At 35.7% G+C, this 67,782-nt stretch overlaps 4 protein-coding genes across 4 annotated transcripts; 3 read left to right on the plus strand and 1 right to left on the minus strand.

Moving 5' to 3' along the window:
- Positions 1-29,408: 29,408 nt before the first annotated feature.
- LOC120086251 (DEAD-box ATP-dependent RNA helicase 31-like) lies at positions 29,409-34,375 on the plus strand. Its single transcript, XM_039042799.1, has 10 exons — positions 29,409-30,498; positions 31,142-31,248; positions 31,499-31,554; positions 31,801-32,022; positions 32,326-32,532; positions 32,636-32,722; positions 32,814-32,909; positions 33,196-33,411; positions 33,561-33,743; positions 33,833-34,375. The coding sequence occupies exons 1-10, from the start codon at positions 29,552-29,554 to the stop codon at positions 34,058-34,060; spliced, it is 2,349 nt and encodes a 782-aa protein (XP_038898727.1). The 5' UTR covers positions 29,409-29,551; the 3' UTR covers positions 34,061-34,375.
- Positions 34,376-40,545: 6,170 nt separating this feature from the next.
- Positions 40,546-43,277, plus strand: LOC120086967 (protein trichome birefringence-like 26). Its single transcript, XM_039043796.1, has 3 exons — positions 40,546-41,003; positions 41,308-41,594; positions 42,434-43,277. Exons 1-3 carry the CDS (start codon positions 40,787-40,789, stop codon positions 43,211-43,213), a joined length of 1,284 nt encoding a protein of 427 aa, XP_038899724.1. The 5' UTR covers positions 40,546-40,786; the 3' UTR covers positions 43,214-43,277.
- A 329-nt stretch (positions 43,278-43,606) lies between these two features.
- LOC120086966 (ubiquitin carboxyl-terminal hydrolase MINDY-3) lies at positions 43,607-60,262 on the minus strand. Its single transcript, XM_039043794.1, has 7 exons — positions 59,600-60,262; positions 59,028-59,106; positions 47,178-47,329; positions 45,722-45,845; positions 45,392-45,577; positions 44,779-44,850; positions 43,607-44,690 (listed from the first exon to the last, which is right to left on the minus strand). Exons 1-7 carry the CDS (start codon positions 59,989-59,991, stop codon positions 43,866-43,868), a joined length of 1,830 nt encoding a protein of 609 aa, XP_038899722.1. The 5' UTR covers positions 59,992-60,262; the 3' UTR covers positions 43,607-43,865.
- LOC120086968 lies at positions 51,154-56,200 on the plus strand. Its single transcript, XM_039043797.1, has 2 exons — positions 51,154-54,415; positions 54,467-56,200. Exons 1-2 carry the CDS (start codon positions 53,972-53,974, stop codon positions 54,806-54,808), a joined length of 786 nt encoding a protein of 261 aa, XP_038899725.1. The 5' UTR covers positions 51,154-53,971; the 3' UTR covers positions 54,809-56,200.
- Positions 60,263-67,782: the final 7,520 nt, after the last annotated feature.

Genomic DNA, 67,782 nt, shown 5'->3' on the forward strand with positions numbered 1-67,782 from the left:
TAATATAAGAGGGTTTGTAGTCATACCTTTGTAGAACTCTTCAAGATCTTGTTTCTCAGCAGTTGTCTTCTCCAAAAACACTGTGAACCACCTCAAGATCTTCCCCACTATCCTCTTGGAGCTTTAGAATGAGTTGTGGGACTCAAGAACAACTTGAAGCAACCGAAAACAAGGGAGAAGCTCACTGCACCGTCTGTTTGAAGAACACTTTCTTCAACCCGAAATTTCCATTAAAATCTCTTTGAACGCATGCCTCAATTCCACTCCCATCTTCTTTAGTTATTGTAGGTGAACATGCAAAAAAGATCACTGCATGAGATACAACTCATGCTTGGAGTAATTGAAGCCAAGGTGAGTGATGTTTGTGTGAGCAAGTTGAAGATGGTAATGGAAAAACCCACTTTTCCATTTTGTGCATTTTCCAACTTTTCTATTTTCATCAAATAAGATTTCAAAATCAATTTTGATTTTAAAACTGAAAAAATTATTAATTTTATAAAATTAATTTCATAAATTAATTTTCTAATAAAATTAATAAATAATCATTTAAATAATTCTAATTAATTTAATATCAAATATTAAATTAATTTTTACACAAATCCATCTTCATATATTTAAATCATATTTAAATATAGATTCTCCTATTCCTTTTAATTCTAATTTGAACGTTTTAAATTAACTTATCAAGCTTCTCTAAAGCTTATCCATTTACGAGCTAGTGGAGGACCTCATGGACCTATAGATCATGGGCTCCAACTATCCGAGATTAATCGGCTAAACTCATTAGACCGAATTAACCCACATTCGTTACCTAATGGGTCACTCCACTATAGACCATAGTTGAACTCCTCTCACTGTAGATATATTATGTCCATTTGATATAACCATAATCAGTAAGTTGATCCTTCAAAGGTTCTTCGTAAGCACAACTGGGTCAAGATAACCGTTTTACCCCTGTGAATACATCTTGTTCCTTAAGTTCCCACTGACCCTCTAATGAGCAAGTTTGATTCATAATCCCTATGAATCAAGTCTTTTCTCTATCATGAGAAGGAGGGGTCCCGATTGTTCAGGACCTGAAATCAGTACTTAAGAGAACAACTTATCTCCTAACCCTGAATCGGGTAGGAGTGGATTCCATCTTGTAGGGCTATGTCCCCAGCTATTCATCCAGTCTTATCCCTAAAATGGGAGGTTTATTGAGCAGTGTTGTTGGACTACTCTCATCGTTTGCATATCAAAGGATAATCCTGAACAAACAAGAGTTCATAGCTAGCTCAGGATTAAGATCGAGTTATCCTAGGTTACTTAATAAATGAAATAGTCAGTTTTAACAGTAAACAGTCGTTATAAAGAAAAGTGACTATTTTCGTGGTCCGGTCTATATGCAAACCCATTGCATAGGATGCTCCCACTCACTATCACAACATGAACGATCTATAGATCACATCATTTGTAGCACTTTACAACTCTTTCTAAGAACTACAAAGTGGGCCGCATCCAATAGTGTTACCAGGATGAGATACCTAATTTCATCCATATACTTATTGGACCATTTAGGCTATATACTATTAACTTGATCCTGTTTATGTCACCACATAAAGTTAAAGTATTCAGATTATAGTCATGGATATTTACCATGACCTGTGAGTTCTAGGAAATTCCCAACACCCTACTAGCTCGCAAATGGATTGGCTTTAGAGTAGTGTGATAAGTTAATTTGAAACGTTCAAATTAGAATTAAAGGAATTAGTAATTATATGAGATATAATTACACGTTAATTGGAGAATTAATATTTAAATATGATTTAAATATATGAAGGTGGATTTGTGTAAAATTAAATTAATATTTGATATTAAATTAATTGGAATATTTAAATTATTTAAATAATTATTTATTTTAAAATTAATAATATTTTTTATTTTTTAAATCAAATTGATTTTTGAAATCAAATTTGAAAATTGAAAAGTTAGAAAAACAAAAATGGAATTTTGGTTTTTTCCACTACACTTTCAAGTAGCTCACACAAAACCCACCAAATTTTGGCTTCAATAACTCCAAGCATGAGCTGCATCTCATGCAGCCATCTTCTTTGCATGATAGTTGCAATATATTGAGAAGATTGGAGTGGTATTGAGACATGGAATCTATAGAATTTTTGCTGAAAAATTTGTGTTGAAGACGGTTTTCTTCAAGTGGGTTGCTGCTATGAGTTCTTCTCCAAGTTCCCTCCATTCAAGCATATTTTGAGTCCCACAACTCAATCTAAAGCTCCAAGAGAATAGTGAGGAAGTTCGTGAGGTAGTCTACAACAAGATTTGGAGAAATTTGCAGCTGAAAATCGAGCTTTGAAGAAGTTCTACAAAAGTATGACTTGAAACCCACTTGTTTATGCAAGAGCATGCTTTAGTTTTTGCCAAAAATAATGAATTAGAGTGCTTATTGATCCTTGTTACTTTCACTGCTAGCTAATACATTCCAACACCAACTATAAACTAATCCTTCTTGGGCCAATAAGAGGGTAAGGTCTCAATGTTCAAGACTCAGAATCAGCCTTTAAGGGAACAATTCATTTACTTTCCCTTGAGACGGAAATGAGCGAATTCCATCTTGTGTAGTTGTGTTTCCAGCTCCCTATTTGGACAAATCCCCAACATGGTAGGCTTATTGAGTTAACGATTCTGGCCACTCTTACCCATACAGATCAAATGATCATCCTCATAGACAAGAGTTCACAACTCACTCAGGATTATGGTTGAGTCACCTATAGTCATCCTATTAAAATGTTAATCTCTTCAAGTAACGGCGTTATAAAGAAAGACTAATCATTTTGTAATCTGGTCTTATACAAACTCTTTGTATAGGATACCTCCACTCAAATGTCTCCACATGGACGATTAGGTTCTTATCATTTATAATATATAACTATTGTAACAGTTACAAAGTGGGTCATATCCGTAGTGTCACCAGGATGAGGTACCCCTCCCTATCCATATACTACAGACCATTTAGTTTATTACTTAAACATGATCCACTTACATGTCAACTACATACATCTTTAATTTGCACAAAAAAACATTGGATCTTAGTTGATTATATTGGGTTAATGCAAATAAAATGTCGAATAAAATAACTTCTTATATTATTAAGTTGATTGTGAAGAAACAATGAAGAAACTTTAACCTAAATCAAGTTGATTGTGAAGCGATGTGGGAGATGACATGTTTGGAATGAAAAAAATATGCATATTCTGGCGAAATCGCTTGCAAGGCTGAGATGGTCAAATCGATAGACTCGACGAAGAGAGAAGAAGAAGAAAAAGAAGAAAAAGAATAATAAGAAGAAGAAGATTGTGTGGTTGACAAAGGAGATCATCGGAGGCTGATTGACAACCCATTCGTAGTCGTTCACAAGAGAAGAAGATGAAGCAACAGGAGTGAATTATTTTGCGATCTTTCCACCCGTATTCATTTTGCAAAACTAACCTAAATTATTTTTGTTGAACCAACCCAATTTTCCACCCATATTCCTTTTTCCAAACCGACCCATTACCCATACTTTTTTTAATCTAAAACAAACCCAGACCCAATTCCAATTTAGAGCCCATTTCCTTATATTAAACCTTTAGACCAACCTATATTCAAACTCACTACAATAAATATGGCCCAACCTAAGTCAAATTTACTTTAGACTTTGAAACTAAGGTTTTCTTCATACTTGGTTATGCTGAAAATGGATTTCTGGAACAACATAATTCTTAGATTAGTTCATTATGATTTTGCTACTCGACTTGTGCAATTTGGATGTTGTTGATATTAGTTGTTCAAAGTTGTTTCCATTCAAGTGGCTCACTTTTCTTTTTAAACTCGAGGACGATTTTTACTTTTTTAGGAAAGATAAAATGATGTTGTAGGATTAGAGTAACTTATGGTATCTTGGTCAAGACCTTGATTTATTAGGATTAGGATTAGTTTTCTTGATTGATTAAGAGTAGGATTAGTTTCTTTTATTAATTAGGATGAGGATTAGTTTGCTTTTGAATTCTCTACAAATAGAAAGATTGTCTTCTTGTTTTAATAATTTTTGATTCATTGGAATAAAATTATCTCTTGATATTCATCAGAATCCCATAGCAGAAGCGAGTGATCGCTTTGTTTCAATTTTGTTTTAAAATTACAATATAGAAAAGAAGAAACATACATTAATATGTACTAAGTATGAAATTAGAAGGAAGAAAAAACATAATCTTTGAAGAACCTTTCTTCAAGAAAATCCATAACAATTCCTTCTTCCTCTATGAATAGTAATAGGTCTCCTCTCAAACATGAATGTCGACGCCTCCATAGGTCTTCTCGGCTATTCTCTTGGCAAAGACTGATTTGTGGGAACCGACCTTTGAAAAAGAGCAAAGGGAATTAGTTTTTTTAGAGTGGAAAAGAATTTTTTTAGAGAAACTTTTCCTCTTTGATACTTGAGAGAGAGATCAATGAGAGAAGAAGAAGAAGTTCTTCTCTACAATCACTAATGACCTTGAGAAGAACTTCCCACCTTCTTTTAGTGTACAGTAGGATTGATTTTTCAAATAAAAAACCACCCACTTCACATTTATTTAACTAAAATGAAACAAAAATCATTTAATTAAAATAAATAATTAATTAATCAAATTGATTAATTGATTTTAAATTAAATATCTCATATATAATTAAATATACATTTAATTCATATGCAAATGCACATCTCTCTCATAACCTATGGTTGTTTTAAGAATTTCATTCATATCTATTAACCTATAATTTTAATATGAATATTCATATTAATTATTTGAATCATATTCAAATAATAATCTCATTTTTATTGTAAAGTTTAATTTTGAATCTCATTCAAAATTAACTTTATATTATAATGTATCTATATACGTTATATTAATTGTATCATATACAATTAACATTGTTCCGTTATTTAATTTGAACAATTCAAATTCTTTCAAAACTATTAGTTCTTGTTTACCCGTTATGAGCTAGCAAGGGGACCTAATGGACTTACAGACTAAAAGTTTCAATAATTCAATATTAACTAATTAAACTCTTTAATTATGTTAATGAACATTCACTAATTGTGGGTCACCCCATTAAAGACCCACAGTCGCATTCTTTGCATTGTAAAATATTTTCTGCGTCCATTTATCTAACCATTACAGTAAGTCAATCCTTCACGAGTAGTTCGTAATTACAGTTGAATAAATTTACCGTCTTACCCCAATAATTACCTCTTATACCTTAAGTACCATCGATCCATCCAATGAACAACTTGTTTGTGGTTCTACCATAAACCAAGTCTCTATTGAACCAGTGAGAGGGCGGGTACCCCTTATTTGAGATCCAAAATCAGCACTTAAGGGAACTACTCCTCCACTTACCCTAAAGGTAGGAAAGAGTAAATTTCATCTTGTGTAATTATGTTCCCAACTTCCTATTCAGACATGTCCTCAAAATAATAAGCTTATTGAGTTAATGGCTCCGACCACTCTCACCGATACAAATCAAAGGACTTCCCTCATAGATATGGGTCCATAACTCATTCAGGATTGAGATTGAGTTACGTGATTATCCTATGAAATATTAATCTCTTCAGACAATAGTGTTACAAAGAGATAAGGGTGTTCACGTTTCGGTTTGCTTCGGTTTGGGGCTCAAACCAAACCGAACCGCAAATGTTAAAAAGTGTATTTTCTAAAATTAATCTGAACTACATATAAGCAATTCAGTTCGATTTGGTTTCACGATTTTTTTATTTTTTACTTTTTAAATTCTTTATGCTTTTCATATTTTCTAAATTATAAGCAACTTGATTCGGTTTCACAATTTTTTTTTTTAATTTTTTATGCTTTTTCATATTTTCTAAATTATATATATTGTTTTTTTAATATATTTATTAAAAAAGCAGTTTGGTTCGGTTTCAAATTGATTTTCATATTTGAAACTGAACCCAATAATTTGGTTTGAAAATATATCAACCCAAACCAAACCACATTAATTCGATTCGGTTCGGTTTAACATTTGATTCGGTTTTTTCAGTTTCAATGATCAACCCTACAAGGAGAGATTAAATATGTCGGGTCCAGTCTTATACAAACTCATTGTATAGGATATTCTCGCTTGAGTTTCTTTGCATGAACTATTTGGATCAAATCGTTTATAACACTTACAAAATTTGTAACAACTACAAAGTGGACCGTATCCATAGTTTTACCAGAACAAGGCATCTATCCTCAATCCATATACTATAGACTCTTTAGGTTATTACTTGAAACATGATCTACATATATGTCCAACAAATGTTGTTTCATGTCTTATGAAATAACCTTGGATTTTTTCCATAATGGATAACTAATTATTACATATAGGAAATAATCAATTATTATATCAAATAACTAATTAACTACGAGGTTTTAGGGCATAAATCTCAACATTTGTAGGTTACATTGATTCAAGCAAGAAAGAGTCTAAAAAAATGGGAGAACTTTTACATACCTTGACGTATAATCTCTCTTATCATCTAGCTCGAGACGTTAGACCTAGTGCTTCTTAAGAGGCAACCCAAGTTTTACTTGCTTTTTGTTATTTCATTTTTTTATTCAACTCTCATAATGTTCGATCTTATATATTTTGAGTATTTATTTTACAGAAACTCTTAAATAAAGTAGTAGTCTTGATTTTTGTGGACCATTTCAATAATCAAGCAGTTTCACTCACTCTTTGTACTTTATTTTATTTTATTGCATTAAGGACAATGCATGATTTTAAGTTTGGGGTGGGGAACGTATTGCGTACTTTTGTTTGTCTTGTTGTTTTTATCTTGCTACGCATCTTATTTAGGAAGATATTGATTTTATGCATAATTATATGAATATTTTGAGTGGTTGGATTCTGGAGATTTTTTTTTCTGAGTGAGAAAACATGATGTGTGCTCTAATTGTGAAATTTGATGATTATGCGATGATTATAACTGCCTATAATTTGTTTTAAATTTTCATGTTAGATGATCTACTGTAGAAATAGGATAGCATATTCCTGAATTAAGTTATCTTTAAGTCCTCATTTGAGTCCCTTGCACATATGAGCGCATAGCCATTTTCTTTTAGATTCTTATTAGTAAAGCATGCATTTACTTGAATTAATCAGGTTGTTACCTCAAAAGGCCCCAACGATTAAAGAGTGTTTCTTAATGGTTGGTAATGTTATACTAAGGGAGAGAGAAAAAATTGTATTTGTCTGCTAAAAAATTTTGCATAAAGGATTGAGTGGAATAATAAAATATCATTAAAATAAGGATTTGAGAAAAATAAACTCAATATGTATGCATGGATAAGGATAAAAAGAGTTTCATTTGTTGTGATCAGTTAGGACGCTGGGAATCGACTAAATATAAGTCCCTGTAGTGAATGTCTGAAAGCTAGTGCCCCTAGGAGAAAGAATGCAAGTTTAGGGATCCCTTTAGTGAGTTATTTCGGGCACTTTAGTTGATATATTACTTTTTTGAATGCTTCGATGCTTGATGATTAGTGCACGATGCTAGAGTAGGGGAAAAACTAGAGATGTTCATTTAAAATCATGACAAGCTAGTAGGACTTAATTGAAAAGGCCTGCACACATACACATACGTGAAGGATGATAAGATTTGACCTTGAAATCTCTTAATGTTAGGATGTGCTTGGAAGTTTTCTACTAATGGATCTAATATGCTGATTTTGATGATGAAGTTTTGATTTTCTTGCATGGCTATTTTTGTTTCCTTGTAGTCTTGTTCTTTCTTTGCCCAGGGCTAGCAAAATTCTAAGTTTGGGATGGTGAAAAGCACCCAAAAAGTGATTTATTGGGCTTAAAGTTATGTTAGTTTTCATGCTTAATTTTTATTCTTTGATGCTTTATTTGTTTAATTTGTAGGAAATCAAGCAATTGAACCGGAACAAGCGATTTCAAGGATAAAAAGACCAAAATACTTCTAAGGAAGGTCAAACTTTCACCTAGGGAAAGAAAATAGGTCAAAGAAGGGTGGAAAATGCGAATGGAGTGTGCACGGCACGTCGCGGTGCCATGCTTGACGCAAAAACCCAAGAATGTTGAGGTAGTGAAATCGTGCTATGGAAATCCAGCATGCGTTCAATGTTTTATTAGACAGCGCCTCGATGCTGCTATTGGGTTGTATGTCCTAAAACTCGTAGTTTGTAATATTAAACATATTCCATTTTCAATAAAGATGTTAATGATGTTTATTCAATAAAATTGTTATTGAATATGTAAATTGTACTTGCAAAGACTAAATCCAATAAACTAAGATCCATGACTATTATATGAGTACTTGGATTTTATATGAAGACATAAAGATGTATCAACTTCAAGTAAATAGCCAAAACGGTTTATAGTATATGAATAAGGTTGGGTACCTTATTCTCGTAACACTAATAGATGCACTCATTTTGTATTTAGTACAAACGATGTGATCCTGAATCGTTCATGTGGAGAAATGCGAGTGGGGGCATCCTATGCAAAGAGTTTGTATAAGATCAAAACCAAGAAATAATTCTTAATTTATAACGTTGTTTACTATTTAAGACTGACTATTTCGAATCAATGACATAGGTAACTCGACTTTAATCCCGAGCTAGCTGTTAACTCCTATTTATTTTGGATTATTCTTAGATTTGCATAGGTGAGGGTTATCTCAACTACAGTGGCTTAATAAGGCTTCCATTTTAGGGGTAAGACTGGGTAGACAGCTGAGGACATAAGGTACAAGACGAAATTCAGTCATACCTACGTTTAGCGATAATAGAGAGGTTGTTCCATTAAGTACTGATTCCAAGTCTTGAACATGGGGTCCACCCTCTCATTGGTCTGGGAGGGACTCGATTTAGCGATTGGATCATAAACCAATTGTTCAACAGAGGATCAGTAGAACTTAAGGAGTAAGATGTAATCTTGGGGGTAAAACAACAATTGACCCAGCCGTTATTATAAAAAACCTATAAAGGATCGACTTACTAATTACGATTAGATCAAGTGGATAAAAATATGCCTACAGTGAGGGGAGTGCAACTACTGGGCTTTAGTGGAGTGATTCGGTAGTTAACGAATGTTGATTAATTCAGTTTAAAGAGTTTAGCCAATTAATCTCGAATCATTGGAGCCCATGATCTGCAGGTCCATTAAGTCCCTCTACTAGATCACAAACGGATTAGACCTTAGAATAGAGTGATGAGTTTAATTTGAAACATTCAAAATTGAATTAAGGGAATTAGTAATTATATACGATATACTTACACATTTAATTATCGAATCAAACAAAGATTGGAGAATAGGATAATATTTAAATTTGATTTAAATATTAATTACATGAATAAAGATTCATGGTGGTGGAATTAGTATTTTATTAATTTAATATTCGATATTAAATTTAATTAAATAAATAAATAGTTTAATTAATTAGAATTAATTTTATTAAAATTAATTATTGGAATGAATTTTGGGTAAAATTAATTTTACAAATTTTTTCCAAAATTTTGAAATTTGATTTCAAAATAAATTAAATTTGAAATTTGAAATTTAGATTTCAAATTTTGAATTAATTTTATAATGTAAAATTGGAAAATTTTGAAAAAGAGTGTTGAGTGGGGTTTTCCCACTTTCAACACTCATAATCCACACAAAATCCACCTTCTACTGAGGTTGTTTGGTGTCAGTTTGCTGTGCAATTTAATTACACTAATCAAGTTGAATAAAACTAAGTTGATTAAGCTAAGATGCAGGGAAATGCAAAAGAAAATTATGTTGAGTTGAAGAAGTGTTCTTCAACTTCATAAAACAAACCACTGACTTCTCCTTCAAAATTCTTAAAATTCAACTCATTTTGATTCCCACAAATATAAGGTCTAGGAGAATAGTAGGGAAGATCAAGTGGTGGTCTACAACATATTTGGATTGAATTTTGAAGCTGAAGTTGAAGATTGAAGAAGTTCTTCAAATGTAACTTTAAAACCCTATTTTCTATTATGAGCATGTTGTCTTAATTGCTAAAATTGATGAATTAGAGTGCTTAATGATCTTGATTTCTTTCGCTAATTGCATGCTAACTCCATCAATTGGTATCAGAGTATGATTTAAGCACTCAATTCATGTTAATTTTAGCTTGGTGGGTGTTTTTCGTAGGTTGTATGAAAATGGTTGCTGATATGGATAATTTCAGTTTTGGCATTTAAATTCTCTTCAATTAAGTGTTAATTGTTGTAATTAGATCTTTGTTTATGAGCCTCAATGTGTGATTAAGAGTTTGTAAATTTGTTAGAGTCATTAGAGTTGCAATTAGGTTGTAATTGAAGAAAGAAGCAAGAAAGGTGTTACAGTTTTGCCAGATTGGTGCTACTGCCAAGCAGCGTTGCAATGCTGCTCATAATTCAGCCCAGAAATTGGAGAATTTCCAGTGGCGTCACAACGTCGGGATGAATCGTTCCAACGCTGTTCATCCCAGCCCAAAAAGCACATGCATGACCGGACTGACGATTCAAGTGAATCCGTTCAGCCGGTTCGATTTTAGGAGGACCGGTTCAACTTTTTATGGGTCGGTTCAACCTGTTTTGGAGCATTGAAGGTTTGATTCGAGTGGTTTGGGTCCAGTTCGGGTCGATACGAGTGGTCTAAAAGCTGTTTTGAAGCCGATTTTGATTATTATTGTAATAGTTTAGGTTGTTTGCTTGCTTAGAATGCCAAAACTAGTCCATATCAGTGTTTAACTATTTATGAACTATGAATGTATGTTTTAATTAAATAAATCTTGTATGTGCATATAGTATGTCATGTAGATTTAAAATCCTACCATAGGAAGCTTGATGCATGCATTGAAAGTATGTTATAAAGAGTTATAATACATAGTATGCATGTTTAAGGTTTCAAGTGTTTAATATAAGGTGTTATATTAAATCCTAAAATGCTTGATGTATGTTATGGATGCAAAGCATGTCTATAGTTTTATAAATTGTTATAAAATTAGATCAGACAATTAAAGTCTATAACAAAGATAAAATGCATGCTCATGTAGGCTAACAAATAATAACTTATTTTAATAGTTAAAATAGGTCGTTATCTTGTAAAACTTTGGTTACAAACTCTATGGGTATATAATCCTGTCTAAGGATGGAGGTACTTAAGTTAATGGTTTATGGAACACCTCCTACCTAGAGATTGTAACTAAATAATTGATCGTTGTTAACCTGGTTTTATGATCATGCGTGAGCGATGTGAGATTTTAAAACTAGTTATCACCTAAACATCCTAGGTTAAATCCAAATATAAAATTTATGTTTGGAAGATCACCTAGACTTAAGTTATTTAATTAGTCGAAATAAACCTGAGTAAATTTTACCCAAAAACAAATATAACACTTTAGTGGGAGATTAATAACTATACGATATGTTATTTTTAGTTCTCACGTCCCTAAGAGTTCACACCGTGAGATTTATGCTCAGCTTCATGTCACCCAAGGAGTGACCTCCATTCGGAAAGTGTTTGCATGGGTCAATAGCAAAGTGCATAGGGGAAGTAGTTCATAGTAAGTGGGTGAAGGATATATGTCAACATGTTCTGTAATTTATTCCATTAGTTTGGACCATGAGATTCCTATGTTGCGCCTGCTTGTCGTTTTTAGGCGACATAAGCTAGTCGTTTTATGGCAGCTATCCCTCGGAGGGTTGTAACATGGGATTCAGAATAACTCAAACTCCAGAAATGGATAGGATTTCTTAGATCCATTCTCAACCTTGACTCTCCAATTCGATAGCGTCGTTGGAGCTGACCTCTAAAGTTTGAAAATGGAGGGTTACACTTACAAGTGTTACTAAAGTATTAGTAAGTTCTTGACCGAAAACAATAACTAAATAACTATAGATATAAGAGTTATCCTAGCGATAGTATTTAGTCAAGAATGTCTTGCTTCAATGAAGGAGTATTTGACTGCCCCTCGGTAGCATCTTGTAGAAGTATATCAGTATGCAGCAGAAGTAACAAGGATCAATAAACATTCTAATTCATTAATTTTGACTATAAATAAAGCATGCTCATACAATAATAAGAGGGTTTCAAGTCATATCTTTGTAGAACCTTTAGAATCTGGAATTCTGCTGCAAATCTTCTCCAAATATTTTTGTGAACTACCTCAATATCTTCCCTACTATTCTCTTGGAGCCAAAGATTGAGTTGGGGGAGTCAAAATAAGCTTGAATGAAGGGAATTTGGAGAAAAAGCACACTGCTGCAACTTGAAGAACTCCTTCTTCAACCTCTCAAGTTTTTCAGCAAAGACTCAAGAATTGCATTAGTTTGCATTATCGACTTCCACTTCAATCTTCTATTTATTGCAGGACAATCATGCAATGGAAAAAGCTGCATGAAGAGCACCTCATGCTTGGAAGATTGAAGTAAGAATAATGTGAATTTTGAGTGAGCTCCTTGGTTGAAGAAAGTGGAATTCTCCCACTTTTCACTTTCCAAAATTTTTCAATTTGTGTTTTATAAATTGATTCCTAAAATCAATTTCCGTTTTCAAAATTAAAACTTTATTAAATTTACAAAATTAATTTTCTAATAATAAATAATTAATTAAACAATTTAATTAATTCTAATTAATTTAATATCAAATATAAAATTAATTTTATACAAATTCCACCTCATGAATCCCTATTCATGAATTTAATATTTAAATCATATTTAAATATTAATTGATTCTCCAATTTCGTTTAATTATAAAATTAAACGTGTAATTATATCTCATATAATTACTAATTTCCTTAATTCTAATTTGAACGTTTCAAATTAACTTATCACACTACTCTAAAGCTAATCCTTTTATAAGCTAGTAGGGAGATCTCGTGGACCTACAGATCAGGGCTCCAATAATCTGAGATTAATTGGCTAAACTCTTTATACCAAATTAATCCTCATTCGTTAACTAATGGGCCACTCCACTAAAGCCCATAGTTGCAATCCCTTCACTGTAGATATATTATGTCCACTCGATATAACCATGATTAGTATGTTAACCCTTCACAGGTTAGTCATAATAACGGCTGGGACAAATGTTTGTTTTACCCCTGAGATTACCTCTTGTTCCTTATGTCCCACTGATCCTCTAATGAACAATTAGTTTATGATCTGATCAACAAAACGAGTTTCTCTTGGGCCAATGAGAGGGTGGGGCCCCATGTTCAAGACTCGGAGACAGCACTTAAGGGAACAACCTCTCTACCATCCCTAAAAGCGGGTAGGAGTGAAATCCATCTTGCACCCTATGTCCCTAACTATCTACCCGTTCTTACCCCTGAAATGAAGGTTTATTGAGCCGGAGCTATTGAGTCAATCCTCACCTATACAAATCTAAGAATAATCCCGAAGAAATAGGAATTCATAGTTAGCTTAGGATTAAGGTCAAGTTATCTAGGTCATCGCTTTGAAATAGTTAGTCTTAAACAGTAAACAATATTATAAAGTAAGAGTGACTGATTTTGTGGTCCGATCTTGTACAAACCTATTGCACAGGATGCCCCCACTCCTCATGTCATAACATGTACGAATTAGGATCATATCGTCTGTGCCCTTCCTCGTTGCAGTGGATGAAGGAATGATATATCATGAAACGGAAGAATATAGAATCAATAAGCACTTAAACTACATTTAATTTGAGTTTTAAGCATGTTGTTCACGTCATATTCATAAGATGGTTTGAAATACATATTACCTTTGAAGATTTCACCACTACTTCAGCTAAAAACACCAAGATAGAGCTTGAATCACTGAGAGGACTACCACCAAGATCTTCTCTATTATACTCAAGCTGGGATGTGTAGTGGAAACACTTGAACAGGTTGAATTGATGAAGAACGAGAGTAGGGTTTTCAGGGTCATCAACTCAGAAAAGTCTATTTTAGTAATCTCGCTGCTCTTCCTGCATGGAGCTTCAACATATAGGTAAAAACCATGCAAATATATCAGGTTGTATGTTGGGTAGCTCCAGTTTGAAGATTAGCAATGGAACTTGGTGATTGTCCAATAAATATGGTTAGTGAATTTTTCCCAAAAAATAGAAAAATCCACTAACTAAGAATGTTTTCAAAAACATTTTTAATTTTAAATTAGTTTTATAAAATTAATTCAAAACAATTAATTAAATAAAACTAATTTTAAATTTAAATATTAATTTAATATCTAAATATTAAATTAATACAATATTACCAATACATCAATTTTATATTTAAATCATAATTTAAATATTAATTGATTTTCCAATTTCATTTAATTTCAATTAAGATAAATGTCTATAATTGTATCATATACAATCAATTGAAAATCCTAAAATTCATACATCAGTACTAAATTTGTTATTCCAATTTAATGAACTAGTAGAGGGACCTAATAAACCTACAGATCATGAGCTCCAATAATCTGTAATTAATTCATTAAAACTCTTTAATTGAATTAATTACTATTCGTTAACTATCAAGACACACCAATATAGCTCGATGGTTGCATTCTCCTCACTGTAGATATATTTCTGTCCATATGAACCATAATTAGTAAGTCGATCCTTCACAAGTTGTTCGTATTTACAACTGGGTCAAAATTGTCGTTTTACCCCTGCAAATATATTTTGTTCCTTAAGTTCCCACTGACCTTCTAATGAACAATTTGATTCATAATACTACTTATGATTCATGTCCTTCTTTATCATGAGAAGGCAGGGCCTCGATTGTTCAAGACCTGGAATCAGCACTTAAGAGAACAACCCATCTTCTTACCCCAAAATGGGTAGGAGTGAATTCCATCTTGCAAAGCTATGTCCGCAACTATTCATCCGGTCTTATCCCCAAAATGGAAGGCTTATTGAGCAGTCTGTTGGACTAGTCTCACTCATGCAGATCAAAGGATAATTCCAAATAAACAGGAGGGCAATCAGCCGCAAAAGAGCTGAAGGTGATTCTAAGCACATGACGGCCGCATGCGCCCAACAATTGCCGAAAGTTCCAATGGTCAGGGCAACTTGACCCAAGCAGTTGAGAGCCATCTCCTGCATGGAAGACTCCTTGCGGTGACAACACTCTTATTTTTCCAGGGACGTCTTCTACTCTATCTTTATATTGTTTTCTTAGTATAGGTTATTTATTTTATTTTTATTGTTATTTTGGATATANTTTCTTAGTATAGGTTATTTATTTTATTTTTATTGTTATTTTGGATATATGGCTGCTTCCTTGGTTGTGGTACGTTTGCTCTTGTAGGTGCAACAATAAGTCTCCTCGGTTCATAGTTCAACGAAAGAATTCCTTTCACCCTTCAACGCAAGGCTTCAATCACATGGATTCCAACGCATGAGCGCATGCGTTGTTCTGCCTAAAGTCTTTTCTTGTTATCTTGTATGCCTTATCCTTTTGAAATTCTCTTTTTCCCGCATTGTTTTGCGATGTTTCTATGATGGTACGTATAGTTCATTGCATTTTCTAACTAATCAACGCAAGGCATTCTTTACTTTTATTAGCTTCTTCAAATTTTGAAAGTCTTAAGTTTTATTTTGTGCAAACCTGTGTTCAAACCTGTGTTCAAACATTTATTATCGCATTCTTGTAATTTTGTTTTTAGCTTTGCGGTGAGATTGCTGCCAACCTCTAAGTTTTGGGGTGGCAGCGGTCTTGGAGAATTCCGTTCATTATATTGCGATCATTTGAAAAAAAAAAGTTGAAGTGAGATTTCGGGAATAATAACTCTACTATCAACGCAATGGGGAAACCCATGTTGATAAGAGTTAAGCTGTGAAAGGCACTTGCTCGAAGTTGGATGTCTGTATGACACACGTGGGGGTAAGCCAAAACGAAGGAAAGTTGCTAGGATCAGCACACTAGCACAACTCTTCTGTCCAACGCAAGCCAAAACAAACGAGATAAGAGTTTAGTTGAATATGGAACGCAACCGAAGTTGGATGCTCGCATGACAGACGTGGGGGTGAGCCAAAACGAAGGGCGTAACCAGGTTCAACGCCGCATTTGAATAAGTCATCGCAAATTTTTGAAGTATTTTGAATGAACGCAATCTCAAAAGCTAAACACAAAGTTGCGGTGAATGAATAAAAATTTTTTGACCAAAGGCTTGCCGGATTTAACTTAGACAAGATCTTTTTGAAGAAGCAGCCAAGTGGAGGAGAGCATTGTGGTGATGGTCAAAGGTGTGTGTAAATTATATTCTGAGAAGCTAGTCGTCGCAAAGGAAAGCATGAAGGTGAGTTAGAATTTCTTAAGTATAATGCATGCTTGAGGACAAGCATGATTTTAAGTTTGAGAGTGTGTAGACATGCAGAAATGCATGCCATCTTAGTCCTTTTACTTAGAATTATGAAAGTTGTTAGGCAGAAGTTGTGTCGATCATGCTAGGAATTCATGAGAAAAAGAGTTTGCGTCGATCAGCATGTCGAATCTCAGCTAACCCATTATTTTGCGTTAATTATGCGTCAATATTATATTTTTGTAGCTAATGCAGGAAATGAATGCAAACGCGAAAACTGGACCATTGCATAGACGACCGCATGCGGAGAAACATCTATCACAAGGCAAACGCATCGATCAATGCATGGATGTTGCGGAATCAGTCGTATGCGTCCATCGCATGGGAGTTGCATCATCAAGCGATTGCGATCATCATGTAGAGTTGCGGTGTAAGCGAATGCGGCCATTGAATGATTGCGGCTACGCGACAACGGATTCTAATGGGATCAACACAAGGTAAGTGGAATGAATGCATCAACACATCTACCGCGAGAAAATCCAAAGCTGATGTTGACATTTCACCTACCAGCCCATTAGTGGCAGAGATTCAGAAAGGACGAACATGTCGAACATCAGACTCAGAGCAGTCCAATTAATGTTGTCGGCGGCCAAGCTCTATAAATAAAAGCCGATGAGCTAAAATTCATTTTATCCAAGGTTTTTGCCTGAGATTCACCTAAGGCAGATCCTTGTGATCCAGATAAACTGTGTGATAAAATGCTGAGAGTTCTTCACCTCCTTCGTCCATTTCGAGTGACGACTGGAGCCTTCGACCAAAGCTAAATCTCGAGAGAGTTAGCTCCTCCACCCATCCGTGACACCACTGGCAGCCTTGACGCACATCAGCTAGAAGCAAAGTTTTGCTTCCAACCGGTCATTTCTTTTTCCTTTCTTTTTCTACATTGTATTGTATGACATTTTGAATTAAGAAATTAATACAATGTGTTTTCAGTGCATTTCTCTGTTTCTTCGACTCCATCTCCATCTTCTTGCTTAGCACCTTTACTTTCATTGCAACACTTAGTGGGAGTGCTTGGGTATTGCATACTTAGTCATGTGGATTAGGAATATGAAGCATGAAGCAACCCACCGAGAGGTGTGCGTTGTGAGAGTATGTGGTAATCTTATTTGCTTAGTGTGAAGCTGCTGCAAAGCCTGTCTATGGGCTAACACATTGCTTGTCTATGAGTGAAGTCAGCAACAATCAACTACTCGAGAGGGTAAGTACTTGGACGCAAGGTATGCATTGTTCACTAGGGATAGTAACAATCTTAGGTCAGCGAAGTTTATGTGATTGTCTTGTATTATGTATGCTTCATTCATCCATTAGGGATACTCGAGAGGGTAGTCTAAGGACAGGATCTAGGCTTAGGAAGGTCAGGTTAGAATCTAGGCTTGGGAAAGCCAGATTAGAACACATAATACAAGAGATAGGCGCTTAGGAATGAGCACTATTTGTTATTAATGCATCGCATGCATCCTAGAGATAGGATAAGATTGAATGTGGTCACCTTGCTTTCATGCATTTTGCATCATCGCATAGGACAAGAGTAGAGACTTAGGAATAAGCTCTATGGACACTTTGCGTTCAACACATGCATCCTAGAATTATGAGCACCGCATTTCCATTGGAAAATGACTTGTCGTGTATGGTTGTAGCATGATTGCATGGATTGCGTTGACTAGGGCTGCCCTTGCGATCACTCTTAAGTTTTTCAATGAAGACATCTCTGCATTTTATCTATTTTCCCACACATTTATTTCATGTCAAGGTTTATCGCATCTCTACCTTTCATGCATGTTCTCATTGCGTTGTCTGTTAGATAGGAGTAGGAGTAGGATTAACTTAGCAACATCCCCTTTATTCTTTTATTCAACCATCGCATGCACAATCACCACAAACATATAGTTACAAGTCCCTGTGTTCGACCTCGGATTACCCGAGAAACTTGCGTTCATGTTATACTTGGTATGAACGTAAGAAAACTTGTGGTAGGATGCATGGTCATCACATACATTCATTAACGCAATTTTCATTCCAACGCATGACCATCGACGTATGACTATCAACGCATATCTTAGGAACATGCATCGCATAATGCATCCACGGGATTTGGTTGTCGAGTAAAATTGACTTCAAATTCCCGTGCACCAAATACTCAATAATATTTTATTGATAAATAGAATGTTTAACACGAACTACGAGTTCTAGGACATTCCCAACAATGGAAACATTTTCCTTTATCTGCAGCGTTAGCCTTGTCTTTTTTCCCAATGGTTTTCTTCTTCCCTTTCCCTTTGCTCTTCTTAATAGGAATACTCTTACTTTGTGAAGAGGAAGCAACATTAGACTTTTTGGAGGACGTTCCCTTTTTTCGCAGTGGTAGTAACGTGTACTTCCAGTTCCAAACCTTTAGCTCTCATCATTGTTGGGTAAGCCTGTAGCTCATTCAGAAGAATAGTCAAACTGTATTCAATTTTATTCATAAGCACGTTCGTGCAGAACTACAGAAAACAATTCGAAAGAGATTCTAGAATAGAATCGACTTGACTTCTCTCGTCAACAACACCCAATTTACTTCCACCATGAAGGTGGAATTTGTGTAAAATTAATTTAATATTTAATATTAAATTAATTAGAATGAATTAAATTGTTTAATTATTATTAATTTTATTAGAAAATTAATTTATGAAATTAATTTTTAAAATTAATAAAGTGTTCATTTTTCAAATTAAAATGTATTTTTGAAATCAATTTGTCATTGGAATAACTGGAAAACACACAAATTTGAGAAATGAGATTTCTCCACTATCATGAATTAGCTCTCTCAACATCTACTTCTTTCAAGCTTCAAATCTCCAAGCATGAGTTGCATTTCATGCAACCATCTTCTTTACATGAGAATCTTGCAAGAAATAGAGAAGATAGGACTGCAATTGGAGGATGCATTAATTCAGTTTTTGCTGAAAATTTTGGTTTGAAGAAGTTGTTCTTCAAGTTGGTTGTTGCAGTGAGTTATTCTCCAAGTTCTCTTCATTCAAGCTTATTTTGAGTCCCACAACTCAATCTAAAGCTCCAAGAGAATAGGAAAATCTTGAGGTGGTCCACAACGAGATTTGGAGAAGTTTGCAGCTGAGAATCGAGATTCTAAAGGTTCTACAAAGGTATTTATTCAAACCCTTTTATTTTTTTATGAGCATGCTTTAGTTATAGTCAAAATTAATGAATTAGAATGCTTATTGACCCTTGTTGCTTTTGCTGCATGCTGATATACTCCTACAACACTTTACAACTCTTTGTAACAACTACAGAATGGGTCGCATCTAATAGTGTTACCAGAATAAGGTACCCAACCTCATTCATATACTATAGATCATTTTGACAATTTACTTGAACCTGATCCACTTTTATGTCTCCACATAAAGTTCAAGTACTCATGTAATAGTCATGGTTCTTTTAGTTTATTGGATTTCTAAAACAAAATAAGCAATTCATATATTCAATAACAACTTATTGAATTTTCAGAATAAGTTTTATTGTTTACAAACCACGATTTTTAGGACATAAAACCCAACACATCTATGATGGCTCACTAACGTGTAGTTGCAAATAAATAATGAAACTTGGGTACATTATTACTTTTGCTAAAATTGAATTGTGTTTAAAAAGCAATTTACTAATTAGAATTTGTTTATAATTCCAACATGTTGAATTCTTCAAAATTACACGCTTCCAATATACTTAACAGTTATGATTATTCAACATGGAAATCAAATATACTAGTAGATGATGCTTTAAAATTCATTTAACAGAGGAATGTCCCCAATCTCCTAATTCATCAGTAGACCAAAAAGTTTGGAATGCATATGACAAATGATTAAGGCAAGTGAACAGGCCTGAATCTTTATCTTAGCAAATATATTTGATATACTAGCTAAGAAAATCGAGAACATGACTTCTGCTAAAGAAATCATGAATGTCATAGATGAAAAAAACACAGAAAGCACAAAAAAGTAAATGTGGTTTACTTGTCATTGAGACATGCTTAGTGAAAAATGATAAATTAACCTGGATAATAGATTCTGGTACCACTAATCATATATGTGCTTTTGTTTAGGAAATTAGTTCTTGGAGACAGCTTACAGAAGGTGAAACAACCTTTAAGGTAAGAACTGAGGAGGTTGTTTCAGCTAAAGCAGTGGGAGATATAAAGTTATTTATTGAAGATAGAACATTTTACTAGAAAATGTTTATTACATTCCTTCAATGAAAATGAATTTAATATCCAGCTCATGTTTGCTATAACAAAATTATAAAGTCTATTTTGAAAATAATGAAGTGTTCATTATTTCAAAAAGTATTAAAACATGTTCTGCAAAACTGAAAAATAACTTATACGTGTTAAAACCAACTGAGGTAAAGGCTGTTTTGAATATAGAGATGTTAGCTAAAACTCATAACAAGAAACGAAGGATTTCTCCAAATGCCTATCTTTGGCACTTAAGATTTGGATACATTAATTTCAATAGGATTGGGAGATTAGTTAAGAGTGGACTTCTAAACTAGTTAAAAAATAACTCTTTACCTCCATGTGAATCTTGTTTTAAGGGTAAAATGACCAAAAGATATTTTACAGGAAAAGATCTTAGAGCCAAAGAACCCCTAGAGTTGGTACATTCAGACCTTTGTAGTCTCATAAATGTTAAAACAAGAGGAGGGTATGAATATTTCATCAGCTTTACAGATGATTATTCAAGATATGGCTATATTTACCTAATGCATCATAAGTCTGAAACACTTGAAAAGTTCAAGGAATATAAGGCAGGGGTTGAGAACCAATTAGGTAAAAAGATTAAAACACTTCGATCAGATCGAAGTGGTGAGTATACGGATTTAAAATTCCAGGACTATTTGATTGAACATGGAATTGAGTCTCAACTCACAGCACCTGGTACACCTCAACAAAATGGCGTAGTGAAAAAGAGAAATAGAACCCTGTTAGACATGGTTTGTTCAATGATGAGTTATGCTCAGTTGCCTAGCTCTTTTGGGGACATGCAGTAGAGACTGTTGTGTATATTTTGAATATGGTTCCCTCGAAAGGTATTTTAGAAATACCTTACGAATTATGGAGAGGGTGTAAAGGTAGTTTACATCACTTCAAAATTTAGGGATGCCCAACACATGGGTTGGTGTAGAAACCAAAGAAATTGGAACATCGTTCAAAAGTATGACTATTTGTAGGCTATCCTAAAGAGACAAAAGGTGGTTATTTTATGATCCTCAAGAAGATAAAATATTTGTATCGACAAATGCAACATTCCTAAAGGAGAACCATATAAAAAATCATCAACTTCATAGTAAGCTAGTATTAAGTGACATGTCCAGAGAAACTACAGATAGGTTAACAAGAGTTGTTGATCAAACTGGTCCTTCAACAGGAGTTGTTAATGAAACTGATACTTCACATCCTTCTCAAGAGTTGAGAATGCCTCGACATAGTGAGAGGGTTGTTCAACAACCAGATCGTTATATGGATTTGACGGAAACTCAAGTCGACATACCTGATGATGGCTTAGAGGAACCATTGACTTTTAAACAAGCAATGGAAGATGTGGATAGAGACCAGTGGATAAAGCCATGGACCTCGAATTGAGTCAATGTACTTCAATTCAGCCTAGGAACTTATAGATCAATCAGAAGGGGTAAAACCTACTGCTTGCAAATGTATCTACAAGAGAAAATGAGACCAAACTGATAAGGTATAGACCTACAAAGCTAGACTTGTGGCAAAAGGGTTTACCCAAAGAGAGGAGGTGAACTATGAAGAAATTTTCTCTCCAGTTGCCATGATCAAGTCTATTAGAATATTCTTGTCCATTTCTGCATTTTATGATTATGAAATCTGGCAAATGGATGTCAAGACAACTTTTTTAAATGGTTATATTGAAGAGAGTATCTATATGACTCAACCAGAGGGGTTTATTGAATAGGGTCAATAGCAAAAGATATGTAAACTTAAAAGATCAATTTATGGGTTAAAACAAGCATCTTGATCCTGAAATATGAGATTTGACACCACGATCAAATCTTATGGCTTTAAACAAAATGTTGATGAACCTTGTGTTTACAAGAAGATTGTCAACAAAACTGTAGCTTTTATGGTTCTATATGTTGATGATATTCTACTCAATGGAAATGAAGTATATTTCTAGCTGACATTAAGAGATGGCTAGCTACTGCAATTCCAAATGAAGGATTTGGGAGAAGCACAATATGTTCTTGGGATCCAAATAGTTCGAAACCGCAAAAACAGAACACTAGTATTATCTTAGGCATCTTATATAGAGAAGATGTTTTCTAGATATAAAATGAAAAATTCCAAGAGATGTATGTTACCTTTCAGGCATGGAATTTATTTGTCTAAGGAACAATGTCCTAAGACACCTCAAGAGGTTGAGGTCATGAAACGAACTCTTTATGCATCAGTATTTGGGAGTTTAACGTATGCTATATTGTGTACACATCCCGACATATGCTATGTAGTTGGAATTGTCAGCAGATATCAGTCCAATCCTAGATATGATCATTGGACTGTCGTTAAAAACATCCTCAAGTATCTTTAGAGAACGAGGGACTATATGCTCGTGTATGGTGCTAAGGATTGGATCCTTATAGGATCTACTGATTCTAATTTTTAGACCGATATCGATTCTAAAAAATCAACTTCGGGATCAGTATTCACTCTTAATAGATGAGCTATAGTATGAAGAAGTATAAAGTAAAGTTATATTGTGACTCCCCCATGGAAGCTGAGTATGTAGTTGCATGTGATGTAGCCAAAGAAGCAGTATGGCTTAGAAAATTCTTGTCTGATTTGGAACTAGTTCCAAATATGCATCTGCCCATCACCCTCTATTGTGACAACAGTGGAGTAGTTGCAAATTCCAAAGAACCAAAAAGGCATAAGCGCGGAAAGCATATTGAACGCAAGTACCATCTCATCAAGGAGATCGTACACCGAGGAGACGTGATCATCACGTAGATAGCCTCAGAAGACAACTTAGTTGATCCATTGACAAAGGCCCTCTCAGCTAAAGTGTTTAAAGGGTCACCTAGTGGGACTAGGACTACGAGATAGATAAATCTAGGGCAAGTGGGAGAAATACTAGGTATCTGATGCCCTAGTTTATTATATTTATTCTTTCATTACTCAACATTGTATATATTTGTAAATCCACTGGAATTTTAGTCCAAGTGAGAGTTTTTTGGGTTGTATGTCCTAAAACTCGCAGTTTGTAATATTAAACATATTTTATTTGTAATAAAGAAGTTATTGATGTTTATTCAATAAAACTGTCATTAAATATGTAAATTGCACTTGCAAAGACTAAATCCAATAAACTAATATTCATGGTTATTATATGAGTACTTTGACTTTATGTGGAGACATAAAGATGGATCAAGTTCGAGTAAATAGCCAAAACGGTCTATAGTATATGAATGAGGTTGGGTACCTTATTCTGGTAACACTATCAGATGCGTTCACTTTGTATTTAGTACAAACGATGTGATCATAAATTGTTCGTGTGGAGGCATATGAGTGGAGGCATCCTATGCAAAGAGTTTGTATAAATAAGTCACTACTTTATAACGATGTTTACTGTTTAAGATTGACTATTTCAAATTGATGACCTAAGTAATTCGACCTTAATTCTAAGCTAACTATGAACTCCTATTTATTCAGGATTATCCTTAGGTTTGCATAGGTGAGGGTTAGTTCAACAATGTCGACTAAACAAGCCTTACATTTCAGGTGTAAGATCGATAAAATAGTTGGGGACATAGGGTGCAAGACGGAATTCACTCCTACCCGCGTTTGGGATAATAGAGAGGTTGTTCCATTAAGTACTGATTCCAGATCTTGAACAAAGAGCCCAGCCCTCTCATTGGCTCGAGAGGGATTTGGTTTAGTGATTGGATCACAAACCAATTATTCATTAAAGGATCAGTGGGACTTGAGAAGCAAGATATAATCTCGGGGGTAAAACAACAATTGACCCAATCGTTATTACGAACAACCTGTGAAGGGTCGACTTACTGATTATGGTTAAATCAAGTGCACAGAAATATATCTACAGTGAAGGGAGTGCAACTACTGGCTTTAATGGAGTGACCCGATAGTTAATGAATGTTGATTAATTCGATTTAAAGAGTTTAGCCAATTAATCTGGATTGTTAGAGCCCATGATTTGTAGGCCCATCAGGTCCCCCTATTAGCTCACAAACAGATTAAACCTTATAATAGAGTGATGAGTTTAATATGAAACGTTCAAATTTGAATTAAGGGAATTGGTAATTATATACGATATACTTACACGTTTAATTATCGAATCAAACAAAAATGGGGGAATTGAATAATATTTAAATTTGATTTAAATATTAGTTACATGAATAGAGATTCATGATTGTGGAATTAATGTTTTATTAATTTAATATTCGATATTAAATTAAATTAATTAACTAAATAGTTTAATTAATTAGAATTAATTTTATTGAAATTAATTATTGGAATTAATTTTGGTTTAAATTAATTTTACAAATTTTTTTCCTAAATTTTGAAATTTGATTTCAAAATAAATTAAATTTGAAATTTGAAATTTGGATTTCAAATTTTGAATTAATTTTATAAAGTAAAATTGGAAAAATTTGAAAAATAGTGTTGAGTGGGTTTTTCTCACTTTCAACGCTCATAATCCACCCAAAATCCACCTCCTACTAAGGTTGTTTGGTATCAATTTGCTGTGCAATTTGATTGCACCAATTAGGCTGAATAAAACTCAGTTGATTCAGCTAACATGCATGGACATGCAAAAGAAAATCCCGCTGAGTTTTGTTGAAGAAGTGTTCTTCAACTTCAAAAAATAAACTACAGACTTCTCCTTCAAAAATCCTTAAAATTCAGCTCATTTTGATTCCCACAAATCAATCTTAGGTCCAAGAGAATAGTAGGAAAGATCAAGTGATGGTCTACAACACATTTGGATCAAAGTTTGAAGCTGAAATCAAAGATTGAATAAGTTTTTCAAAGGTAACCTTTAAAACCCTATTTTCTGTTTTGAGCATGTTATCATAATTGCTAAAATTGATGAAGTAGAATGCTTAATGATCCTAATTTCTTCTGCTACTTGCATTCTAACTCCATCAGATGCGGTGATTTTTATGAATAGAATGTTAGGCCATCGAATTTTGGGAGGTTCTTTTTAGGGTTTTTATTAAAGTTCGTCTAAGACCTCCACTGGGAGCTAATTTCAAGGCAGAGGTGACATCTTGGAACTCAGAGAAGTTGATGATCAAGGATATCACTGGAGGGTGAACCCGAGCTTAAGGACGATAGTTAAGAATCCGACTTGCTTTCTCTTTTTTTCCTATAATCCTTAATTATTCTATATTTGGAACATTATGAACCGTCTTTATTCATATCGTAGCCATGAGAGACTAATTTGTGGTCTTAGGATTTTCTATTTAGTTGTATGGATTGCATGTCTTGCCTGCGAAAAAGGGCATTAGGTTAGATGTAGCATGTTAAACTATTATTCGAATATGCATGATAGTGATAGGAGATAAGATAGATCAACGATGGAGAAACTTAATGTTGTATTAATTAATTAATTGCATGAAATTGAATTATTGGTTAGGTATTAGAAAGGTTTGAGCTCGATAGAGGATATTTGGATATAAGAATTCAAGGTCTATAGTTAGCATAAAGATTAGAGTCACTATTTGCAACAGATGATTCATTTTTATTTTGTCTTGCTCAAGGACGAGCAAAGTTTAGGTTGGGATGTTTGATAGGAACCAAAATGTGCTATTTTAGTGCCTCTAATCTTCCTCGTTAATGAAGTTTAATGTGCTTATATGATTATATTTGTAGGATCTCGATTAATTCATGTATTATGGAGCGTTACAGGCTATTCGGGGTTAATTTGGAGCAATTAGGAGCTAAAAAGAGCAACTGGACTTCAAATGAGAGAAAAGACCAAAATACCCCTAGAGGAGTACAACGAAACAACGCAACGATGCCGAGCTTGATGCATTTTTCCGAGAGCCTCAATTTTGGAAAATTGAGGTAGGCACTGCCGCAATTGTATATAATAGTTTCTTAATTGTTAGGGCAGTTATTATTACTCTAATCGGCCTCTCGCCAATTTTCTTTCCCCGTTTTTCTCTTCCACTTGTATTTTTCTTTCTTTTCTCTCATGTAATCGATAAAGACGATGTCAGATCTTGTCTTCTCCATCACCATGGGAAGGTAAGGTTTATGCGTTTCTAGTTTAGAGGATTTGGAACATTGTAATTTTGGGAGTTTTCTCTTAATGTAATTTTTATATTTTGGCTATAAGTTTCTTTTTATTTAATGTGCTTAATCAATTGTATTTTTTCTTGGTTGTCTAACAAATTACTTGAGAATTTATGATTGAATGCTTGAGATTAACTTATAATATGTGAGATGAAATTATAAGTTAATTTCTAGGAAGCAAAATGTTAAATAGGATTGTAATTTGTTGTCGATAAGAAGAGCACTGACCTATTGACCTGAGGAAACCATATTGAATGTTTAATTAGACGATTGTAAATTAAATGCTCATCCTAACATATTCCCTAGAGCATAATGTGGTTAGTTAAATGTGTTTAGTATGGATTCATCTATTCATGTTTGGCTAATTAGGTAATTAGGACCATTGGTTGGGTTTCCAATCAATTGGGCTAGGTACAGGCAAGAAGCTGGAATTATATTTTGATAATTTGATGAACAAAATTACATTCGGCCATTTCGATCCTCTAAACTAGAACCTCTCTATTGATTACATTTCTATTATTTACTTTCTTGCATTTTATTTTCTACGCATTCGAATTTCAATCCACACCAAACTTCCCTTCCCTCCCATTTACTACTTTAGTTAAAAATGGGCTTTGAGGAACTAATCTCTACAATTCCATGTGGTTCGACCTAGACTTGCCATTTGTGCTACATAGTAGTATAAGTAGTTAGTTTGTGATTTATAAATTTTTATTTAATTTGATGAAAAGGATTCAACACCCTTTTTGGTCAATCAAACTTTGAGTTAAATATCATTTGTATAATAAAAAAATCAAATCCAATATTTTCTCTCTCAATACTCGAATCAGGTTCAATATTCAATATCGTTCATGTCTATGTCATTGAAGGTTTTAGGGATAACATGAACACCATAATAAGTGGCATTTTTTAAAAAACTAATTAGATTTTACAAAATGAAATATACAATCTCTAACTCAATACTTTGGAAACAAAAACAAAACCATAACGACATGAAATAGGGATTGTTGGTGTTATTTACGTACTGACTTAACATCTAACAAAATTAAATATGAAAACCCTAACTAAATACTATCCAAATAATAACAATATCATTAACAACATCACGTATAACCTCAACCCTTTTAAAATCATGTGTACATTTTTTTATAGGACAATATGTTTTTGGTGATATTAATATGTAACTCTCTCTTTTTAGTATAAACTATAATATTAGATTAAACAAAATAGAACATTCGATTTTTCGTGCCTGAAGTTTCATAACAACTTATTCATGCGATGATTAATCTTCAACTACTCATTTATGTAGTTTTTTTTTTTCTTTTTTGCTGTACAAATATTTTTTTTTAAAAAAATGTTAGTGTATATATAAAAATTTTAGAACAATATAAACAATAAAATAACTCATTTCAAACAAAAAAAAAACTAAGTACATCACCTTTGAAAGATTGTGCAACTTTTCTCTTGGATAATCCTCACTGTAAACCTGTGAGTAATAATAAAAAAAAATCAATAGAAAATCGTACTAATTTATAATGAAATAAAAAAGGTATTTTAACTTACATAAAAGAAAAATAATATTATAACTTCCACCAAATTGTCGAGGAAGTGTTGAAACTAAAGATGAATTTGAAAAAAAAAATAGGGTAGTAAATTTTTAGGGGTGTTCAAAAAAACCCAATGACCCGAAAAAACCGATCAATCCAACCCAATTCAACCCATGCGGTTTGAGTCGGGTTATCAACTCATTTGGGTTGGGTTGAGTTCAAATAAATGAAAATTTTATGGATTGGGTTGGTTCATGGATTCACCTAATATAATCCAAACCAACCCGAACCAATCCGAATTTATTATTAACTTTAAAATATATTTTTTCTTACTTATAACACAATTAATTATACATATATTGATTTTAATTTTATTTAATTCCAATATCTTTTGAATAATTTATTCTTCAACAACCCTTAGAAGTAGTTTCTTTACACTTTAGAAAGAAAACTTTCACTATATAAATTGAAATTAAGTTGTTAATCTTAATTCAATATATGAAAATAATTAAATTAGACTTTTACATATTTACGTTTGCTTCTTTTTAGAATAAAATTTTAAATAAATGACCCGATTAACCCGAACCAACCCAATCCAAATATTTCATGGTTGGGTTGGGTTAGTTTCATTTTTTAATAAAGGTTATTTGAGTTGAAAAAATTTACAACTCGAACAATTGAGTTGGGTCTAAAAAGTCTTTCAACCTAATCCAACCCATGAACATCCCTAGTAGACATTATAGTCTTATGAATTTTGTAGACATTTGGAAATGTTTTGAATTTTGTAGACATTATGGTCTTTCTTGTGAATTTTGGAAACTTGTTTTATTATAATAGATTTTGGATATCGTTCACGTGATTGTGGAATCTTATGTGTTTTTTTATTGGTGATTCCAAACTTTTTTGAAGGAATCGAATCAACCCAACCTATTTTTTATGGGTTGGTTTGGTTCGGTTCGAGTTCATAATTTAACATTAGTTTGGGTTAGAAAAATACACAAATCAAACTATAGAGTTGGGCCTAAAATATCAAAAACCCAATCCAATTTACGAACACGCTATAAATTTTTAATAATAAAAAATGAATCAACTCATTTATAAATATAGCAAAATTTTAAGATAAACATCTTTCATTATTAGTAGAAGAGTATCCATCCATTACCTTAAACCCCAAAACCCTCAATCCTCGGAGCCCTTTAAACCCTAATGCAACGTTCCTTCACCCATCTTCTCCGCCTATCCACCGTCTCCGGTAGCTGCCGGTAATCCAGGAATTTGGAAGTTCTACTATGCCTATCAAGCTTCTCCCTCGCCTCCATCTCGTCAACCATCCATTTCCTCTAGCTCGTTTTCCCCTAATGAAGCTCCAACCCTTCACTCGGCAATGTCGAACAATTCCCATTTTCTCTCGCGTCTTCCCCTTCAAGCTCAAGTACGCCTCTGTGGCCTTCTCTTCTCGCCCTTCGCATAGTTTCCAAGCAGTCCGACGGAGCAGCGTCCCCGTTAGGGGCTCCGAGAGAGGAAGGTTCGGTGGCTCTAAGAGTCTTGCTGAGGATGAGGCTGAACTGAGTGATTGGGTTAGCGACTTGAAAACCAGCTCATTTCGTGGGCGAATCACGAGCGATGAAGAGTCGGAAGAAGATCATAGGCGTAGTAGAGGAAGGGATAGGGAGTCGCCACCGTTGAAGAAGGGGAGGGATCGACAGTCGTACGAGTTACGGGAGTTTTCAGAGGGTCGGAGACCTCGAGGCCCTTCAATGGAGTCGTATGCGAAGAATTCAGGGAATGTTAGGCGATTCAAGCGTGAGTATGAAGACGAGAGAGAAGACTTCCGCTCACGCAGCAATGGTCGTGTTTTTCGTAGAGATAATGTGGATTCTTCGATTGGGAGAGGACGTGCGACGAGAGAGATTAATTCAAGAAATCAACGGATTCCAGGTCGTGATAGTTTAGGGAGAAGTGGGAGGGAGTCTAAGAACCAAGCCCGTTTTGCAAGTGAAGGTGAAAGGGAGGAGGACGAGGAAGATGATGATGATGAGGGAAGCAGAATTAAAACTAGTGTTAGGGACTTTCTAAGCGATGAAGATAGTACCGACGACGACAACGATGACGACGAAGACAATTCTCTGTTGAGAAAAAGTACTAGTGCTTTGTTCCCATCTGGGGAGAAAGCGAGTGAAAAGGATCGACCACGCAATCCCCCACGAAGGTCTGACTCGTATTTGAGTGAAACTAGGTACGTCAAATAAAACTGTAAAGGTCCATTTCCAATTTGTTTCTGTTTTCTTAAGCACATATTGCGTTATCAATTAGTTAAGATTACTCATGTTTTTCATTTCAAATTTTTGTTCTACGTAAACTGGTATCTTTTTTCATTTCAATAAGAGACCATGAATTGCCACAAATCTGAAAGTAGTCGAGTAGGTAAGGCTCCAGGACTAACCAACTGGAGGGAGAACAAGCACTCTGAAATTAGTCTATAACAAAAGAAAGAACGGGTTCAAACTTCTTAAGTTTCTAGCGTTGGAAACTTATCCGAGCAATAAAAGCCAAAAAGGGAACCACTTTCTCATGCCACTTCAAAGTTCTCTGAACATCCGGGCAGATTTTATAACATTCCCCTCCACCCACAATATATTCTCTCAACCAATGATTTGGTAATCAGACCTTCTTTTAACAGAGACTCAATGAACAATTGAGAATTGCAACCTTAAGTAAAATGGCAAATTGCCCATGATAGTCAACGAAGTTCTGGTGGTCTGCATCTTTTTATTTCCTACAAATAAAAATAGCAAAATGGGAAGGCATATGTGAGTGTAAAGAAATGATTTTCCTGTGGCCTGTCTATATGGATGCATGACTGCTATTCATGCCTGCAGATTCGATCAGTGTTCAATATCACCCTTGTCATTAAAGGGTATCAAGGATGCTGGATATGAGAAGATGACTGTAGTACAGGAGGCCACACTTCCTCTAATACTAAAAGGTTAGTTTCTTTTCCTTAAGTGCTTGAACTTAAACTACGTCCTTAATGTATAATAATACCACTCACTCCTCTTTTTCAAAATTAAGTATACTGTCTGATTTTTTCAGTATTCTACTCCACAGTTTTTGTGACCATTTTCAAAAGGGTTTACAATTCAGTGCATCCCTGAAAATTTCATACATGCATTTAGTTCCCTTAAGTCTCTGCATAGTTGCTCTTCTTACCGAGGTACTTGCACTTGTGTTTCTAGGTAAGGATGTTCTTGCCAAAGCAAAAACAGGGACTGGCAAAACTGTGGCTTTTTTGGTAAGTTACATGATGATCCTACGCAATAGGTCATTTCCATTTGATAGTTCAAAAGAAAGACAATTTAATAGAATGAAACAATACTGATTAATTTACTACTTTGTGCCCCTAGATTACCGGAATGTTGCTTTATTGTTGACATAATCTAAAAAAGAACTATTTTGAAGTTTATTGTCTTTATTTTCCCTTCAGTTTTTGAATCATGCAACTTTTTACTTTATCAACTTTTCAAGTTCTTTATTTCAGCTTCCCTCAATTGAAGTTGTTGTGAAGTCTCCACCTAATGGTGATCAGAAGCGGCCTCCAATTCTTGTTCTTGTTATATGCCCAACCCGAGAGCTTGCCACGCAGGCTGCCACTGAAGCCAATACTCTTTTGAAGTACCACCCTACTATTGGCGTTCAAGTTGTAATAGGAGGTACAAGACTTGCCCTTGAACAGAAACGCATGCAAGCAAACCCTTGCCAGGTTAGTTTTCCTAGGTCAAAGTAGCATGAAGTTAGATATGTTACCAACCGTTTGAATGTTAGACATAATTTTGTCATGACCCTGAATGTTTTGCAAGCTTAATATCTTGATAATAAGTGGCTTAATATTTTGGAATTAGCTTAGCTACTACTACCACTAGCACTACTGAATGCTGCATATTCACTTTGAGCTGGTAAAATACATTGAATTTGATCAGTGAGTTTGAAATTCAGTTTTATGCCGATTTCTTCAATAAGATGATGGTGGTGATACCTTTAAAATTTCACAAACTTGGAACTGCAGATTCTTGTTGCAACTCCTGGAAGGCTGAAAGATCATATAGAGAATACTGCAGGTTTTGCAACTAGACTGATGGGTGTCAAGGTCCTTGTTCTTGACGAAGCTGATCATTTATTAGACATGGGATTTCGCAAGGACATTGAGAGGATTGTTGCTGCAGTTCCAAAACAAAGGCAAACTCTTCTGTTTTCTGCCACCGTACCAGATGAGGTATTTATTCACTGCTTTTGCGATGTTGTTACTTGTTTCTCATCATACCCCCTCATTTGAACGTAAGAAAATACTAAATGCTAAACATTCCTCTTGAATAAAGGTCCGCCAAATCAGTCACATTGCATTGAGAAGAGATCATGAATTTGTCAATACAATTCAAGAAGGCAGTGAGGACACACATGCACAGGTAGGTCTATGATAAGCAACTGGATCATCTTCTGGCTCTTATACCATCTGGAATGAATTTGGTCATATAATAACCAACTGGATCATTTCAGGTGAGACAGATGCAAATTGTTGCTCCATTGGAGAAGCATTTTAGTCTGCTCTATGCTATTCTTAAAGAACATATTGCTGATGACGTTGACTATAAGGTATTAACTTCAATCATGCTGTCAAATTTACACAATAGCTCGGTTTTAGTAATTTCCTTATCTGTTATAATGGGGATATTTAATTCCTAGCTCACTATTCTCCAAATCTTCTCCATATGTGAAACAAAGTTGTTATCTGAAAATGCTATGAACTAATGCTATAGATGAAAATCATTGATAATGCTAGCTAATTATTCCTAGGATAGGTAAACTTGTTATGAGAATGTTCTCTCCTGTTTTGTTGTACCTGTTCAGGGAATTCTAATTGATCTCTTGATGGATGCAGGTTCTTGTATTCTGCACAACTGCTATGGTTACACGAATGGTTGCCGACCTTCTTGGTGAGCTAAACTTGAACATCAGAGAGATTCATTCTAGGAAACCGCAGAGTTACAGAACCAGGGTTTCTGACGAGTTTCGAAAGTCAAAAGGCCTCATCCTTGTAACTTCAGATGTTTCAGCTCGTGGAGTTGATTATCCCGATGTGACCCTTGTCATACAGGTAATTTGATCTCATTCGACCACCTAGCACATGTTGAGGAGAAAGTTGTTGTAAATACTACCTTTACTTTTATCTTATCACAACTTGAGCTTTTTAGACTGGACTTTGAAATGTAGACTAGTTTGATCCAAAAAGCTTCTTTGCTTTAGGTTGGCTTGCCTGCTGATAGAGAACAGTATATTCATCGACTTGGTAGAACAGGGCGTAAAGGCAAAGAAGGGCAGGGCATATTGTTGCTAGCGCCTTGGGAAGAATTCTTTTTGTCTACGGTTAAGGACTTGCCTATATCAAAAGCTCCTATGCCCCTAATTGATCTGGAAGCAAAGAAAAAGGTCTCTCTTTCTTGCTGGATTTTTTTCCCAATTACTGAAAGAAAATCGATTAAGAATCTGTGTGAACCTCTAACATCAAATGTAAACAGGTGGACCGAGCTCTGGCTCATGTTGAGATGAAGAATAAAGAAGCAGCATACCAGGCGTGGCTTGGTTACTATAACTCAAACAAGACGGTAGGAAGGGACAAGTATAGACTAGTCGAACTCGCCAATGAGTTCAGTCGAAGCATGGGACTTGACAATCCTCCGGCCATTCCCAAACTAGTACTTGGGAAGATGGGTCTCAAGAATATCCCTGGCTTACGTGTGAAATAATTTGAAAGTTGCAACTTGTCATAGAGAATGTATAAAGGAAACGACTCTTGCACCAGAATGTGAGGTAAGAACCAATTGTTTCTTTCAGCCAATTTGCAGCCACAGAACAAATGACTCCTTTCTCTTCTTTCGATCTGTAAGTTTGATTTTTCGTTAACCAATTTGCAGTTTTGACGAGGAAGGAATTTTACATTCATTTCCTTTTTTCCTTTTCAGCCAATTGTTATAATTCATTCTCTTTTACATTGTAGTGTGGGTTACATTAGTAAAACTCAAGTTTGAAATATAAAATTCTTGTAGATTTGCCTTTCTAAATCTCCCAGTTCAAGAATAGTATTTTATTGAGCCATTCTATTCTTGTAAAGATTGTTTTTCATGCACCCTCAACAAAAAAACAAACAAGACTACTCTATTCACCACCAAAATTCAACTAGCGTTGCATAATCTATTAGACAATACCAACAAACTTATATGTATGTATAAAGTTACATGTTTCTTAGGCAATGGGAGTGAGGAGCCTCTTTTAACATAATGGAAGCAAGGGTGGTTTGATATTATCATCTATGTTTGGTTGATTAATTTAAAGCTGCTAATCATTTTTGGAGGTCAAGTCAAGCTATTTCCTTGAAGAAACAATAAAATACTCTTAGCCATGAAAAAAGTTGCGAATTTTGAGAAGACTTTATAGTGAAGTTATGAACAATTTAGGAAGTGGGCCTACAACACAAGAAGTGATTGCCAAGAGACTTTATAGACTTTTCACCTTTTCAGCAGTGAATCATGCTTTTTGTTGAAATGAGATTCCAGGCTCACTTCTCAACATCAGTTGAGACTTTATAGACTCATTTCTTCTTTGTATATTATAGGTTTAGTTTTATCTCAAGGCATGTTTGGGAGTGATTCTGAGTTGTCATTTTTAAAATTACTCTAAAACATGCACCAAATCGTTCAAAGAAAATTTTGATGATATGAAAATTGCATTTGAAAGTGTAAAATTAAATATTAAATTAATTTCAAGTGATTAACAGTGTGTTTTAGAATAATTTTAAATATGATAAAAATGATTTTAACCATTTTAAAATCTTTCGAAATATGCACTTAGCTTTCTTAGATGATCAATGGGCTATAGTTGTGTTGCATTGTTTGGCCGGGCATGTTTCTGTTGATTGATTCAAACCTTCGGATTATTTGTCAAAACATTTACTTGTGGAACCAGTAAAGCCTTTGCAATGAAAAAAAGGTTATTATAAGAGACGTTCAGTTTGTTTCCCCATATTTGTGTTATGGTTAAACAATATCTTATGACAATTATGTCCCCCAAAAATAGTTAAATATGGCACTGGCAGTGGTAAATAAATGTGCTTGCTTTTGGAAGTGACCTAAAACAAAAGGAAGTATGCAGTCATAAAAATGCAGGATTTAAAAGGGAACTACAAATGTCAAAAAGTGTAGCTTAGGAATCTGGATTCGTCAAATTTTTTCGATTGTCTCAGGACATCTAATTTCAATAAATCAATCATGCAAGTACTTAGGTAACTTGCTTGTAAAGGCGACGTCAAGCACACTAAATTATTAATTAGGAAAATTAAACCAGATGCTCATTTAACTGGGCACGATAGCGGACAATGAAAATCTAATACCCACATTAAGATTTGGAGAAAGTTAAGACACTTAAACACTTGGATAGCCTAAATCATATTGCCATGCTATAAATTAAACACCTAATTAACACACTAGCATACTTCAATTCATATACCTTGATGATTAAACATATAACAATTACATGTTAGCGAGTCAATCTTACACCAAACATAACACAGAGCATGTAAATGTAGATCAGGACAAGAATCACAAGCATTCATGAGAAACTTAGTTTAAGCAATCCTCAGCTAAAGACAATTGGGTTTATCTTAGTCCCAAGCTAGAAGCTTTATCTTAGGCACTTAATGCCATTGCCAAGCTTTAATATTAGCCAAAATATAACCCAAATTATGAAATACAGAAGACATATAGTAGGAAGAGGGTAAAGGGGTTTAGAGAAATCCAGGGAATCAGAGCTAATTTAGCCTAAAAGAGGAAAGAAACTATTTATAACAGGCCAATAGCATCGTGACATTGCTAACGGCAGCCCACGCTACCTTAAACTATTGTCTCTTAGCATTGCGCAATGTTGAGGCTAGGGGTTGCAACCTTGGAAACAGGGACAACGTGTTAATTATGCCTCCTCTTTGATCCGATTGGTATGTAAGTAAAAAGGCCTGATTGCAAAAAGACCCGATTACATCCTAAATGCTTAATGCCTACAAAATCATCAAATAAGCACGTAAGATACTAAAACGAGCACAATCTAAGTTGAGCGAGATAACACTTTTTTGATATTATCAAATCACTCTTAATTTAAATCTGCTTAGTTCTTAAGCAATGCATAAATAACATTAAAAAAGAAGGTTCAGTTGGAAGAATTTTCACCAAATTCATTCAACAAACCTTTTAGAATGAGAATTCCTCTTCAAAACCCTAGTTCTAGGTCATTTCTACCCATAAAAACGTGTATAGAGAGAGGATTCACCTTTAAAGGAAGTGAACTCGACTTAGTGAGCTTAGAGAGAGATTTCACCTTAAGGAGTCTTATGAATGTATTTTCTAGTATTCATTTAGATATTTCCTTTTGTACTTTTCATTTCTCTTTTGTTTATTCTTCAAGCGTATCCATTGTATCCATGACTTTTGAATTAATAGAAGTTATTTATTCTTTTCCATTTATGAGCTAAATTTCAAACGGATTCAATCATGTGGATATACTAAGACCTTAGAAATACTAAGACCTTATGGCTTGGGCAAATGCTAAATCATCATGTTGATATGTTGAATTGACCTTTACATTTCCTTTGTTGAGTTTAATGTTATCTTGTTAAATTGAATTGGCCACTAAATTTAATATGCTAGTGGACTAGAGATAGGATTGCCATGTAATTTTAGAGTTAAGGTACACCATAAGATTTAGAAATTGCATGAAAATGATCTAAAATTCAACTAGTCATAAAGATAGGCTTGGCTATTTAGGCTTGAACAATAGAGTGATCTAAGATTCAACTAGTCATAAATATAGGCTTAGCTATTTAGGCTCCTAGAGAACTTGAGAACAAGACCAAATAGAAAAAGTTTTCTGTCTATGTTGGGTCGCTGACGATGTGATGCTACTGCATAGCTCATGGCATAAGGTCTAATAGTTGAAGCTTGACTGTAAATCCCTATTTCCATTTCTTGTCTACTTTAATATTTTGCATATCACCCAAAATCCCGGTTTATACTTGTTGCCATCAGTTTTCATTGTTTACATTGTTAGAGGAGAAGTTGAATTACATCTAGTCTTGTGAGATACGATACTTGGAATATTCTTAAGTTTATTACTTATTGCCAGTGTTTGCTTGTACTAGACCACTCTATTTATTTTTATATCATACATACACATTTAGTCAATCGCCTTCGTCAACGGATGAACTGAATTAATTGTTTAACCCTTAGATTAATTTAATGTCAATCATAGACTAGAAGTCTAATATTAAGGTATCCTCTTTCAAGCTCAACCCTTTCTAACACCTAATGACCAATTCATCTGTTTGCAATTAACTAATTAGGTGCAACAGTTAATGCCCTTCATAATTGATCTTTATTAATCACCTATCACTTTCGTGCAATATTTGAACAATAGTCTAACACATTAGATCTAACCTAAATTCCTCTCTCAAGTAAGAAACTAAGTAAACATCATTTAAACATTTGTCAAATGTCCAATAGCATTAGGAGCAAACATGCTAGAATAACAAAGACAAAAATCAATCAAAGAACAATCAAATTAGTTTGAAACTCAAACTCAATCATTTATGGCTATAGTAATTTTTAGAACACTTACAACTAATTTAAATTTTTCAATATATAAATTTGGCTTATTAAACATGCATTTAGTCTCATTTTAATATTTTACCACAACGTTATTAGAGCAATATAATTGGATTGTATATGAATCAACATCATTTAAGGTAAACGACCAAGTAAATATAACATTGCCTATCAAATTTCGACATCAATTGAAGGATATAAATCATTGTATCAATTTTTTTAGGTTAATTGCAATTGATAGCACTTTTACGATTTGTAATTAGATATATAACACTATTTTAAAAGAATTATAAATCTAGCCATTTTCCAGATCTCCTAATTTATCTTACTTTATTCCTATTATATCCTTGTGCGCAAATCACCCTTGAAATCATTAATTTTAATTCACAAACATTCATTTCATTTGTAAACGTCGACTTCTAAATTTTTAAAATTCTAAAATTTTGATGAACTCAACATTTAGTTCCTGCCCATTATTTTTTGTTTAATTATTTGTTAGTCATTTTTATTATGTGTGTCCATATTATATCACAAGGAATGATAACCTAACAAATTCTTTTATACTTTCATATTTTTTAAGGTTGTCTATTTTAAAATTTGTCTTGTATTTCTCAATTATAACCTAATAGAAAATTATGCGTCTCTTTTGTTGAAATGTTTGATTTGATTTTTGATTCTTCTTGATTTTGATTTTTCTCATTAAACTTCGTCAAAGTGATTGAATCGTTCGTCTCATTTTTTATTATTTCTTGACATTTTGATTTGGATTTTGGATCATTCTTCACGCTGATCATGAATCCTTCTAACTTCTAATCATTGAAAAGTAATTTATCAGTATTATAATTCTATCAGTGACATAATAGAAACATATCATTGATATGGATTTAGTGATATGGTTCTATCATTGACAAGTGATAAACTTCTATTAGCGATAGAACTATATTAGTAATAATAAATCTATCATTGATATGCATATAAATAATAAACTTCTATTAGTGATATAAACCTATCCTAGTGAGAGGCTCGACTATTAGTAATATGCTTTTACGTTGTTATTCTTTTCCGCACCTAATCAGTTAAAAGAAAACATGAATTCGAACAACAATTCACATGCATTGAATCTATCAATGCCTTAAGTGATTAGTATAAAGTAACAAATTATGTTGAAAAACTTATACAATAAAAGTAACAGTTAGTGTTGATATGTGAAGAAGAAAAAGAATGGAACATCACTTATTGTTGAGTAACAACATTAGTGAAAAAAATATCAAAAGGAACTGTGCGATTAGGTAAGAAATTATCAACAATTAATGCTGATATTACTGTTATAATTAATGTGTTGATGTTCTTAACATTTTTCTTTTCAAAAAAAGATGTAATAGACTATTGCTTTTTCAAGTCATGCAAATTTCAAATCTTAATTTTACATTAATGGAACATTCAAAGCATCCAAATTTTGGGTTGGAATATTTTAGTGTGAATTTTTCAAATCTCACACGAAATGTAATCATCGTTTAAAATGGATAGAAGTTTATCAATGAATATAAGTAATTTTATTATTGTTTTTAATTTCGTATTGAGACTTATTTACATTTTTAAAAAAGAAATGAAATTATTTGGTACTAAATAATGTAAATATTTTCATTGTGATTATTTTATATACTTTAATGCCTTCTATGTATTTTTTGATGTTATATAACTAAATTATATTTAAGAAAATAAGGGGAAAAAAGATACCACTTGTTTGTTTGTTTGTTTTTGTTTTTTTTTTTTTTTTAATTTCTTAATTATGCATTATTTATATTTATGTATTATTTTAATTTCAATTTTTAAAACTTTCAATATTTAAATTTTTATATTATTTTGAATTTTGAAGTATGTATATTTATATAATTTTCAATTTTCAATTTAGAATTTCATTGGCATTTAATTTTTAGTACACTTAGAACCAATTAGAATTTTGTCATCCATAAATTTTGTTTCTTAAACATAATTTAGACTCACTTCAATATTTTACAATCACATTGTCAAAGTAATATAACTGAGTTGGGTATGAATTAATAATAATATCATTTAAAGTGAATGACTAAGTAAGATATAACATGACAGATTAATTTTGGACAACATTGGAAGAATATAAATAATTGTATTATTGCTTTCAATTTATATATGTAAATGCATGCTATATATTTTTTGATATAATATAACTAAATTATATTTAAACTTCTAAAAAGGAAAAAAGAAAAAAAATTAAAAAAAAAAAACCATAAAAAGATTTTAAAAAAATAAAAAATAAAAATAATTATCAAATAAGTTTATATTTTATATTTCTTTTCAAACAGAAATAGGTTTCAGTTTCATCTTTAGATATTTAAAAACAAGAAACAAGAACTAGATTTCAAATACCCTTCCAATGGTTATTGGAGAATCACAATGTGTCATTCTCATGGAATAAATAGTGAAGTGAAGGGTAGGGTAAGGAAAAACAAAAAGCTTAAAGGTGATAATGGAGGGGAAAAAGCAAAGAAAAAGAAAGAAGCTTATCTATGAGGGTAAGAACTAAGAAGGCAAAGAAAGAAAAAGAGACTTAGAAAGATAATGGAGATTAGTAATTACATTATGGATTTGATTCGACATCCCCATCTACACCCACCAATCACCATCATCTCAAAACCCTTTCAAAATCAAAGATTTAAACTCACATCCCAATTCCCCAACTCCCTCTTAATTAAGGCTTTGTTTGATTGGTTGCAAAATTAAGTGCTCTGTTTTACCTTTTTTTCACTTCATCCCTTCATTCTAAATTTCTCTCATTCTCATAGAGAAATGAAGATTGAATCCCATAACCCATTTTTCTTCAGAAAGCATAGATATGTTGTTCTAAAATGTGCCCTCTTTTTACTCTTTGCTGCTCTTTCATTTCACATTTTTCTTTCTGTTTCTTTCAAACTAGTTTCATCCTCAATTCAGAACACTGTTGCAGAGTCTCCTCTTGATTCCACTCCCATTTTACAAGATTTGGCTCAAATCCAACCTCAAAATGGTGAGAAAATTTTGACCTGAATTTCAACATTTTAAGTTAACCACCTTCTTGATGTTTTGACGAAGCTTGTTTTTTTAGACAAATAGAATTGAAGTTAATGAGAGACAACTAGTTTCATTGAAACATACTTGATTTGGTGGTACTGTGTTATGTTCTGTTCTAAAGAAACACAAACAAATGCTTGGTCAATCTGAGTAGTAGCTTTCCAAATGTTTAATCCACATTATTATCTGTACTTTTGTTGCTTAAATTTGTATGTTTGAAGTTTGAAGGGCACTGATTATGGTTTTTATTTGAAATTCAGATAGTAGTGCAGAATGTGATATATTTGTGGGGGAATGGGTTGCAGACCCTACAGGACCTTCTTACACAAATGAGAGTTGCCATGTCATTGAATCTCATCAGAATTGTATGCGGAACGGGCGGCCCGACACCGGTTATCTTTACTGGAGATGGAAACCACTGGACTGCGAGTTGCCGAGGTTCGATCCCGGGAAGTTTCTTCATCTAATGAGGAACAAATCATGGGCTTTCATTGGCGATTCCATCCAACGTAACCATGTTCAGTCATTGCTTTGCATTCTTTCTCAGGTACAACCTCAACTCAATCAACTCTCAACCAATTATTAATCTTGTTTTCGACATCGTTTCCGAGTTTAAACAGGCGAGATCAGTCGGGTAATTGTTGGCTTGAATGTGGAAAAGGAAATAAAGTATTTTATGTTTAATGGTTAGAACATAGACCCCCATGTCCATTTCCCTGTCACATTACTTTCTTTAGAAGCAAAGGAAGCTTAATTTTACATCTTCCTTTATGCTGCCATTATCATAATAACATGTTTAGCTTTCTGCTACAGTGAACACATCAACTTTTGCATCCTCAATAATTCACCAATCAACCAACTACTATAACTCTCAATAATTAACAATCCAACGACTCAGCCTGCTTTTTTTTTTTTTTGGGAGTCGTTTCAAATATAGCAATCAAGCTCAAAATATTAACAGATATAGCACATTACAAAAGGATTTTACAGATATAACAAAATTTAGATTTAGTTCTCGAAATCAATCGCTGATGGAAATTCATCAGTAACAGTTTATCATTGATAAATTTTATTATATTTGTAATTATTTAAAAATGTTGATGTGCATTTAATTATTAACTCTATAAGTGTTACCCATTTCAATTATCTATTTCTTTTTCTAGAGAGTGGGATAGAATATTGATGGCGGACCAAACTTCACTGTATATGAAATCTGGTTGGATTTCACATCTTAAAACCCCACATTTTAGAAATAGACAATAGTTGACTTTGGTTCTTGTCGTGTTCTTTTTTATTCTTTAGCATCATTTATTTTGCCTGTTGATTTGTTTGGTCTTCAGTATGGTTTTATTTTTAGTGATCAAAGTCCAGTGGCAATGTCCACAGGTGGAGCAAGCGATTGAGGTCTACCATGATGAAGAGTACAGATCCAAAAAATGGCACTTCCCATCTCACAACTTCACACTTTCAGTCATTTGGGCTCCCTTCCTAACCAAAGCAGCCATTTTTGAGGATATAAATGGAGTTTCTAGTTCCGAGATCAAGCTGCATGTCGACATGCTCAACGAAGAATGGACATCCCAGTACAAGGATCTTGACTATGTTGTAGTTGCTGGTGGGAAATGGTTTTTGAAGTCTGCTATATACTATGAAAACGACACTGTGATCGGCTGCCATAACTGCTTGGAAAAGAACGTGACAGACCTCGGGTTTGAATATGCGTATCGAAAAGCTATCAGCTTGGTATTTGACTACATTACAAGTTCTCATCACAACGCATTTGTTTTGTTTAGAACCACCACACCAGATCATTTTGAGAATGGAGAATGGTTCACTGGAGGGCAATGCAACAGGACAGTGCCCTATAAAGGAGGGGAGGTTGATATGAAAGATGTGGATATAGCAATGAGGAATATTGAACTGGAAGAGTTTCAGAAGATTGTTAGCTCCAGAAATGGAAAGGCCCAAACTTTGAAGCTTCTCGACACGACGCGACTCTCGTTGTTGAGACCCGATGGCCATCCAGGTTCATATAGGCAATTCCATCCATTTTCTCGTGGAAATGAAAAAGTTCAGACTGATTGTTTACATTGGTGTTTACCAGGTCCAATAGACTCCTGGAATGATTTGCTATTCCAATTGTTGATTCATGATGTAACAGCCTGAGGATTCAAAGGATTTTGCCATTTTTTCACAACATTGCAATACAAAGTGACATTATTTCTAAGGATTTTGGTTGCTTTGAGAGTATGTTGTTTTACCTAGGAAAAGGATTTTAATTATTTAAAAAAAATATCATATGAACTGAACTAAATATTATTTGTTTACATAATATTAACACAGAACCTAGATGTTGAGGGGGAGAGAGCCAGCATCAGTAACACAGCAGTTTCACTATACGGAATTGATAAGCATCCAAAATTACTCACCTGATAAAATTATTTGTTCCACCGCCAGAGTCCAGTCATGGAAATTTACTACTGCTACCGATGTTGTGGCGACGAGAATGGCAGTAATGGCTTAGTACCGACCTCCCCAAGTCCAAAGAAACCTTACCAATTGACAGCCAAAGCACAAAGGAAGAAATTTTATATCATTTGAGAAACAAATTACAGATAAGCCTTTGTTCAAGTAATCCAATCCAACAAGTCAAAATCGAATTGAATGTTAAAACTACAACATTACACAGAACTCGTGCACAAACAGCCTGAAGATATAATTACTACATTTTATGCCCATTTGTGTGCTTTCAAATGATAATACCCTGTCTCTTTGCCGCAACATTATGCATTGTGCACAAAGGAAAGAGAAAAAAAAATCATACTATACTAGGAGGATCACCAGCCCAGCTACAAACAGCTCGAGGCCAGCGTGTTCTGATGCAATCGACCAGTGGGGCATGTTGAGATGGTTCCGGTTTAGAAACCTCAACATCTTTACCAGCGGATTCGTTTCCAGTTGAAGCAGAAGAAAGAGGCACATCTGCCATGAATTCCTCTGGAGTCCACCGTGGTGGAACTGAAACCTTCAATTTGGTGAGCCTGGGTCTTTGTATTGGAGTCTCACCTCCACAGGCTATTTGGTTTCCATTTAAATCGGATTTGGCAATCCCATTAAAGTGATAAAGATCGAAAACTTTTTTACCCATCAATCCTGTCGAATCCTTCAGGCCTCCAAAGTTTTTGTCCAACTCCAGAATTGCCTGCCAGAATTCACTCCAGACTATAAATCCGGTACTGCAAAGATGATCAAGTTTCTCAGGTTGAAGTTTGATATTGGCTTCCCTGAGAACTTGATGAAAGCCTTCAACACTGATGAAACCACCACCTCCACTCTGGTCTTGGCCATCAAATGCTTTCCTAATTTGTGACTCCCTTTCTTCCAGTTCATTCTCATCCTGTACAGAAGTATCGAGAGCAAAGAGAACCGTGTAGTGTGACTCACTCCCGACCACCCATATTGGCCATTTTGGGCATTTAAGATATTGGCCAACTTTACAGAAATTGAGAGATTCCAAAAGAGTTAGGAACCCAACTTCCACGCTTTTAGATATGCCTTTTAGGGACATTCCACCACCTAAGTCCATCTTTCCATCAAACACATTAGGGACGGCTTGTCCACAAAGCAGTAGGTTCACGATCTCCTGTTTCATGACAATAAAAATCGTGTATATAGTACAGAAACTGAAGGAAATTACTTGGTTCAATCAAATAGAATCCATATCAAAGAACCTGTGAAGCATGTCCAAATGGAGCAGTGACAAGAGGGAGGCTTGGATCATCCCTGTCGGCTTGTACCATATCCTACAGAAGTAAAATTAAACTGCCATTAACAATATAAAGATCCTAAAAGGATAATCAGAAAGAACTATGCATAATGCAAAGTTCAACTCAATTATCAATCTTTTCCTGCTACATAAATAAATTACAGAAATTATAAGGTCTTGTGGAGAAAAAAGAATCCAGAAAATAGGGCTCACAATGCATAATGGCCAATGGGCACTTGTAACATGCAAAACTATAATTCAGTACTTACAAGAAAGATCAACCACAAAAAAATTCATCACCACTTTGCGAGCTATAAACCAAAGACATGAGCATGATAAGACAAAATGGATGAACACTTGTACTGCCCCAAATCCCTCCTATCTATTTTTCTTGATGGTTTGACTTTCTAGAATATCTAAGTTCTGGCCACCTTTTACAGAAAAAAGCCAAGATACTGCCTTTATGTCAGTAATAATAGAACCAAATCAATTTATTGGTATTTAAAATCTTAAATTCACAGGAAAAATTAAAACCTATTACTAGTTCTAGTTGAATGACCGTGATTTAACAAAAATACCAGTCCTCGTGAAAGCAAAGCAGAAATCAAGAATAGCAAGGCGCCCATACGACTCTGGAAGACAGGAAGAGCTGCATCAAGCCTCTGTAATGCACTTTCCTGTGATGTGCATGTGGTGACTCTCAGCACTTTCTGCAAATCCAAGCCTGATTCTATTGAAAGACCTTCAAATGCATTTGAAATTATCTGTGGAACAGAAAAACATATATTAGATCAAGAATAAAATGAAAACAAGCTCTTGATGGCCCAAAAAGAGAATGCAATCACTGGATTCAAGCATGACCAACTGATTCTTCAGAATGCATCAATATCAAGCCAAATCTAATATACCTCATTTCCTGCACTGTATCCAGATCCTTCATCGCTGTTTCCAGGCACACTTAACGTCGCTATTACAGCATTTCTATTAGCTCCACATAGAAACAATATCTCACTCATGCTTCTGATCAAAGCCCTGCCAAAAGAGTTTACACATTGCTTGAGTAGACAATTTCTAAACATTTAACTTTAAACAATAATCATTCTATGAAAGCTATAATTGCTAGGAAAGTTACATATAATGATATAAATTTGAATCGTGACTTACAATTCCTATTTAGTACAAAGACGCCTTTTAAGAAATTGGTATATTTTTTCTAGTAAGAAATTCAAGCTCTTATTGGTTCCAGAATTCCTTGATGGTGCATTGGAAATAGGAAGGCTATGCTCATGGTCAAGAGCATACCCATAAGATATAAAATTTAATCTTAAGAACAGTACGAATTTACTCCATGCGGTCTGCCCATGGTATGGTGCTGTGTTCCACATGGTGTGGCACTTGTCACAACAAACAATGGTTTCTGTATAAATATATGCACTTTATGCACAACAAATTGTGTGCAAATCCACTTTGAAGTTGACTTATTTGCTCAGCCAATCATCAGAATGTATACGAGGTACCATAGGAGCCCAATATCTCACTAGCACCTTTGTGCATATAGACACATGCACACGTGCATGTATACGTATATAAATGTTTAGAAGAACTAAAGGTTGACTTTCTTTTCTTTTATTTGGAGAGGTAAGGAATAAGCCGGGGATGAGACAAAAACCTCAGTTCAGACCAAAAAGAAAATTAGATTAAATATCATTACACAAAGCATAAAGACTACAAACTTCAATACATGTGTATTCTTAAGCATGTCTGATTAGGTTAACATTCACTAAGCACTTGGATTGCACTTGTTTATGAATAATGAGGATGGGTGGGTTTCTGACTTGAAGTAGTTTGTCCACATTCACAGTGGTGTCATATGCGTTATATCAAATATGAAACGCCAGCTTAAGAATATTAAAAGTAAAAAAAACACATCAACTGCACTTCTTATGCATGATGCAAGTGGACTTCTGACTTTGATAAGTTTGTGTATTTAAGGTTGTATCACGTGTATTAGACAAAAGGCTATGCTCATCCATTGCCACCGAAAAGCATACACACCCACCAAGATGAAGTGCATGACGTGAGAAATTCATTGCTGGAAAGAAAATTCCTAGACTTGATGAGCAACCTTGAAACCAAGCAGTGGCCAGAAAATGATTTATATTACAAAAAAAAAAAAAAAAAAAAAGTGCAAATAAACATGCATTTGAACAAGAGTCCATGCACTACAGAATCTAGCTTGCTCAAGCACACAAGTTCTTCAAGCAGGAAAATTGACAAACTGAACAGAGACACCAACATATTTCCATTGAAACACTAGCGACCAAACCTGGAAAATAGATTATTTACCACACAAAGATTAATCACCTTCTTTTCACTTCCTCAGTAAGAGCAGCAAAATTATTTGATGCAGCACATTCACTGTTAGATAATATACTTGAACCTAAATTCTGTGCCATATTTGATGCAACTTTACCAAATTCGTCCGGAAAGAAAAGAATGTTCTTCAGAACAAATGCCTGTCATAACAAAACCAAATAGGTATAAATAAAATTAATTACAGACCAAGTCAATAATATAAATAGAAAATATCAGACAATATATATGGCACAAATTGTAATAAATACTACAATAATGCCTAAACAGTAGATAAGATAAACGTCATCAAATTAGTTAATTATCTAAAGTAGATTCATTTATGTCATGCAAAACATTTTAATTCAACACGAAGTGGGGGTGGAGGATACGAACCTCTAACCTCATGGTCAAGGGCACGTGATTTATATCAATTGAGCAACTTGAGTATTAGGGTTGGCAAAAAAACCTGACGGGGCAGGGATTCCCCGGTTTTGACCGAGGATGGGGTCAAACCGGGGAATTTATTCGGGGCCCCATCCGGGGACGGGGCAGGGATGGGGACAGTATTCCCGCCCCGATCCGCGACCCTACCCCGATTAATCCCCAACCCCGAATTTATATATATTTTTTATCCCCTCCCCAGTCCCTCTCGCTCTCTGCAATCTGCAACAAAATATCCCTCCCCTCTTGCTCTCTCTGTATCGCTCTCGCTCTCGCTCATCCCTCCCCTCTCGCTCATCCCTCCCCTCCATTGAAGTCTTCCACGAATGGGGCCCCACGGGGACCCCGTTTCCCCATGGGGAATCCCGCCTTCAAATGGCGGGGACGGGGGCGGGGATTTTCCCTACAGGGCTGAGGACGGGGGACGCCCCCACCCCGCCCCGCCCCGGCCCCGTTGCAAACCCTATTGAGTATGCTCACGTTAGTTGTCATGCAAAAATGAAACTGTTCATAATAAGGTAAAACAATCCCTCCATGTTCCACATTTAGCTACGCGATCAAGAATAGTATATTTAATCAAAAACTTTTACAGTCCAGTTAACCCCAAATTTGGCAGCCATAACTCTTCTACATAGATATCTTTTTTAAGAGTGAATCTTCCTGGCCATTTTACAAGAAGCGCAAGATTCTTATTATGGAAATTACTATAACCCAATCCTTTAAAAGGGATAGGAAGTTTCTCCTTGTTCCAACCAAGCTACCAATTGGGATCCCACTCTTTATTCCTTAACATCCCAGTATAAGTCCCTCTTTATTTGTTAACATCCCAGTATAAGTCCCTCGTATTAGTCAGCTCAAACTCTTTTTGCTCGCTTCGACTTAGCTTATCTAAAGGCATCCACTCGGTGTCCTCGTTCCAAGTTTTATTTTTTATGTGCTTTCAATTCAGGATATCTACAGTGGATGGAATGCTTTCATTAAGCCCTTATAAGCTTTTAAGGCTTTGTTTGTTTTCGGATGTACTTTTGGATGTGTTGTTAGTCTCTTTTTTCTTGGTTTTCCTTGTATTTGCGTTGTTAGCTTCTTTACATTCTTATGTATCTTTGAATTTTTTTAGCATTAGTCTCTTTTTCATTTTTCTTAACGAAAAGTCGTACCCGTTTCTAAAAAAGATTAGTGTTCACGTCACCTTTGTAAAGCCACCAAAAAAGTTTCCCTCTTTACAAAGCAAAGCTTGAAGCTCATATTCAAGAGTACTTTGATTTTTCTCTAATCATCAAGCACAATGTTGTCCGAACCTATCTGCGTCCAACATAGACACTTTGTCAAAAACAAAGTGTACATGCTTCATAGATTTTAGGCCTAAACAATATATGTTCTCTATTATCATATTGTACCAGTAGATTATATGTATGAATATTTTTGTGAGTAAGAGTTTGGAGAAGACTAAATGACGCACGGGGGCGGCGGCAAGGGCAGGGGTCTCAATTGATTAGGAGGAGATGGTGTCAAGGCTGGTTGATCAAGAGCACAGGTAACTTCAGACATGATTTCCTCTAGAGCCGAGCTCTTTGTAACGTAGGGTCACTTGGATAGTGGCTGCCCTTCATTTGTAGTTTCATCCTAAGACCCATTCTAATGGATGAGGAACATACTTGCTCGTAAGGTCAAAATGACCCTACCCTACAAGCCTACAAAGAGTCTAAAGGGCACATCCAAAAACCCTTAGAAAGTGATCACTTCCAATTTGTCCTCCTTTTCTAAATTTGTTAAATGTCTTATAGGGAATGGTTTGAACACTTGTTTCGGGGAAGATTGTTGGTTGTGATAGACCCCTTTATTTTCGTTGCTGGAGATTTTAATGTGACCCATTGGACATGGGAGAAATCTCATGATCCTTCTATCTCTTCAAGTATGTGGGCTTCCAATCGGTGGATCTCTAATTAACATCTGCATAGCATTCTGCTGAGTAATGGTCGTTATACTTGGTCTTGCTCGGTCCCTACTCCATATCTTTCTTTATTGGATAGGTCCTGCTTACTGAATTTTGCCTTAACAAGTTTGGCACAGTTTTAATCAAGTGTCTGGACAGAATTACCTCAGTATCCCCTGGTTCTTTCATCTGGCAACATTGGTTGAGGTCCCTATCCTTTTCATTTTGTGAACTCTTGGCTCCAGATTCCATCTTTCTGTGCATTGGTGGAGGAATGGTGGATTAATATAACCCATATGTTGGCTAGCCTGGTCACGACCTAGTGATGAAGTTATAAGAGCTGGAGTTTTTCCTCCGCAATTGGAACAAGACAGCGTTCTGAGCCTAAGTTACCATCACTTATGTCACAACAACAACTTTTGGATAGTTTGTAGGATAGCGGTCAGCTTAATGTTGAACAGATCTCCTCTCTTTAGAACTCAAGGACACAACTGTACAACCTATAGAACAAATCCTGTTCAAGTAAGGTTGTTTGAACAGATCTCCTCTCAAAATTTGCTTCGTGAACAGATTGAATGTTTGATTGCTCAAGAGCATGTTTGTTTATTGGCAACAACATTGTAAACTGAAATGCCTTAATGAGGAGGATGAAAATAATTGATTTTTTAGCATACTGTAGCTACTCGTAAACATAAGAGTTCAATCACTGAGATTCTCTCTAGGGAGGGGGTTAGTTTATTGTCTGCGGAAGATATTGGGATTAAATTTCTTGATTCCCATTTGAATCTTTTTAGAAAAGATGGGAATCAGTGTTTTCTTCCTACCAATGTGGATTGGTGCCCTCTCAACAATGAACAAGCAGCCAATCTTGAGTGTCCCTTCACAAAGGATGAGGTTTTCAGAGCAATTTTTGCTTTATGCACTAGTAAGCCTCTGAGTCTGATGGATTTATTGCTCAATTTTTTAAGTTCTCCTGGACAACCAAGCATGGTATTTTGGCTATGATTCACAATTTTTTCTCTTCTAGTATTATTGTTGAACTATGGTGCATTAGCCTTAAGGACATATTTGTCTTTTCCTTTTATGCCTATTAAAATTAGAGTTTACCTCCTATTTAGATATGAGGTTGGGGTCTCTTGTATGACATTAAAATAATAAAAACTTCTCTATCGTAGTTTTTTTCTCCCTGTATTAGGGTTTTCCATATAAACCTTGTGTTATCTCTTTTCTCCTTTACTTTCAATATGGTATCAGAGAAAGGTGATGAAACCCTAGCCCCGATAGAAGAAATTCAGTCATCAAACGTGATTGGTGATGGAGCAATAGCCGACCCAACTAAAATGGTCATGATTCAAGTGGTCATGGATCGATATCTTCGGACAATCTTGAACCCAGCACAGCAACAGCTGACTGGGGAGCAGCCGCCGATAGTCCTCAACCCTACAGCCATCGGAGCTGCACCGTTGAGCAGNCTTGGACATCCAAGTTTTCAATATATGAGATATTTGTTTCCTCATTTATTCCATAATGTGAATATTTCTTCTTTGTCTTGTGATGTCTGTATACGCTGTCTCTTATACACATCTAGATGTGTATAAGAGACAGCCTCAACCCTACAGCCATCGGAGCTGCACCGTTGAGCAGCCGCAGCCGACCCAGACGGCAGGCGGTCCAAACCCAGTCAACACGCTGTTTTCCGCACCGCCGCAGCAGGCGTCGAGTGGGTTCGCTCCAACGTCCAAGTCGGGTCAGCCAAACGTGCACCTGTCCAGCAACCAACCGATCGCGTCCAAGCAACTCCCGCGCCAGCCATTTGCGATTCCTCCCGAACCGTCAGCCGCACATCCTCCCGAGCCGTTCTCGCACCAGTCAGCCGCACATCCTTCAACCGCAGCAGTACTTGGTCGTGCATATTCCAGCAACCGTGTCGAGGTGTTTGGGCAATACCCGATTGAAGCCTCCAACCAGTTTTTTGGTTCCTTCCAGCAATAGGGGTTCCTCCTGAACGTGTATCCGATTCAGCCTCGATATCAAGTGGGTGACTCTATGGGTAAGAATTCCATTCCCATCTCCTATGAGCAGAAACAGTCGAGATCAGAGACCCATGGGGAACTTCAACAGCAATTGGCATGTCTCCAACAACAGATGGCGGTTCTTAGGGCAAAACTGAATGGCCATGAGTCTTCCAGTCTTCCAATCTATTCAGAAAACCCGATAACGGTGTTTCCTACTCTACCTACTTATAATTTGTTAATTGGTACTTTGGGAAACTCTGCAGGAATGATCACAGAAGAGAAGTTGAATGGCCAAAACTACTTCTCTTGGTCCCAAACAATTAAAATGGTCCTTGAAGGGCATCATAGATTTGGGTACTTAACCGGAAAAATACCGTGACCGAGCCCTGGGGATCCCCAAGAGGGGGTCTGGAAGGCAGAAGATTCTTCACTTCGTTCGATGTTGATAAGTAGCATGGAACCTCAAATTGGGAAACCTCTGCTATATTCAGCCACTGCATGGGATATTTGGGATGCAGTTCGTAGGTTATATTCTAGAAGGAAAAACGCAGCTCGCCTATATACTTTACGTAAACAGGTTCATGAGTGCAAACAAGGGAGCATGGATGTAACGTCATACTTCAACCGGATGTCTTTGTTATGGATCTATGTCGGGAGATCATCTAGAACTACCCACATGACAGAATTCAATACTCGAAGATAGAAGAGGTTGATCGTGCGTATGCTTTTTTTGTGGGGTTGCACCCCAAATTTGATACGGTTCAGAGTCAAATACTAGGGCAGAAACCGATACCGTCTCTCAGAGGTTCGATTGGAAGAGGATAGATCGAGTGCAATGAATGGGTCTGGGGTTACCACTGTAGAGTTAGCTGCCTTTGGGGTGAAATCCTCTGGATCTGATGGTGACAAGCAGAATAGCAAAACACCCCAGTATGTGAGCATTGCAAAAAACAGTGGCACACGAAAGATCAGTGTTGGAAACTGCATGGTCAACACCTCTTAATGGTAAACATCACCCCCCAAATGACAAGTCAAAATCTGGGCGTGCTCTGGTGAGTGAATCGGTTGAGGGGGCCATACAACCTCAAACACAACCTCCGGTGACCAACCCAAGTGATTCAGGTACCATAGGGATCGAAACAATTGCTCAATCAGGTAACCCTCAATCCTTTAGCTTTCCTCCTTGAAGGGAATGAGTTATGGATTCTAGATTCAGGAGCGATCGATCGCTTGACTGGCTCATCTGATCAATTCCTCTCGTACTATCCGAGTGCTGGAAATGAGAGGATTCGTATTGCAGATGGGTCCTTCGTTCCTGTTGCTGGAAAAGGCAAATTGTCACCATTTCAGGGATTAATTCTACAAAATGTCCTACATGTGCCAAAAATTTCTTACAACTTGTTATCAATAAGTAAAATAACAAAAGATTTGAACTGTAGAGTTGTCTTCTCATCAGATGCTGCTTTGTTTCAGGACTTAAGCTCGGGGAAGATGATTGACACTGCCCGATATGACAGGGGCCTCTATTTCCTTTCTGAAGATGCTTCCTCCAGGAATTTATTTAGAACTAGTCTTTTATCTTCATTTACTATGTCTGAAAAAGATTATTTATTGTGGCATTTTCGTCTTGGACATCCAAGTTTTCAATATATGAGATATTTGTTTCCTCATTTATTCCATAATGTGAATATTTCTTCTTTGTCTTGTGATGTCTGTATACGTGCTAAACAGTCTCGTGTTTCTTTTGTCTCTCAGCCTTATAAACCTACCCAGCCTTTCCACTTGATCCACAGTGATGTTTGGGGCCCTTCGAACATCTCTACCCTGTCCGGTAAACAATGGTTTGTCACATTCATCAATGATCATACCCGACTTACATGGGTATACCTCCTTGCTGATAAATCCGAGGTTCTGTCTACCTTCCAACAATTCTATACCACTATCTTAACTCAGTTTAATACAAAGATTTTCATCCTTCGAAGTGACAATGGACGTGACTTTGTCAATCACACCCTCCGGGAATTCCTAACGTCAAAAGGGATCATCCATCAAAACTCTTGTGCTTATACTCCGCAACAAAATAGGGTGGCTAAACGAAAAAAAATCGTCATCTCATTGAAGTTACTCGTTCCTTGATGATTTCGACGTCTCTCCCATCGTACCTATGGGGAGACACAGTCCTCACTACAGCCATCTCTCATTAATAGGATGCCTTCGCGTGTTCTAAAGTTTCAAACACCCCTTGAGTGCTTTAAAAAGTCCTGCCAGTCTACACGTCTTACGCCTGAAGTTCCTCTGCGTATGTTTGGGTGGACAACTTTTGTTCACACTCATGGTCCTCATCGAACTAAGTTTGCCCCACGAGCTCAAAAGTGTGTGTTCATTGGGTATCCCCTTCATCAGCGAGGCTATAAATGTTTTCACCCACCTTCAGAAAGTACTTTGTCACTATGGATGTCACGTTCCTTAAAGATGAACCATTCTTTCCCGTTAGTCGTCTTCAGGGGGAGACCACGAGTGAAGAGACTAACAGTTCCACATACTTTGTACCTATTAGTTTCAATCTTGAGCCTAGTTCTCCTGTTCCTGAACCCAGTCTATCTAGTCCCGAACCTGGTCCTGATATTCCAGGGTCTGTCCTCTCTGATATTCCAGTGTCTGTCCTCCCTACTGGACAAATGCCCTGGATAACATACTATAAGAAGAATCTCAAAAAGGAAACCCAAGAAATTCCTGTTGTTCTATCGGAAAGTGTCCAAGCATCGAAACCAGCTCAGGTTCAAGATCTTGTTGTTTCAGAGAATGTCCTTGAAGAGAAGTCCGGACGCATAGAAGATGGTGAGACGAACTCAGAGAAGGTTGAAATTACAGGAGGTAATGAGGTGCTGGAAGACTCTNACTCAGAGAAGGTTGAAATTACAGGAGGTAATGAGGTGCTGGAAGACTCTCAGGAAGGTGAAAAATTGTCCCAAAAGCTTGATACTGGAGAGAGGCCGACGAAAACTGGCAATTATGATACCATTCTTGATATGCCAATTGCTCTAAGGAAAGAAACCAGGTCATGTACAAAGTACCCTATGCACAGTTTTCTGACCTACAGTAACTTGTCTCCTATTTTTAAGGCTTTCACTACTCAACTAGATGCCCTAGCAATACCTACCAATGTGCATGCAGCCATGGAAGTTCCCGAGGGGAGAGTAGCAGTAATGGAAGAAATGAAGCTCTCGAGGCGAACCAGACTTGGGATTTAGTGGCTCTCCCTAGAGGTCATAAAACAGTTGGTTGCAAATGGGTGTTCACAGTGAAGTATAAGTCTGAAGGAACACTCGAGAGATATAAGGCTAAAGTGTTCACTCAAACGTATGGGATTGATTATTCAGAAACTTTTTCCCCTGTGGCTAAGCTCAACACGATCCGAGTTATTCTGTCTATTGCCATGAATAAGGATTGGCCTCTACATCAACTAGATGTAAAAAATGCTTTCCTAAATGGTGAGTTAGAAGAAGAGGTTTACATGAGTCCTCCTCCAGGTTTCAAAGCTAAATTTGGGAACCATGTTTGCAGACTCAGAAAGTCCTTATATGGGTTGAAACAGTCTCCGAGAGCGTGGTTTGATAGGTTCAGTGTTTGTTAAATCCCAAGGGTTTGTTCAAGGGCATTCTGATCACACATTGTTTACCAAAAAATCACTATTAGGAAGATTGCTGTTTTGGTGGTTTATGTTGATGATATCATTTTATCAGGGGATGATACGGTAGAAATTATTAAACTAAAACAAAGGATGGCAGGCGAATTTGAGATCAAAGATATTGGTAGTCTGAGGAATTTTCTCGGGATGGAAGTGGCAAGATCGAAAGCAGGAATATCAGTGTCTCAATGGAAGTACACTCTGGACCTATTAAAGGAAACATGAATGACTAGATGCAAACCCATTGAAACTCCTATTGAAGTCAATGGCAAACTGAAAAACATTACGGAAGGAGTGCCTGTAAATAAGGAGAGGTATCAATGCCTTGTAGGAAAACTGATTTACCTGTCTCATACTAGGCCCGACATCTCCTATGTTGTGTGTGGTAATTTAGTTCATACAGAATCCGTATGAGAAACACATGGAAGCAGTGACTCGAATTCTAAGATATCTGAAGTCTACCTCAGGGAAGGGTTAGTTTTCAGAAAATATGAGACACGGAGCATTGAAGCATATCCTGACTCAGATTGGACAGGTTCAATGAGAGATAGAAAGTCAACCTCGGGATATTGTACCTTTCTATGGGGAAATTTGGTGACCTAATGGAGTAAAAAACAGGGTGTAGTTGCCATAAGCAATATGGAAGCAGAGTATAGAGCTATAAGTCTGGGAGTGTGTGAAGAAATATGGTCACAGAAAGTTTTGGCTGATCTTCACCAGACAGTCCAGGTCCCATGACGTTGTATTGTGATAATAAGGCTGCCATCAGCATTGCCAACAATCCAGTACAACATGATAGAACCAAGCACGTTGAAATTGACAGACACTTTATTAAAGAGAAGTTAGACCACGGGGTAATCTGTATTCCCTATGTCCCTTCAGTCCAACAGGTTGCAGATGTTCTTACCAAAGGATTACCAAGACAGACGTTTGAAGCTTGTGTTAGCAAGTTGGGTCTTGCTGATATCTACNCAACAGGTTGCAGATGTTCTTACCAAAGGATTACCAAGACAGACGTTTGAAGCTTGTGTTAGCAAGTTGGGTCTTGCTGATATCTACGTCCCAACTTGAGGGGGAGTGTTGAAATATGGTGCATTAGCCCTAAGGGCATATTTGTCTTTTCCTTTATGCCTACTAAAATTAGGGTTTCCCTCATTCTATTTCTATCTGAGGTCGGGGTCTCTTGTATGTATGACATTATAATAATAAAAACTTCTCTATCGTGGTTTTTCTCCCTGTATTAGGGTTTTCCACGTAAACCTTGTGTTATCTCTTTTCTCCTTTACTTTCAATAATTATACATGCATCATTGAATGAGACCTACATCTGTCTGATCTTGAAAAAGGTTAACTCTAAATTTTTCTCCGATTACCTCCCTATTAGCCTAGTTCCTTCCTTGTTCATACAAAATTATTGCTCGAGTTTTTTCCAATCATCTTAAATGGTTTTTTCCTTTTACTATTGCTGCCAACCAGCTGGTTTTTGTGGCTAATAGACAGTTCCTCGATGCTTCACTCATGGAAAATGAGTTAATTGATGACGGATTCTTCTATAAAAAAGCTAGTGTGGCTCTTAAGTTAGATCTTGAGAAAGTTTTTAATACTGTGGATTGGGATTTCTTGAATTGTGCTTTAGGCAAAAGGTTTTGCCCTCTTTGGCGACTTTGGATTCGAAGTTGCATCTCTAGTGCCAACTATTCTATCATTATTAATGATCGTCCTTGAGGAACCTTCCCGTAGTTCACCAAGGGGACCCTCTATCACCTTTCCTCTTCATTTTGGTTGCAAATTGTCTGAGTCATCTTCTGAAGCATAGTGCATCTTTGGGTCTTCTTGCTACTCATGCTATTGGTACTTCATCTTTCTGTTTGAATCATCTTTAATTTGCAAATGACCCTTTATTGTTCTCAATTGCAGATCCTGCTACTATGCAACACCTTTTTTATATTGTTTGTATGTTGTATCTTTGAGCATGCTTCAGGATTAAAAATTAATCTCTCTAAACGTGAGTTGCTTGGAATTAATGTTCTTGATTCTGATTTTGAATGGATGTTGAACATGTTTGGTTGTAAATGGGGTTGCTGGTCGTCTACCAACTTAGGCTTGCCTTTCGATGGGAATCCTAGGAATAGCTACTTTTTGACATCCGATTGTTGAGAGGATTCAACAAAAGCTTCATATTCGAAGTATGCCTTCATCTCTAAAGGTGGGAGACATACGCTCATTTAGGCTACTCTTTCTAGCACGCCTACTTATTATCTATCCTTGTTTCGTGCTCCTTCGTTGATCATCAATAATCTACAAAAGATGGTTTGAGACTTCTTTTGGGAAGGTTTTCATGGTGATGGTGGTATGCATAATGTGAACGGGGAGATTGCATAGCATTCTCAATTAATGGGTGGTATTGGTATTGGCAATTTTCACCATCGTAATTCAGCTCTTTTGGCTAAATAGATTTCGCATTTCCTTGTTGAACGGGATACTTTATGGCAGCAGTTAATTGTGGCTAAGCATTAATTGATAGAGTTTGGCCAACATCTAGTTATTAAGGTTCTTGAAATTCCCTATGGAGATTTATTTGTCAGACTATTTGCTTGGTTGCTAGTCGTGCTCAACGTCGCATTGGTAATGGTTCTTCTACTTCTTTTAGGAAAGATTCCTAGCTCAGTTGGGGCATTATCTCTAGTACGTTCCCCCATCTTTTTTGTCTTGCTCTACACCCTTGATAATATTGCGGTTGATGTGTGGATTGATGATTCAGCTTCATGGGATATGCACCTTCGTCATAATCTTAATGATTCGGAGATTTCTAAATGGGCTAATTTATCTCATTACTTATCTTCTGTTAGCATCCGCCCTACATCAAATACTTGGACTTGGCCTATTGATCCCTCCTCGACTTTTACAATCAAATCTCTCATGGCGGATTTGGTGGGTTCGGAGATTCTACTAGGAAGGATCTTTACTCTATTATTTGGCAAGATCGTTATCCAAAAAGATCAGGATTTTTCTTTGGGAGCTTAGTCTTGGTGCTACTTTTACGACTGATAGACTAAAAAGGTGGATGCCTTACATGCATCTCTCCCCCTTTTTTATGCCACTTATGTCATTGACATGTTGAATCTCCACCTCACTTATTTGCTCATTGTTCTTTTGCAAGTCGCTTTTGGTATATTATTTTGGAAGCTTTTGGCTGGTCTTTGGTTTGTCCAAATTTTATATCTGATCTTCTTGCTTCTTTATTAGTGGGACATCCTTTTGGTGGTCCTAAAAGAACAATCTGGTTGGCTATTGTGTGAGCGTTCTTCAGGATGCTTTGGAGTGAATGTAATGGTCATCTATTCAGGGATCCTCCTCTCCTTTTGAGTGGTTTATGGATTTGGTTTAGCTAATGTGTTTCTTTGGTGTAAATTTATGCATCCTTTTACTCATTTAGTTTATCTTCTTTTCTTTTTTTTTTCTTTTTTTTTTTTTTCAATTGGAGAGCTTTCTTGTAATCACCTTCAATGAAATGTTTCTTACTGCCTAAAACAAAGTCTGGCAGGTTGCATCAGCATATTCACATGCAAAGCTGTCACTAGCCTCGGATTTTCATTTTTTTTTAACCAACGGCAAAACAATAAATGGGGAAGGACTTCAGAAGTTTGCTGTGGATACCCATAAATGCACGTGCAAAGTAAGAGAAAGGCAGATATTTTGAAAGCATTACGATTTGCAACTTAAATGTCAAATTAGATGCCGTGAGATATACTAAAGACTATATTCTGAGAAATTAAGGATTACTTGGATAGTTGCTAAGACTCCACAGGGCCCACCTTCATGCTGCACTAAGCCCATTGATGTTTCTGGATCGGGGCTAAACCTAAAGAAAGTCATTTACGTATTAGCTAGTATGGGTATTGAAATGAACATGTCATATATATTTTGACTCTTTTAAAACTCAAACTAACACTGCTTGAACTAATTTTTCCAAGGAAAGAAATGATACATTTCAATCAGAATACAATTCAAATTTCCCAATCATAGTTTAAACAAGTGGAAGTGGACCACAATTGATGAATTCAAGGATAAAAAAGAAATGCTGTAATATATCAGGAATCAATGTCAGATACATGATGTATATCAACCAAAAAAAAATGGCACCTTTCAAATTTTTAAACTGTGACGTCCTATTCTAAGTATAAGCCATCTATACCATTGCAGCCGTCTTATTCCACAATAACGTTCCTCTATCATATAGAAATCAAGTAGCAAAATCAATAAATACAGCAGAACCAGAGCATAATATAAGACTAATACCCATCCTAAAACTTAAACTTCTCATAGAAGGCGATGCTAGTACAGATTTAGCACACCTTATGCCCTGATTACTCCATTGCGCAAGTATTTCTTTGGAAACCTCGTCCCCGAACACCATCGAAAACAACTGGTTCGCTTCAATCTCCAACAATTCCTTCCCCAAATTCACGTCCTTCACACTTAACTCCTTCCCTTTCTTCACCGACTTTGATGCAGAACCCACTGCTACGGAATAACTCTTAGCGGCCAACATTCGCTTCTCAGCAGCAGCAGCCATAAGCTCCCGCTGCAACCTACGACTCTTTACTTCTGGAGACTCCTCCGATGAGGAAGTCGGAGCTCCGAGTGGGGAATCCCTGGGCTTGCTCCGTTTAGGTTCCGGCGGTGAGTGCTGCTGCATGCTCATCCGTAGAGCCGTCCGGAGGTCTTCCTCCTCCTGATCCGCCATTGAATTCCCACAGATCGGGGAGCAACAAGCCCTAGCTTAAGCCAATTAAGGCAACAATTCCAACAGCTTAAATCAATATCATATATCTTTGTTTTGAGGATTGAAATCAAGCGAAAACAGGAAGAATTCGATGAGACTGCCAAAGAATTCGATCTTAGAAGAAAGCAGGTGACGGAAGAAATTTGTACTGCAAATTTGGAAATGATGGATTGAAATTTCTTTTCTTTTATTTTCTTTTTTCTTTTTTCTTTTTTCTTTTTTCTTTTTTTCTTTTTCCTTTTGCCTCCCGAATTTCGGATTGTAAATTTGTATGCAATTGCGGGATGGTCCGAGTGGTCAAGAAACGGTGTCGTTTTACTTTGGCTTTTGAATTTCGCAGACAGATTTTCTAAATCGCCATTGCTACTTTTCCTTTTTTTTTTTCTTTTTTTTTTCTTTCTACCATTTATTATTGGTTGAATAATAGCTGTTTTGGTTATTGCCTTTTTTAACTTCTGATTTGAATCGTGGTAACTTGGTTAATCCTTCTTCTTAATTTAAGAGTTCTTTTCCTTTTTTTTTTCTATTAATGATGACGCTTTTGAAGGTTCTTTAGAATCAATAACTCACTTCTTATAAATGTATGAAATCTACATTTTGCTTACGTCAGAACGTACTATCGCATTTTAAAGTATCGTTGAGAATGACCATGTTTATCGTAGTCATAATACGATGATCAAACTGTGAGAAATGAAAAAATAACACATTTTATAATGTATCACGTTGAGGATGACCATGTAACTCTACCAAAATGGTCATCTATATCACGATTTTCATGTTTTTCACGGAAAAAAACAACAAACTGTGAGGAAAATGGAGAAAACACACAAGAAAAATAAAAATCGTGATAGAAATGATAATCACGTTAGGGGTACGATAAACATGGACATCCTTAGTGCGATACGTTATAAAATGCGATAGTGCACTCTGATGTAAGCAGAAGTTTGGATTTCATACATTGGTGGGGCACGAGTCATTAATCATATACGAGTCTGTGAATTGGTCATCCGTACAAAAAATTCTTATATGATGTTATCTATTATAAAATAATAGTACCTGTTTTGGAAAGTTTACTAGAAGGAAATGGAAATGAAGGAATGGGAATTTCTGTAAAGTTTACTAAAATCATGAAATTAGTGAGTTGGGCTCACTGTCAAATTCAGAATCACTCTCTTCCTTCGTACAAGAGAATCTCATTCTTGTTCAAAAACTAATTGAGAAATTGCTAAAAATAGGGAAAATTTGAGTGGATTAAAGGGTTTGGGCTAGATTTTCATAATAAAGACTTTTGGGTCAAATTGACATATAATATGTCCATTATGCCCTTAAGTGAAAAAGGTCAACTATTTGTTTTTTTATAACACAAACGTGATTTCCATCCTTGTTTCTTATATTTTCTTTAATTTCCCTAAAGTTTTTTATATGACCATTTAGGGCATCAAATTGTTTATATTTTACTTAATTCTTTATATAATTTTTGTATTTTTCAATTTTATCCTTTCTATGATACATTAAGTAGTTTTTTTTTACCTCAAAAGAAAAGTAGGAATGTTTTTATCATTTACTATGATGTCAAATGTGACATTAGGGTTTTCATTTGGAGACTATTTAAAGTCTTGCTATTAGATTGCTTGATCATATAATGATGAATTGAATTTTGGCATTTGAGTTTTTTCTTTCAAATTTAGTCAGGAGCTCCTTGAATTCACAATCCATGTGTAAAGTTGCATGGTGAGAACACTCAAGTGGAATTGATTATTCCATCTTGTAAAGTGCTCGAATCTTGGGCCAAGGAACTTGTGCTTTATCTCAAGAGCTTTGATTTTAAGGCAATCCATCTCTAACCTAATTATTAGGGTTGAAACCGAATCGATTTTGTGGGTTTTAGTGGTTGAGGATTAGGGATTCTAATACCAAAAGGGTTTCAAATTTCAATTTGTTAAAGTTTTCATATCATTTAGTATCAGAGCTTAGGCACTCTAGATTGGATATATCTTGTGTGAGTATTTGGAAGTGCTTTCTTAGGCTAGAATTTAGTTAGTTTTATTGCATAAATTTGTTCGTTGATGCTTTACTTGTCTAATTAATATGAATCGAGATTTTAGACTAGAACAGGCTAATCGAAGTGTAAAATGATGAAAATACCCCTTGAGAGGTTAAAGTTCGACCTAAGGTTTGTTTAGAGAAGAGAAAAGGCTAAAAAAGTGGTCTAAAGTATGTTGCGGTGCCGAGCTCAACTACAACTTGAGGTTTAATTTTTTGGTTGCGTTGCACCACTACGATTTCCTAGGCGTTGTAGGTTTCCTTCGATAGCATCGTTGCACAACAAATTCTTTTATAAATATTGCGCCATCATTTGATAAGGGAAGTTGAGTGCAATTAGGGCCTCTATGGGAACAACCAAAAGCCAATTTCTGGATAGAGGCGATGACATAGAGCTTTAAGAGTGTTCCATGTTTGAGGAGATTATTGGAGTTCCCAAGCTTAAGAACGATAGTCAAGAACCCAACTTGCTTTTCTTTCTTTCTTTAGTGTTCTTTTTCTCTGTATTTTAGATATGTTACATCCATATTTGTATCGTACCATGAGTTGCTAAGTTTGTAGTTCATAGGGTTTTGATATAGTTTTTGGATTTTGAAAACTATTTTGATTATTTTGTGGATTACTTAATGTGTTTCTCATTCTAGCATGTCTATTGTTAAAGCTTTTAGACAATTGGCCATTTTTTAAATGATTTTTACTTAATGTCTTGCTTGAGAGAGAGGGATTAGGTCAGATCTAGCATGTTAGACTATTTTTCAATTTATGCACGAAAGTGATAGGAGAGTAATAGAGATTGGTCATGAAGGAACTTCATGTTGTATCTAATTAATTAATTGCATGGAGATGAATTGATGGTTATGAATTAGAAAAGGTTGAGCTCATCACTTAGTAAAGGTACACGATCATGTAGTAATAACTAAACGATCGTTTGGATTTTTCTAGACGATCGTATAGTAAATGCTAAACGATCATTTAACTCTGGGAGCGCTGGTAAGCGATAGAGCAAAGATTTTGTTTTAACGTCTAAACGATCGTGGGGAGCTTAGTACACAATGGATGGTTGAAGAAACGATGCTTTGCTGAGTGGTTCAAAACCCGGTTCGCCTGTTTGGACCGAAGACTCCTCGTCTTTGTAATAGTTAACTTTCCTTTTTGTGGTTTAAGGTAATTTAACCTGGTTCATCAACTTTTATTGCTTATACATGTGATTATGGTTCTTATATGTCAAAGTGTTTGTCATATAGTTCAAAATCCACCTTAGGTTGTGCAATTATTCATGCATCATGTATTATAAATGTTATAATCGAGCATGAAGAAATTAGTTGAAAGCATGTGCATGCATCATGAAATATAAGAGTTATATTTTGCATGCATTGAGCATTATCATGCATCTTCCTTTTATTATAAATGTTATACTCTAAGGGTGAATGGAAGCATATTTTGCTTGTTTCATTGCGGTTTTGTATAAGTGTTATATAAAAGAAGTAGCAATGAATGGACAATGCATTGAGCATGACACTTAGGCCGTTTATAATCGTTATGAATGTCTTGCATGTGTTAGCTTCGCATTGTGGTTGTTTCCGTTTATAAATGTTATAAAGGAAATTAGACCTAAAATCAATAATTCATAGTTGCATGCGGACTTAGGGTGAACTCAAGTTTTTTAAAAGGGTTTTAAAATTGGATTGAGATAGACCTAAGTTCAAGTGATTCTAAAGAGTTTAGTAACCTAGATTAATCTTTTAAAATCGATTTAATAGGATTAAATAGGATTAAATTGGTTGGAATAAAAGATTAAATTTGTTGTAAATCTACTATAAGGGACCTTTTGTCTAAGGCGGGTTCTGGCTAGGCTGGGGTTCTTAAGTTGACGGAAACGTAACACCCCTACCTAGGAACCTACTTGGAAATGTAAATTAGATAGATTTTCAACAAACATGCGATGTTTTGGTCAAAGACTCTGTTAAAGAGTTTAATGGATGATGATCAAAAGTTGTTCAACCATCCATGGTAAAAGTTACTCTTGGGAAAACCTAAAAGTCACTTAGTTAAAATCCTTAGCCGCGTTTTTTCTAAGTAAACTAAACCCTAGGTTATAAAATACTCAGTGGGAGAAGGAGGCGTATCAAATATGTCTATGATTCTACTCATGTTTCTCCCTATATGTTCACACCGTGAAATTCATGCTTGGCCTTGAGATGCCCCAGGTTGCATCCCCCTTCGGATGGTGTTTGCATGAGTCAATATCAAGGTGGACGAAGAGAGCATTTATAGTAAATGGATGAAGGTTGTGTGCCAACACGTCCTATGGTCTATGTCATTGGTTCACACCATGAGATCATTCTGTACGCCCTCGTGTCGCCTTCGGAGCGGCCCCCTTCAGATGGGTTTTGTGCAGTTGGTCAATATCAAGGTGAACTCCAGAAATGGATAGGGTCGCTTAGGTTTTGTCCCAATCGGATTTTCCCCTTCTAATTGGCCTTTTGGGATGGACCTCTAGGACTTAAAATGGCAGGTCACACTTACAGGAGATTGTTAAGTAAGTTAATGATCTCTTGGCCAAATCAATGATGGCTAGTCGTTATAAGAGCAAGAGTTGTTCTGGTATTAATGACTGGTTGAGATCTTCTTAATTTAGAGGAGGGATAACTGACCTCTCTTCGGCAGCTTTTGTCCTAAACCTTTGAAGCGTCATTGCAAAACTAGATGTCACATGGGGTTCATGTTAGTTTTGCTAAAACCTTATTGGATGTTGTTTTGTTTTACAACGGATATTTGCTTAAAACCTAACTAGGTCAATGTGTTTTTTCTTTCCAGCAACTCGTTAGATTTCCGTTTAAAGCTTTTAATAATGACCGATTATTTACTATGGAAAGAATCATATGAAAAGAATTTCGTGGAAAACGACCTCCATCCCACAACTCTCCAAAAGAGGAGACAAGACAGTAAATATGATTTATTGGTCTTGGAGACATGTCTGGTAGAGAATGATGATTCTGCCTGGATCCTCGATTCAGATGCTACCAATCATGTCAGTTCCTCTTACCAAGGATTTAGTTTCTGGCAAACGTTGCCATAGGGAGAGATGACTCTTCGAGTTGGTAATGGTGAGGTTGTTTCAGCTGTTGCTGTAAGTAGGCTGAAGTTATTTGTTGACAAGAAACGTTATTTGTTACTGGATAATGTTTTTGTATTTCCTCATATTAAGAGGAACTTAATCTCAGTTTCTTGTTTCATTAAACAAGACTATATCGTCATTTTTTTTTTTTAGAATAAAGTGTTTATTTTCAAGAATGGAATGGAGATTGGTTCTTATTCAATGGAAAATAACTTATATGTACTAAGGTCGTTAGTCATAAAAGCCTTGTTTAACACTGAAATATTCAGTACGGCAACAATAGCTAAAAGACCAAAGGTATCTCCAAAGGAAAACGCCCATCTTTGGCATCTAAGGTTAGGTCACATCAACCTCAATAGGATTGAGAAGTTAGTGAAAAGTGGACTTCTAAAGAGTTTAGAAGAAAACTCCTTGCCAGTATGTGAATCATGCCTCGAAAGCAAGATGACTAAAAACCTTTTACTGGAAAAGGTTACAAAGCCAGGGAAGCCTTGGATCTTGTACATTCAGACCTCTGTGGTCCGATGAATGTTAAAGCTCGAGGTGGGTATGAATATTTCATCTCTTTCATAGATGATTGTTCAAAGTTTGGATATCTCTTCCTAATGCAACGTAAGTTTGAAGTTCTTGACAAGTTCAAGGAGTATAAGGTTAAAGTTGAAAACTTGTTAGGTAAGAATATAAAAACACTACGATCTGATCGTGGTGGAGAGTATATGGACCTTCAATTCCAGAACTATATGATAGAACATGGGATTGCGTCTCAACTCTACGATCTGATTGTGATGGAAAGTATATGGACCTCCATTTCCTTATATTGGCCCTAGTACACCTCAACCGAATGGTGTATCAGAAAAGAGAAACAGGACCTTGTTGGACATGGTTCGGTTTATGATGAGTTATGCTAATCTTCCAGACTCGTTTTGGGGTTATGCAGTGCAGACTGCATGTTATATCCTGAACAATGTTCCCTCAAAAAGTGTTTCTGAAACACCTATTGAGTTATGAAGAGGCCGTAAAGGTAATTTACGCCACTTCAGGATTTGGGGCTGTCCAACACATGTGCTAGTGACTAACTCAAAGAAGTTGGAACCGCGTTTGAAGGTTTGCCTCTTTGTGGGCTACGCTAAGGAAACGAAAGGAGGATACTTCTATCATCCAGGTGAGAACAAAGTGTTTGTTTCCACTAATGCTATCTTTTTAGAAGAAGATCACATGAGGGATTATAAACCATGAAGTAAGCTCGTTTTACATGAGATCTCTAGTGAGACTAAGACTGTTGAAGGTTCAATAAGAGTTGTTGAACAGGCTGACAGATCAACAAGAGTTGTTGAGGTCGGGACGTCTAATCAACCAACTCAAGAGTTGAGACTACCTCGACATAGTAGGAGGGATATGAACCCACCAGATCGCTACATGGGTTTGACTGAAGCCCAAACCGTCATTACGAATGATGGGGTCGAGGATCCATTGTTTTTTAAGAAAGCAATGAAGGATGTTGACAAAGATGAATGGGTTAAGGCCATGAACTAGGAAATGGAGTCTATGTACTTCAACAACATCTGGGAGCTTCTTGATCCACCTGATGAGGTAAGACCTATTGGATGTAAGTGGATCTTTAAGCGAAAGAGAGGTGTAGATGGAAAGGTGAAAACCTTTAAGGCTAGACTCGTGGCAAAGGGTTATACCCAGGTTTAGGGAGTTGACTATGAGGAAACTTTCTCACCTGTTTTCATGCTCAAGTATATCAGGATTCTCCTGTCCATGGCCACATTTTATGATTATGAAATACGGCAAATGGACGTCAAGACTGCCTTTCTGAATGATAATCTTGAGGAGACCATCTATATGACTCAACCAGAGGGGTTCGTAGTTCCAAATCAAGAGTAAGGAGTTTGCAAGCTTAATAGGTCCATTTATGGGCTGAAACAAGCATCTCGATCTTGGAACATCAGATTTGACACTGCTGTCAAGTCGTTTGGCTTTGACCAGAACGTTGATGAGCCTTGTGTTTAAAGAAGATCATCAACAACTCAGTAGCTTTCTTAGTATTGTATGTGGATGATATCCTACTCATTGGGAATGATGTAGGATATCTGACTGATATTAAAAGTTGGCTAGCTGTCCAGTTCCAAATGAAAGATTTAGGAGAGGCACAGTATATTATCGGGATCCAGATCATTCGGGATTGCAAGAACAAACAGTTAGCCCTGTCTCAGGCATCGTACATTGATCAAATGTTGATTAGGTACAGGATGCAGGATTTCAAGAGGGGTTTGTTACCTTTCAGGCATGGAATCGTTCTATTTAAGGATTAATGTCCTAAGACACCTCAAGAGGTTAAGAAGATGAGACGGATTCCCTATGCTTTTGCTGTAGGAAGCTTGATGTATGTAATGTTGTGTACCAGACCCAACATTTGCTATGCAGTAGGGATTGTCAGTCGGTATCAGCCCAATCCAGGATTTGATCACTGGACGGCGGTCAAGACGATCCTCAAGTATCTTCGGAGAACGAGGAACTACATGATTGTGTATGGAGATAAGGATCTGATCCTTACAGAATATACGAACTATGATTTTCAGATTGAT

This window comes from Benincasa hispida, chromosome 9, assembly GCF_009727055.1.
Source record: "Benincasa hispida cultivar B227 chromosome 9, ASM972705v1, whole genome shotgun sequence".
In the NCBI taxonomy this organism is placed as follows: domain Eukaryota; kingdom Viridiplantae; phylum Streptophyta; class Magnoliopsida; order Cucurbitales; family Cucurbitaceae; genus Benincasa; species Benincasa hispida.

Excerpts from the sequence above, each read along its gene's own strand:
- LOC120086251 (XM_039042799.1), top strand. The coding sequence starts at position 29,552 with ATGCCTATCAAGCTTCTCCCTCGCCTCCATCTCGTCAACCATCCATTT. Across the intron at positions 32,023-32,325 it reads TGCAAGCAAACCCTTGCCAG|ATTCTTGTTGCAACTCCTGG; the intron begins GTTAGTTTTCCT and ends TTGGAACTGCAG. Across the intron at positions 33,744-33,832 it reads ATCTGGAAGCAAAGAAAAAG|GTGGACCGAGCTCTGGCTCA; the intron begins GTCTCTCTTTCT and ends AAATGTAAACAG.
- LOC120086967 (XM_039043796.1), top strand. The coding sequence starts at position 40,787 with ATGAAGATTGAATCCCATAACCCATTTTTCTTCAGAAAGCATAGATAT. Across the intron at positions 41,004-41,307 it reads TCAAATCCAACCTCAAAATG|ATAGTAGTGCAGAATGTGAT; the intron begins GTGAGAAAATTT and ends TTTGAAATTCAG. Across the intron at positions 41,595-42,433 it reads TGCTTTGCATTCTTTCTCAG|GTGGAGCAAGCGATTGAGGT; the intron begins GTACAACCTCAA and ends CAATGTCCACAG.
- LOC120086968 (XM_039043797.1), top strand. The coding sequence starts at position 53,972 with ATGTTTTCACCCACCTTCAGAAAGTACTTTGTCACTATGGATGTCACG.
- LOC120086966 (XM_039043794.1), bottom strand. The coding sequence starts at position 59,991 with ATGGCGGATCAGGAGGAGGAAGACCTCCGGACGGCTCTACGGATGAGC. Across the intron at positions 47,330-59,027 it reads GAGTCTTAGCAACTATCCAA|GCATTTGTTCTGAAGAACAT; the intron begins GTAATCCTTAAT and ends TTGTTATGACAG. Across the intron at positions 45,578-45,721 it reads GATACAGTGCAGGAAATGAG|ATAATTTCAAATGCATTTGA; the intron begins GTATATTAGATT and ends TCTGTTCCACAG.